Source organism: Panthera uncia, chromosome B4, assembly GCF_023721935.1.
Source record: "Panthera uncia isolate 11264 chromosome B4, Puncia_PCG_1.0, whole genome shotgun sequence".
Taxonomy (NCBI): Eukaryota; Metazoa; Chordata; class Mammalia; order Carnivora; family Felidae; genus Panthera; species Panthera uncia.
In genome coordinates, this window is record NC_064809.1 from 73,735,825 (window position 1) to 73,796,772 (window position 60,948).

At 46.6% G+C, this 60,948-nt stretch overlaps 3 protein-coding genes across 5 annotated transcripts; 1 reads left to right on the forward strand and 2 right to left on the reverse strand.

Annotated features, from left to right (window-relative positions):
• The first annotated feature begins 18,914 nt into the window (after positions 1 to 18,914).
• CCDC65 (coiled-coil domain containing 65) lies at positions 18,915 to 29,956 on the forward strand. Its single transcript, XM_049625368.1, has 8 exons — positions 18,915 to 19,250; positions 20,074 to 20,241; positions 25,876 to 26,045; positions 26,716 to 26,854; positions 27,779 to 27,976; positions 28,172 to 28,390; positions 29,291 to 29,443; positions 29,558 to 29,956. The coding sequence occupies exons 1-8, from the start codon at positions 19,119 to 19,121 to the stop codon at positions 29,873 to 29,875; spliced, it is 1,497 nt and encodes a 498-aa protein (XP_049481325.1). The 5' UTR covers positions 18,915 to 19,118; the 3' UTR covers positions 29,876 to 29,956.
• A 384-nt stretch (positions 29,957 to 30,340) lies between these two features.
• FKBP11 (FKBP prolyl isomerase 11) lies at positions 30,341 to 33,596 on the reverse strand. The gene is made up of 6 exons (XM_049625369.1): positions 33,378 to 33,596; positions 33,130 to 33,195; positions 32,624 to 32,711; positions 32,325 to 32,358; positions 31,895 to 31,965; positions 30,341 to 30,578 (listed from the first exon to the last, which is right to left on the reverse strand). The coding sequence occupies exons 1-6, from the start codon at positions 33,504 to 33,506 to the stop codon at positions 30,361 to 30,363; spliced, it is 606 nt and encodes a 201-aa protein (XP_049481326.1). The 5' UTR covers positions 33,507 to 33,596; the 3' UTR covers positions 30,341 to 30,360.
• A 7,334-nt stretch (positions 33,597 to 40,930) lies between these two features.
• Positions 40,931 to 59,636, reverse strand: ARF3 (ADP ribosylation factor 3). Of its 3 annotated transcripts, XM_049625371.1 has the most exons (6): positions 59,426 to 59,483; positions 58,182 to 58,224; positions 45,726 to 45,966; positions 44,805 to 44,915; positions 44,439 to 44,563; positions 40,931 to 43,883 (listed from the first exon to the last, which is right to left on the reverse strand). In XM_049625371.1, the coding sequence occupies exons 3-6, from the start codon at positions 45,871 to 45,873 to the stop codon at positions 43,722 to 43,724; spliced, it is 546 nt and encodes a 181-aa protein (XP_049481328.1). In that variant the 5' UTR covers positions 45,874 to 45,966; positions 58,182 to 58,224; positions 59,426 to 59,483; the 3' UTR covers positions 40,931 to 43,721. The 3 variants fall into 3 exon arrangements, with proteins under 3 accessions (XP_049481328.1, XP_049481327.1, XP_049481329.1); XM_049625370.1 differs by lacking the exon at positions 58,182 to 58,224 and having other exon boundaries at positions 59,426 to 59,636; XM_049625372.1 differs by lacking the exons at positions 58,182 to 58,224; positions 59,426 to 59,483 and adding an exon at positions 49,946 to 49,961.
• Positions 59,637 to 60,948: the final 1,312 nt, after the last annotated feature.

A 60,948-nucleotide genomic window follows, 5' to 3' on the forward strand; every position in this document is an offset into this window, starting at 1 on the left:
CGAGGCAGCATAGTTTAGCGATAAAGAGCATAGACCCTGGAGCCAGCCTGGCTGGGTTCAGATGGTGTCTCTGTCACGTCCCTGATCTTGCCCAGTTACTTAACTGCCTCAGTTTCTCCATGTGTGAAATGAGGATGATGGTCATGCCTATCTCCTAGGAATGTTATGAGTTAATATTTATTGAGTGTTTAGGACAGTGCCTGGCATGTAGTAAGTACAATATGAGTGTTTGTTAAATAAAATAAATCACTGGCAATAAATCATTGCAACACCAGCTTCCCTGTCTCATCCTATGCTCTCCCAGTTCCCCACCCCTAGGCCTCCAGCCAGGGGCCAAGCCTACTTCTCTCTCTCCTCCTCTGCTTTTCTGGCCATGGTTGCCTCTGGCCACAACTCTGTACTTTAAAAAGTAGGCAGAGCTGAGTTTATTGCAACCCAGCCCTGGTCACCCAAAGAATAAAAGGTCCTAATGGTAGGCTGCAGTCAAATCAAGGTACACTCGTGACACCTCCCCGCCTTTCCCCATCCAGCTGTTTTCAGAAGTTGAGGGTGTTCTGAGAACACTGAATATATCACTGAGAGGCGCCTGGGTGGCTCATTTGGTTAAGCATCTGACTCTTGATCTCAGCTCAGGTCTTGATCTCAGGGTGGTGAGTTTAAGCCCCACATTGGGCCGTGCTGGGAATAAAGCCTGTGTGTGTGTGTGTGTGTGTGTGTGTGTGTATCACTGAGCCCCATTTATTTCCTGGGCCCTGGGCCTGATCTCCAAGACTGAGTTTAAAGCTTCTCCCACCTGCTCCCCTATGACCCTATGCTCAATCCAGGCTCATTCCCTGCCAGCTTTCTTTATCTGTGTCCTTGAGGGCAGCAACTGTCTCCCTGTTCTCTGTTGCATCCCAGGCCCTACCTAAACTGGCACTTATCCTTCCAGCCTCATTTCTTTTTGGTCCCCTTCCTGGCATCTCTGAGCCAGCCACACAGGCCCGCTGTCAGCTTCTCAGGATTGCTGTTTTCCCACCAGGGCCTTTCCATGTGCTCTTCTCCCAGCCCCAAGTCTTCTCCCTCAGGTCTTTGCCTGGCCAGCTCCTACTACTTCTTCAGGTCTCAGTTTATCCATCACTTCCTCCAGGAAGCCCTCTGTAAGGCCCCTGGTCTAGGCCAGTGGGTCTCCCAGCACCGGGATTTCCCTGCTGTATTTTAACCATCTCTTTACTTATCTGTATTTCCCATTAGATGTCAAACTCAGGCAGGGCAGAGATCATGTTTCTCTAGTTTGCTATTGGATCTTCAGTGCCCAGCACAGGGCCCATAATAGACAGAGTTTACGCCCTGGGGCCCATGGATGAGCTTCCAGGGGTTCACAGGGCTCCCCAAATCATATGAAAATGTTTATAGATTTGAAGTGCATTCTTCCTGGGAGAGAGTCTGTATTTTTTATCATAATCTCACAGGATGTGTAACAACCCCTCCCGCCCGCGCCCCCCCCTCCCCCAAAAGGTTAAGAACTTTTTAGGCATCAGTAAACACTAGTTTTTGGTTGGATTCATCCATCCATGAATATAGTTGTTGATGCTCAATGAACAGTTATTGAATGGATGACTATGACTCTTCCTCAGGGTTAGGATGTTTTTAATATTTTCAACGGATCGAGTAAAACGTCCGAAGAAACCTTTGCCAGTTCAGCCCCTAGCTCTGCGGCCTTAAATACCCCTCCCCCAGTGGGGCCCACAGCTTGAGACCAAAGCTTCAGCGCCTCCCAGAACCCCTGCCAGAACCGATCTCCAGTCCCGAAATCCACCTACTGCCCCTTTGCAGCCTGTCAACTGAAAATAATCCTGGTAAGAGCAGGGGTGGCGGAGCAGGAGTCCCGCAGAAGCTTTGAATGTGGGAGACTCTGCCCCCTGCTGGCTGCCTTGCTTTCCTTCAGCGCGCGCTCCAAGAATGAGGTCAGAGCAAGGAAGAGAGGGCCAGGTGAGTCAGGGGGCCTGGGCAGGGGGCGCCGCCCCCCACCCCCGACCTTCTCCCCGCCACCCCCCCCCCCCAACCCCCGCGATGGGCAGTCCTTCCTGTCAAGATTAGGCTTCATTTTCAATCAAGTCAAGGGCGGTAGCTTCTGCTTTGGGGCCCCCACTGCTTCCCTTCCCAAGGGTCCTATCTTCTCCCAAATTAGAAGTTTAGGGAGGGCCGGGGGCGCAGTGGGGGTGGATGTTCCTCTGGAGCTCAAGGGAGGTCCAATCACTCAGACTTGGCTTTCTCATGGATCCATCTCTTCCCGGAGCCTGGCTACTGCCGACACCTTTGGATCCTGAGCCAATTCTCTGCATCGCCTGCCTACACTTGGCTGGTGGTGTACCAGCCTCCCCACATCACCATGGAAACAGGAGCCTCTGCGTCCATCCCCGAGCTCATTTGTGAAGCTATGGGAAGAATGTGGATGCTGGGGTTGTGCTGGGGGTGCTGCTTAGGAAGGCCAAAGAGATAGTGTTCACAGAAATTGTGGAGAGAAGGAGAGACCTTGAGACACCAGGGTGGGGGAGGGATTGCTTTGTAAGGGTTATTGGAATAACTTGTACCTTGTGAAGACAGGTGGCTTCCTTGACAGGCCATAACTGCAGTTCTCTCCTGGATCACTGGTCAGTCCAAACTGACCAACCCCTCCCTCCCCACAGATGGCCCTTTGTAGCGCGGTAAACTTGAGGGACTTACTTGACCCCCCAAGCACCACTCTTCTCATCTGTAACTGTAAAATAAAAATAACAGCAGCACTTACTTAACAGGGGTCTTGCAAGAATCCGATGAGGGGACGCATATACAACACACAAAACAGTGCTCAGCACATGGTGAGTACTCAAAAATATTGTTATTGTTGTACATGCTAGCATTGCACATGTATCGGAACTTGTCATTTGTGTCTCTCTAGCTAAACTGACAGCCCTTCAGTAATAATACCCTAATACTTTATAGTTTGCAAAGTGCTTTTACACACATTCGCTCAGTTGTCCCACCTCAGTCCTGAAAAATAGAGGTTAGCCTCCCCACTTGGCAGACAAAGATGCAGATTCAGAGTTTAAGCTTGTCTAAAGGCTCAGCTCTAACCTGATGCTAAAACTCAGGGTTCTGTAAAGCCTGAGCGCTCTGCCCTATTCATTCATCTCCCTTCTGTGTGCCTCTGTGCCCAGCACTGCGCCACGGAAAGTCAGTATCTCATTGTTCAGTGACATCGATCCTGGAGCAGGAGTCTCAGGGAAGAGCTAATCCTGAAGTGTAGGCATTGAGTTTGACCATGAAGGAAGCAGAAAAGTCTCGATTGAATCTGTAATTTAAAACATTCCCACAGAAGGGGAGTGACTGCTAATGGTTTGGGGTTCTTTTGGGGCTGGTGAAAATGTTCCAAAATTGATTGTGGTGATGATTGCACAACTCTGTGAATGTACCAAAAACCATCGAATCGCACACTTTGAAGTAGTGGAATTGTACGGCATGTGAATTACATCTCAATAAAGCCCATATTTTTAAAATTCCCACAAATCAACGGGGCACCTGGGTGGCTCAGTTGGTTAAGCGTCCAACTTCGGCTCAGGTCATGATCTCGCAGTCTGTGGGTTCGAGCCCCGTGTCAGGCTCTGTGCTGACAGCTCAGAGCCTGGAGCCTGTTTCAGATTCTATGCCTCCCTCTTCCTCTGACCCTCCCCTGTTCATGCTCTCTCTCTGTCTCAAAAATAAATAAATGTTAAAAAAAAATTTTTTAATAAAATAAAATAAAATAAAATAAAATAAAATAAAATAAAATTCCTACAAATCAAATACCAGGCCCAGAGGTGGCCCCAAGGAAGTCCACCACATATTTAAGGAAAAAATAATGCCAATTGAATACAAATTCCTCCAAATAATAGAGAGAAAGGCTACTTCCTCCAACTCATTTTATAAGGCAAGCATAACCTTGATACCAAAACTGATAAAGACATTTTAAGAAAGGGAAATTAGATTCATGATCACAGATGCAAAGTTCTAGAAGCAAAGTCTAGACTATAAACAAATACTATCTAGCCATTTACAAAAAGGATGATTTATCATGATGTTCACCTCAGCAAAAGATTAAGTTATTTTAACATCTGAAAAGCAGTGTAGTTCACTGTATGCTCCAAACATTGAGAAAAATGAAATAATTTTGTCCACATATATGGACACTCGATTTGTGACAAAGGAGACAGTGCAGAGCAATAGAGGCAGAAAAGTGTTGGGTAAAATTCAACATCCATTCATGATTTAAAACAGTCAAATCTAGGGGCACTCAGTCAGTTAAGCATCTGACTCTTGGTTTCGGCTCAGGTCAGTTCATGAGATGGAGCCCCGGGAAGGGCTTTGCACTGACAGCACGGGGCCTGCTTGGGATTCTCTCTCTCACCCTCTCTCTGCTCCTCCCCTGTGCATGTATGTGCCTACACATGCACACACAATCTCTCTCTCTCTCAAAATAAATAAACTTAAAAAAAATAAAACAGTCAAATCTAATAAACTAAGGAATTAGTGAAAACTTTCTTAATTTGATACAGAATAACTTCAAAATCCCCATGACTAAACATCACACACACTTAGCAGTGAAATGCTGAAACTTTTCCCTTTGAGATCAACAACAAAATGCTCCCTATTATTTTTCTATTCAATTTTGTTTAACATTGTCCTGGAGGTCTTAACTAATGCAGGAGGGGGGGAAAGAAAGGAACAAAGGATTCAAGGAAAAGAAGAAATAAACTTGTCATTATTCACAAATGATCTAATTGTGATACAGAAAATCGAGAGAAATCTGTAAATAAATTATAAGAATTAAGAGGGCAGTTAAGCAATATTGCAGAATACAAGATCAATTTTCAAAGTAAATGTTTCATATAAATCAATATGTCAGCAACAAGCAGAAAAAGTAAGTTATAAAATATACCATTCACATTTGAATAAAAAATATCAAATATTTAAGAATAATTCTAACAAAATTTGTTGAAGACCTCTAATAGGAAACCTATATAATAATATTAAGGGAGATTAGGGGCACTTGAGTGGCTCAGTCAGTTAAACATCTGACTCTTGATTTCAGCTCAGGTCATGATCTCAAGGTTGTGGGATCAAGCCCTGCATTGGGCTCTGTGCTGACAGTACAGAGCGTGCTTGGGATTCTCTCTCTCTCCCTCTCTTTCTGCCCGTCCCCTGTTTGCACACGAATGAACACGTGTGCACACACACTCTCTCTCTCTCAAAAATAAATGAATAAACTTCAAAAAAATTTTTTAATCTTTATTTATTTTTGAAAGAGAGAGACAGAGTGAGAGCAGGGGAGGAACAGAGAGAGAGGGAGACACAGAATCCGAAGCAGGCTCCAGGCTCCAAGCTGTCAGCACAGAGCCTGACACAGGGCTCGAACTCACGAGCCGTGAGATCATGACCTGAGCTGAAGTCGGACACTTAACCTACTGAGCCACCCAGGTGCCGCTGAATAAACTTTTTAAAAAGAGAGAAATTAAAGAAGACCTAAATAAATAGAGAGATGTACCATGAACATGGGTTGGAAGACAGTATTATAAAATGGCAATTCTCCCCCAACTTATCTAGAGATTCACTGCAATCCCCCATAAAATCCCAACAGGGTTTTTTAAGAACGGAAGCTAACAAGCTGATTTATACATTTATAGAGAGATTCAAAGGGCCAAGAATAACCGAGACACTCTTCAAGAAGAAGAAGATGTGAGTCTTTGGTCTAGCATATATAAAGACTTATAATAAAGCTATAAGGATTAAGACAATGTGATATTGGTACAAGAACAGAGAAACTGGCCAACAAAATAGAATAAATAACTGAAACACAAACCCACATGTATATGTACCTTTGGTTTATGACAAAGGGGATAGTGGATAGTGGTGAGGAAATATCCCCAAGGCTTATATAACATTACAATATACAAAAATCAACTTGGGGTGGCTGGCTGGCTCAGTCGGTGGAGCATAGGACTCTTGATTTCAGGGTTGTGAGTTTGAAGCCCATGTTGGACACAGAGATTACTCAAAAATAAAATCTTAAAATTTTTTTAATTAAAAAAATCAACTTCAGGTGAATTATAGATATAAATGTAAAAGCCAGAACAATAAAGCCTCTAGAAAATAACGCAGGAAACTATTCTCATGATGTTAGAATAGGCAAAGACATCTTAAACAGTATACAAAAGGAAACAGTAAGCCTACAGAAGAAGACTGACACATTTGCCTACACTAAATTTTTAAAATATTCCATGGGTTATACAAGCAAAACATAATTAAAAGGCGAAAAGGAAAAGGGTTAATAATATAGTATGTGAATTAAATTAAAAAAAAAATTTTTAACGTTTATTTATTTTTGAGACAGAGAGAGACAGAGCATGAACAGGGGAGGGGCAGAGAGAGAGGGAGACACAGAATCGGAAGCAGGCTCCAGGCTCTGAGCCATCAGCCCAGAGCCCGACACGGGGCTCGAACTCGCGGACCATGAGATCGTGACCTGAGCTGAAGTCGGACGCTTAACCGACTGAGCCACCCAGGTGCCCCAATATGTGAATTAAATTTTATAAAAAAGAAAAGAAAGTGCATTGAGAGATGTATAGAACTGTTGAATCACTATATTGTACACCCAAAACGATTATATAACACGGTATGTTAATTACATTTAAATGAAAAAAAAAAAAAAAGGAAAAGAAAGTGAAAAGTTAAGCCGCAAAGTAGGAGAACAAATCTGGAGCACATAGACTGACAAGCGACCTACACTCAGCCCATAAAATGAAGTATCACAAATCAATAAGACAAAGACATAAAACCTAACAGAAAAATGAGCAAGAAATTCAAATAGATACGCCACAAAATAGGAAGCCCAAATGGCAAATAAACCTTGGAGAGGGTGTTTGACTTCATTAATCATCAAGAAAATACACACCCACTGACAACACTCAAAGTAAAAAGTCTGAAAATATCAAGTGGTGGGGAGGACGTGAAGCCACAAGGGTTCTCATACACTGCGGGTAGGGGTGTGAACTAACACAGACGCTTTGGAGAACAGCTCAGTTCTATTCTGATAAAGTTTAAGATTTGCATAGTCTGGGGGCGCCTGGGCGGCTCAGTTGGTTGAGTGACCAACTTCAACTCAGGTCATGATCTCGCAGTTCGTGAGTTCGAGCCCCGTGTCGGGCTCTGTGCTGACAGCTCGGAGCCTGGAGCCTGCTTCCCATTCTGTGTCTCCTCCTCTCTCTGCCCCTCCCCTGCTCATGCTCTGTGTGTCTCTCTCTCTCAATAATAAATACACGTTAAAAAAATAAAATAAAAAAAAAACATTGCATAGTCTGTGAACTGGTACTTGTACACACCCATAGAAATACATGCACACGTGCCCCCGAGGAACAAGTACGAGAATTTTCACTGCCCCATTTTTCCTGATAGTGCTAAACTGGAAACAATGGAAATGTCCACTGACAGAATAGAAGTAATATACAAGTAATACAAGCTTATTGATTTTATTTATATACATTTCAATAAAAGGCAATACCAGGGGTGCCTGGGTGGCTCAGTCGGTTGAGTGTCCGACTTCAGCTCAGGTAATGATCTCACAGTTCGTGAGTTCAAGCCCTGTGTCGGGCTCTGTGCTGACAGCTCAGAGCCTGGAGCCTGCTTCGGATTCTGTGTCTCCCTCTCTCTCTGCCCCTCCCCCGCTCGCATTCTGTCTCTCTCTCTCAAAAATAAATAAACATTTAAAAAAATTTTTCTTAAAAAGTCAATACCAAACTGCAGTTTGTTGACCACAGATCTTGGGACTTCTCAGCCTCCATAATCATGTGAGTCAATTTCCTATAACAAATCTATCTATCTATCTATCATCTATCTATCTATCTAATCAATCTCTCTCTTATTGGTTCTGATTCTCTGGAGAACCCTGACTAATACAGATTTTGGTCAGTACTGGGAGTGGTTCTAGATAAACAAAACTTTAAAGTTTATTTATTTATATTGGGAGGGAGAGAGAGATAGAGGGAGGGGCAGAGAGAGAGAGAGAATCCCAAGGAAGTTCCACACCGTCAGCATAGAGCCTGACTTGGGCCTCGAACCCATGAACTGTGATATCATGACCTGTGCCAAAAATCAAGAATTGGATATTTAACTGACTGAGCCACCCAGGTGCCCCTAGATAAACAGAACTTTAAAACTGAGGGCTGGGGCGCCTGGGTGGCTCAGTCGGTTAAGCGGCCGACTTTGGCTCAGGTCACGATCTCATGGTCCGCGAGTTCGAGCCCCGTGTCGGGCTCTGGGCTGATGGCTCGGAGCCTGGAGCCTGCTTCCGATTCTGTGTCTCCCACTCTCTCTGACCCTCCCCCGTTCATGCTCTGTCTCTCTCTGTCTCAAAAATAAATAAACGTTAAAAAAAAAATTAAAAAAAAAAAACTGAGGGACGCCTGGGTGGCTCAGTCGGTTAAGCGTCCGACTTTGCCTCAGGTCATGATCTCACAGATGGTGAGTCCAAGCCCCACGTTGGGCTCTGTGCTGACAGCTCAGAGTCTGGAGCCTGCTTTGGATTCTGTGTCTCCATCCCTCTCTGCCCCTCCCCCACTCATGCTCTGTCTCTATCTCTCTCTCTCTCTCTTTCAAAAAAAAAAAAAAAAAAGATGAGTTTTCTGGTGGACACCTGGGTGGTTCAGTCAGTTAAGCAAGCACCCAATTCTTGATTTCCGCTCAGGTCAGCTTGGGATTCTCTCTCTCCTATTCTCTCTGCCCCTACCACTCTGTCTCTCTGTCTCCCTCTCTCTCAAAATAAATAAATAAACTTTTTTTTTTTTTTTAAAGATGAGTTTTCTGAATTGGTTCTGGGGTTTCTGGAACTGACTCTATAATCTGATTAGATATAAAGACACTAATAATTCTATTTCCAGTAGTAGAGAGAGCACTGGTTGTCCGTGGCATGATCTGGCGACAGAGGTATGCAAAATATCACCATTGGATATTCCTATTTATTTATTTATTTTTTGAGAGAGAGTCCTGTGCAAGCAGGGAAAGGGCAGAGAAAGAAGGAGAGAGAGAGTCCCAAGCAGGCTCTGTGCTGTTAGCACGGAGCCCCATTGAGGGCTTGATCTTACGACTGTGAGATCATGACCTGAGCCAAAGTCAGATGCTTAACGACAGAGCCACTCAGGCGCCCCCACCTTGGCTGTTCTTTTTTTTTCTTTAATGTTTATTTTATTTTTGAGAGACAGAGAGCGAGTGCAAATGGGAGAGGAGCAGAGAGAGGGAGACACAGAATCAGAAGCAGGCTCCAGGCTCTGAGCTATCAGCACAGAACCCGACGCGGGGCTCGAACTCAAGAACTGTGAGATCATGACCTGAGCCAAAGTTGGACGCTTAACCAACTGAGCCAGCCAGGCGCCCCTGGATATTCTTCATCAACCACTTATAAGAAGCAAGGACGTGGGTGATTGTGTATATGCTACTCTAACATTTTTGGCAAATTAACAAGAACAATGAAATTAGCTTCTTATTCCTATTGTTACTGTATGAAATGAGGAAAGAAAAGGAAGAGTTTAGAGATTCAAATTCTAAACTCAAGTGCCACATAAATGACCTCAAAGGTACTTATGTGTGTCCTCAAAGAGACCTATGTCTTCCAGCTGCCAGGTGGACATTGCTGAAATAGTAATGGCCTCCCGTGAGGTAGTGGCCATGCAAGACAAGGTCTATCCTCCTCAGGACCCACACCCACAACCCCTCTCTGTTTTAGATTTATAACTAGACTCAAGTCCCAGCAGGCCCCTAAAGGTGAGGTACAAAGTGTGACCTATGAGGAGGTATATTATACTCCGAAAGAACTACTTGGCTGTTCTAACTTACGCTGACAGAAATTTAGAGAACATGTGTGAAATGGATAGTAAGGGCGTGGGATGATGATGGAAGGAACATAAAATCTGACTTAGCTGAACTTGTTGATATGAGCTCATTAAGCACAGATTCTGCTGCTTTTTTTTTTTTTTTAAAGTAGGCTTCATGCCCCGTGCAGGGCCCAATGAACTCACCACCCTGAGATCAAGACCTGAGCTAAGATCAAGAGTAGGACACTTGGGGCGCCTGGGTGGCGCAGTCGGTTAAGCGTCCGACTTCAGCCAGGTCACGATCTCGCGGTCCGTGAGTTCGAGCCCCGCGTCAGGCTCTGGGCTGATGGCTCGGAGCCTGGAGCCTGTTTCCGATGATTCTGTGTCTCCCTCTCTCTCTGCCCCTCGCCCGTTCATGCTCTGTCTCTCTCTGTCCCAAAAAACAAACAAACAAAAAAAAAAAAAAACGTTGAAGAGTAGGACACTTAACCAACTGAGCCATTCAGGCGCCCCTCAGCTTCGGCATTTAATGTTGCACCCTAGCGAGTTAGGATTTTAACAGTGTGATCCCTTGCCTGAAACATGGACCGAAAGGTGACCCACACTGAGCAAGTTGGAAATGCCAGACCTGCCTTGGTTTAAGGTAGAGGAAGGGATTCAAAGGGTTAGGGGAACTGGGATGTCATTTAAGATCTACTCACACACACTGGGAGGTTTCGGATGAAAAACAAAAAACAAAAAAACAAAAACCAACCTGTGAGGAGAGCTTTGTGATTGTTCTTCTCTGTCTGTAAGACCAGACCTTACAGAGGGTCTGTACTGCACTGCAGTCTCTGAATTGGTAAAACTAAATGCAAAGGGAGTAATTGGATCCTGGGGTGGCAGGAACCAGGTGGTTGCACTCAACCACCCAAAAGCAAGGTGGGAGTAGTTACCATAATGAACAGCAGAGTCAAACCAGAAATTAGAACAGTCTGACTCGGGGTGCTTTGCTGGCTCAGTTGGAAAAGCATGTAAATCTTGATGTCAGGATTGTGAGTTCAAACCCCATGTTGGGTGTAGAGATTACTAAATAATTTAATAGGGCCGCCTGGCTGGCTCAGTTGGTAAAGCATGCGACTTTTGGTCTTGGGGTTGTGTACAGACTACTTGAAAATAAAATCAATCGGGACCTGGGTGGCTCAGTCAGTTAAGCACCTGACTTGAGCTCAGGTTATGATTCCACGGTTCATGAGTTTGAGCCCTGCATCGGGTGAGCTCAAGGCCTACTCTGGGTGAGCTTGAGCCCCAGTTCTCTCTCTCTGCCTCTCATGGGATACTCTCTCTCTGCCCCTTGCTCACTTGTGCTCTCTCTCAAAAAACAAAAAATAAGTAAAATCAAATCAATCAATCAACTTTAAAAAAAAAACCCACAACAGTCTGACTTACAAAAAATTATGGCATTGGCCAGCCGATCGTGGTGAGATATAACAGAGATAGATAAGAAGCCTAATAAATTCTCATATAAACAGAAAAGTTCTAGGTCAAGAGAACAAAATTCTAAAAACAGAATTTTTAGAAATAGAATTTTTTCTGAATCATAAAAATAAACTTTCCAGACTTGAGCCAGTTTACAGACCGGTACCCCCGGAATGAAGGGGAAGGTGGATCCTCCCTCAAGAAGAGTACACTGCCCAAAATACATACTGTTAATCTTTCTCCTAGCCTTCCCTCCCCAAACCAATGGCCTTTTATCAGGGTAACTGTGCACTGGGGGAAAGGAAGCCATCAGGGACTACTGGCCACTGGCTGTGAACTGAAACTAATTCCAGGAGACCCAAAATGTCACTGTGGCCCACCAGTCGGAGTAGGAGCTTATGGAGGTCAGGTAATCACGGAGAATCTCACCGTGGGCCAGTGGGCCCTTGAACCCGTCTTATGGCTAATTTCCCAGTTCTGGTTACATAACTGGAATAGATGCACCCGGCGGCTGTCGGAATCCCCACACTGGTTCCCTGACCTAGGAGTGGAGGGATAGACCAAGTGGAAGTGACTACACCTGCCTCTTCCTAGGAAAATCATAAACTAAAAGCAATCCCTGGAGGGATTGCAGAAATTAGTGCCATCAAGGACTTGAAAGATGCAGGGGTGGTGATTCCTACCACATTCCTACCACATTCAACTCATCCATTTGGTTTGTGCAGAAGACAAATGGATCTTGGAGAAGGACAGTGCATTATCACAAGCTTAACCGGGTGGTGACTCCTATTGCAGCTGCTGTGCCAGATGTGGTTTCATTGCTTGAACAAATTAACATGTCCTCTGGTACCTGGTGTGCAGCTGTTGATCTGGCAAATGCGTTTTTCTCCATCCTTATCATTAAGGACCACGAGAAGTCATTTGCTTTCAGCTGGCAAGGCCAGCAATGCGCCTTCTCTGTCTTACCTCTGGGGTATATCAACTCTCCAGCCCTGTATCATAATTTACTTCACAGAATCTTGATCACCTTTTGTTGGAAAAGACAATCTCATGCCGGCGGTCTTTCCACCCCTGTTTGGCCACATAAGAATGGATCTTGGGCCAGAATCTCTTTCTTTTTTTAAATGTTTGTTTATTTATTTTGAGAGAAAGAGAAATAGAGAGTGAGCAGGGGAGGGGCAGAGAGAGAGGGAGGCAGAGGAGCCCCACGTGGGGCTCGAACTCATGAACTGTGAGATCATAACCTGAGCTGAAATCAACAGTTGGATGTTTGGGGCACCTGGGTGGCTCAGCCGGTTGAGCATCCAACTTTGGCTCAAGTCATGATCTTATGGTTCATGAGTTCGAGCCCCGCATCAGGCTCTCTGCTGTCAGTGCAGAGCCTGCTTCAGATCCTCTGTCCCCCTCTCTCTGCCCTTCTCCCTCTTGCTCTTTCTTCCTCAAAAATAAAGAAACGTTGAAAAAAGAGAGAGAGTTGGATGCTTAACTGACTGAGCCACCCAGGCGCCCCTGGGACATTTCTTACTAAGAGATAAAGAGCCCACACAGCCTGTACTGGGCTTATCACCTTGTGTGAAAATATCTTTGCATGTTTCATGCTCAGTGTGTACTCCTTTGGTCTGCTTAAGTGTGAGCATCGATAGCTCTCAGGCATGCCCCTGGCTATTTGAGGCTCCATGGGTGAGGGGGAGATGTCCTTCTACTGTGCACCAGAGGGGTGCACGTCGGTCAATTGCCCTGCATTGGCTGCCAGGAGGCACCTGCTGGCCATGGGGGACCAATGCCCCATAAAGCTGAATGAAGCTGATCTTGTTCTATCTCTTCTCTGTGCAAATAAAGCGTTGTTTCATCCAGTGCTTGACTGCATTGTGTCTTCCTGGTTGACTCTGACACCCAGATGCAGTGGGCAGAAGTGTTTGGATTTCTGCCAGTTGACTGCACTATGACGATCTTTGCTATCCTCCGTGTAGCTGGAGCCTTCCCTTAACACTGGTAACAAGTGCATGAGGTTCTGCTTAACAACTGTCCCTTCCGCAAGATAGCACACGCTTGTCTTTTACATTGGGGACATTATGCAGATTGGTTCTAGTGAGCAAGAAATAGCAATTACTGTAGACTTAATGGTGAGACATTGGTATGTCAGAGGGTGGTAAATGCATCCGACCAAAGTTCACGGTCCTGCTAGCTCAGTGAGATTTTTGGGGGTCTAATGGTGCAGGGCATGTTGAGCTAGCCCTTTGAGGTGAAGGGTAGCTTATTGCATCTGGCCCCTTCTATAATTAAAAAGAGGCACAACATCTTCCTGGGCCTCTTTGAATTTTGGAGGCAACATATTCCCCATTTGGTTGTATTATTCTGGCCCATTTACCAAGTGACCTGAAAAGCTGCTGATTTTGAATGGGGCCCAGAACAGGAGAGGGCTGTGCCCCAGCCAGCCTGCCGTGCAAGCCGCTCTGCCACTTGTGTCACGTGATCTAGTAGATTTCAGGTGCTTGAAGTGGCAGCGTCAGGCAAGGATGCTGTTCAAAGACTTTGTCAGACCCCTCTAGGTGAACTGCGGCACAGGCCCTCAGGATTTTGGAGCAAAGCCTTGCCATCCTCCACAGATAACTACTCTTCTTTTTCAAAACAGCTCTTGGCTTGCTGCTGGGCCTCCGTAGGGACTGAGCGCTTAACAAAGGACCAAGTTACTTTGCAACCTGAGTTGTCCATCATGAACCGGGTGTTGTCTGACCTACCAAGCCATGATGTTGGGCAAGCAAAACAGCATTCCATCAGCACGTGAAATTGGAATAGACGAGACTGGGTCCAAACAGGCCCTGGTGTCATAAGTGAGTCACGTGAAGAAGTGGCCCAAATGCCATGGTTCCCCACTACCTTTTCTCTTCCCTCAGGTGCAGTTCCCTCTGATCACTTGACAGAGGCAGAAAAAACTCAGGCCTGGTTTCTAGATGATTCTGCACATATGCAGGCACCACCCAAAAGTGAACAGCTACAGTAGAACAGCCACTTTCAGGGCCATCCCTGAAGGACAATGGTGAAGGGAAGTCCCCCCAGTGGGCAGAACTTTGAGCAGTGTACCTGGTTGTTCACTTTGCCTGGAAGGAGAAATGGCCAAATGTGTGATTAGACACTGATACACAGGCTATGGCCAAGGTTTAGCTGGATCGTCAGGGACTTGGAAGACACACGACTGGAAAATTGGTGACAAGGAAATTTGAGAAGGTATGTGGATAGACTTCTCTAAATGGGCAAAAAAAACCCAAAATAAAACAAAACAAAACAAAAACCCGAAAAACACAAAAACAAAAAACCCCATGAAGATATTGTGTCTCATGTGAATGATTACCAAGGGCAACCTCAGCAGAAGATTTTAGTAATTAAGTGGATAGGATGATGCCTACTGTGGATACCAGTAAGCGTTTTTTCCCAGCCACTCCTGTCATCACCCAATAGGCTCATGAACAAAGTGGGCTCATGAACACGGTGGCAAGGATGGAAGTTATGCATAGGCTCGGCAACATGGACTTTCACGCACTAAGGCCAACCTGGCTATGGCAATCTCCTAATGCTCAATCTGCCAGCAGCAAAGACCAGCACTGGGCCTCTGACATAGTATCATTCCCTTGGCTGAATGGGTTGATTACACTGGACCACTTCCGTCATGGAGGGGGCAGTGTTCTGTTCTTACTGGAATATTTACTCTGGATACAGATTTGCCTTCTCTGCATGCAATGTTTCTTACCAAAACTATCATTCATAGGCCTACAGACTGCCTTATCCACTGTCATGGTATTCCCACCACAGCATTGCGTCTGATCAGGGAAGTTGCTTCATAGCAAATGAAGCGTGGCAATGGGTATGCTCGTGGACTTCACTGGTCTTCCCATGTCCCCTACCATCCTGAGGCAGCTGGTTTGACAGAAGACTCAGTTACAGTCCCAGCTACGTGGCAATACCTTGCAGAGCTGGGGCGACATTCTCCAGAAGGCTGTAAGTGCTCTGAATCAGCACCCAATATATGGTGCTACTTCTCCAGCAGCCAGGATTCACAGGTCCAGGAATCAAGGGGTGGAAATGGGAGTGGCACCAATCACTATTATCCACTAACAATATTTTTGCCTTTGTTGCTGCAACCTTATGTGCTGCTGGCCTAGAGGTCTTAGCTCCAAAGGAGGAATACTTCCACCAGGTGACACAATAATGATTCCATTGAACCGGAAGTTGAGACTGTCATCCAGCCACTTAGGACTCCTATCCGTCTGAATCAAAAAGCAAAGAAGGGAGTCACTGTGCTGGCTGGGACTGATCCTGACTAACAAGGGGGAAATTGAACTACCGCTCCACAGTGGAGGTAAGGAAAAGAATGTCTAGGATACAGGAGATCCCTCAGAGTGTCTCTTAGTATTACTATGCCCCACGATTGGGTCAGTGGAAAACTATAACAGCCCAATTCGGGCGGGACTACCAATGGCCCAGACCTTTCAGGAATGAGAGTTTGAAAACAATGACCAGTGGAGGGGCCTGCTGAAGGCAAACAGAATACAGAATGGATAGTGGAAGAAGATAGCTGTAAATTGACACCTACAACCACATGACCAGTTATAGAAATGCAATTTCTGTAATTACAGAACTGTTAATTGTCATAACAGTTTCTCCTTGTTTTGCTATGAATACGTGTGTGTATAAAAATAAAATCTTGGGGCGCCTGGGTGGCTCAGTCGGTTAGGCGGCCGACTTCGGCTCAGGTCATGATCTCGCGGTCCGTGAGTTCGAGCCCCGCGTCGGGCTCTGTGCTGACTGCTCAGAGCCAGGAGCCTGTTTCAGATTCTGTGTCTCCCTCTCTCTCTGACCCTCCCCCGTTCATGCTCTGTCTCTGTCTCAAAAATAAATAAACATTAAAAAAATTTTTAATAAAATAAATAAAAATAAAATCTTTGGGGGCACCTGGGTGGCTCAGTCAGTTAAGCCTCCAACTCTTAATTTTGGCTGGCTGGGGTCATGATCTCACAGTGGTGGGATCCAGCCCCTGCCTCCCCCATGCTGCCACATGCATCAGGCCAGACTGACAGTATTGAGTCTGCTTGGGATGCTCTCTCTCTCCTTCTCTCTCTCTGCCCCTCCCCAGCTTGTGTGGGTGTGCTCTCACTCTCTCAAAATAAATAAATAAGCATTAAAAAAATATTTTAAAATGGGGCGCCATGGCTCAGTCAGTTAAGCATCCTACTTCAGCTCAGGTCATGAACTCGTGGTTTGTGGGTTCGAGCCCCGCATTGGGCTCTGCGCTGACAGCTCAGAGCCTGGAGCCTGCTTCAGATTCTGTGTCTCCCTCTCTCTCTGTTCCACCCCCCCCCGCCCCCCGCTCACACGCTGTCTCTCTGTCCCTCAAAAATAAATAAAGATTAAAAAAATTTTTTTTAATATTTAAGAATACGCAGCACCTGGTGACTCAGTTGGTTGAGCATCTGATTCTTGGTTTTGGCTCAGGTCATGATCTTGCGGTTTTGTGAGTTTGAGCCTTGCATTGGGCTTGGGCTTTCACACTGACCGTGTGCAGAGCCTGCTTGGGATTCTCTCTCTCCCCTCTCTCTCTGCCCCTTCCCCACTCACACTCTCTCTGTCTCACTCAAAATAAATAAACTTAAAAAAAAAAAGAAAAAATATTTAAAAATACAAATGAATAAAATATCTTTGTTTTCTTTCCTATCGCCTTATCATGTAACATAAGATGTATTGACCTTATATCATTGTATTTAAGTATTATATCTTGTTATTATCTTTACTTGGAGATTAAATATGGTTTAAGGACATGTGAATAGAGAATAGGTAGACTTGTGATGCCTAATTTTATATGTAAACTTGACTGAGCCACAAGATATCCAGACATTTGGTCAAACATTATTCTGGGTATGTCTGTGAAGGTATGTATTTCTGGATGAGATTAACATTTGAATCAGTAGACTGTGTAAAGAAAGGAGATTGCCCTCTCTACTGGGGGTGGGTCTCATCCAAACAGTTGAAGGCCTGAATAGAAAAAAAATGGCTGAGCTAGATGGAACTCCTCCTGCTTGACTGCCGAACTAGAACACAGGTCTTTTCTGGCCTTTGGACTCAGACTGAAACATCAGATGGATGTACACACACACACACACACACACACACACCCTATTGATTCTGTTTCTCTGGAGAATTCTAATAAAAGCATTATATCTCACGTTTGAAACAACTTTATTGAGGCACATTTTGCATATTAAATAATTCACCCCATTCAAGTATACAATTCAATGATTAAAAAAATTTTTTTAATGTTTATTTATTTTTGAAAGAAACAGAGCACAAGTGGGGGAGGGGCAGAGAGAGATGGAGATACAGAATCGGAAGCAGGCTTGAGGCTCTGAGCTGTCAGCACAGAGCCCGACCTGGGGTTTCGAACTCCTAAACCATGAGATCATGACCTGAGCAGAAGTCAGACATTTAACCAACTGAGCCACCCAGGCACCCCAGCAATTCAATGATTTTTTAAACCAAATTTATCAAGTTGTCCAACATAAATCAATCTTATTTATTTTTTTAAAAATTAGGTTTTTTTTTGTTTTTTTTTTTTTTTTTAGAGAGAAGGAGAGAGAGCACAGGGGAAAGGGGCAAGGGCGGGGTGGTGAGTGGGGCAAGAGAGAGCACTCAAGCAGGCTCCACAGTCAGCACAGAGCCCATCATGGGTCTTGATCCCGCAATCCTGGGATCATGACCTGAGCTAAAACCAAGAGTTGGGCACTCAACTGACTGAGCCACCCAGCCACCCCCAACATAAGTCAATTTCGGAACATTTTCATCAACCCAATATGATCTTTCATGCAGATTTAATATTAATCTCCCCTCTCCCTCCTCCAAGCAATTTGTAGTCTACTTTCTGATGTTCTAGCTTTGCCTTTTCTGGATATTTCATATAATTGGAAACTTACGATATGTAGTCTCTTATGTCTGGCCCCTTTCACTGAGCATGTTTTTGTAGTTCATCCACATGGTAGTATGCATCCGTAATTTGTTTATTTTTATTGTTGAATAGTATTCCATTGTATGAAAAGAGCATATTTTGTCTATCATTCACATGTCAGTGGACATTTGAGTTATTTCCAATTGGGTTATTATGAGTATTGCTGCTAAGAACATTTCTGGGCAAGTCTTTGTGTGGATACATTCCCACGTCTCTTAGATTGATAGGTAAGAGTGAAATTCCTGGATCACACAGTAAATGTATGTTTAACATTTTAAGAAATTGCCAAACCGTTTTCCAACGCGGCTGCACTGTTTTACATCCCTACCAGCAATGTGCAAGGGTCTCTCCACATTCTCTCCAAAATGTGTTATTATCTGTATGCTAAAATATGGCCACTCTATGAAACCACTCCCCCCCCCCCGCCAAGTTTTTAAAAGGCTTAAAAACGTTCGGTGAGGAGGCTACGGCTTTTGATAAGTAAAACAACCATCTCTCAAAAACTGACCGCGGTCCTCCAGCCAGCAGACGGCGCTCCAAGCCAGGGTCCCTACTCCTAGCCTTTCACAACGCCATCTTAGTGACAGCCCCGTTGCTAGGAAACGGATATGCGTCTTTTAACTCCAGATCCCAGCCTCACCAAGATCCCAGGCGCTCTCTGTCTTGCGGAAAGACTGAGATCTAAGGTCCCCGCTACCATGCAGGGGTAGTTCAGAAGGCCCTGCCCTGGGGTACTTTCCTCCTACCTCCTATAAAGCTCTCCAAAGCAGACCGAGGATCGTTGCTTAGACACGGTCCCCCGCCCAGCTATGTCTAAGAAAGGGAAAAAGGCCAAGATGCCCCTGTCGGATGAGGAACAGTTGCTTCTGTTTCAGCAGAAGTTGCTGGCAGAGGAGGAAATGGCCAAGAAGAAAGAGAGGCTCCTGAGCCAGTTCTTGAAGGTGATGGCTTCATGCATTACTCTCTGCCCAACCCCACCCACTCCCTACACCAGCCCTGTTGCCTTGGTCCTCTCGTTGCGGCAGCCTCATTTTCATGCTGGCTTCCTCTCCTCCGGAAACCTTGAGACCCAAATATACTTAGATTTCTGGCAACATTGTCGGGGAAGGAACCAGTTCTTTGTGAAGTACGGAGGGGTCAAATGGTAAGGAGGTTAATGTCACAACTGAGCCCCAGACCAGGACAGTAGGTGCTATTAGCTGTCCGAGCTTGTCTGAAATTCTGATATACTCCCCGGAGATATGTCATTACAAACAACATCCTGCTTTGATGTCTTCACTTGAAGGAAATTCACCCTTGCCCTCCCTAAAGTGCCATCAGGCTGTTCCTGTCTTACTTCAGACTATCCCCAAAACGAGAATGGGAATTCCCTGAGTGTTAGTCATCAGGAAATTTGGTCCCTTAGAAAAAGACAAAAGGTAAGGTGTCGGTTGACAAACTGTGATCTTGTTTGTTTTTTCAAAGTTTATTTATTTGGGGGGGGGGAGGTTGAGTGGGGGAGGGGCAGAGAGAGCAAGAGGGAGACAGAGAATCCCAAGCAGGTTCCGAGCTCCACCATGATCCCTATTCAGGGATCCAACCCATGAACCATGAGATCATGACCTGAGCCGAAATTAAGAGTCAGATGCTTAACCGACTGAGTCACCCAGGCGCCCCTTTTTAATTAACTAATTAATTAATTAATTAAAAAGTAATCTTGTTCATTTTACTGTAACAGGGCTTTAGGCCCTGACCTCCTGGGGGTGTATTTATTCCTTCACACAGGACAAGCTGGCCAAGGAAGAGCACAACAGTGCTCTGAACCTTTACAAGATTAACACACAGTGGAGAACTGTCCTTAGGGAAGTCAAGACCAGAGAGCTGCATAAGGACATTGAGATCCTCAGCCAAACGTTTGAACGAGTGGTGGACTGCAAGGACAGTGTCATCAAGGTAGGCACTCTTCCCAACGAAACACTTGAACCTGGCTGCCCTGACCTCTTAATACAATGGGCCTACTGAATTCATTTGTCCATCTTTTATTTTAACAGTTTTTTAAATTTTTATCTATTTGGAGAGAGAGGGGGAGAGAGAATCCCAAGCCGACTCCTCACTGTCAGTGCAGAGCCCCGCCCAGAACCCCATCTCACCAACCATGATCCTTGTGAGATCGTGACTTGAGCTGATATCCAGAATCAGTTGCTTAACCGACTGAGTCACCCAGGCCCCCCCATTTATTTATCAGTCTTAAAGCCCTTACAAGATGCAGGCCGTGATGAAGCCGGCTATTGGTAATACCAGTTTTCACTGAAATGAAAAACAGAATACTGGGCTGTCATCCCTCTCCCCACCCCCTCAGCATAGCCATTTTCCTTGGTTATCTACTGCCTAAAACCAGCACTATACAATATTAGAGTTGTAAGGCACAGCAGACATCACCCAGTGACTTAAACTTAGCCCCGTGTCTTCATTTCAATGTGAGAAGACTCAATTCCAGAGAAAGGAACGGACTTGCCCAAGGTGACACAGCTAGTCAGTGAGAGAGCTGGAACCAGAGCATGAGTTTCTTGATTCCCACTCCAGTGCTTTATTTAACCAAATTCTGTTGGGCCTCTTTGATTCAAGGTCAGTGGCCTTGGATGAGATTGAGATCCCCATGGGTAAGAGTAGTTCTGGATCTCTAAGCAACTCAACCATCCTTATGCTCTTGGACGATTCTTGAGTTGAGTCCATATTATCTTTTTTCTTTTTAATTTTATTTCTTTATTTTTGAGAGAGAGAAAGACAACATCTGCATTGAGCGAGTGGGGTAGGGGCAGAGGGAGAGGGAGAGAGAGTCCCAAGCAGGCTCCATGCTGTCAGCAGAGAGCCCCACAGGGGGCTCGAACCCACAAACCATGAGATCATGACCTCAGCCAAAATCAAGAGTCAGACATTTAACCGACTGAGCCACCCAGGCGCCCCACATACCATCCTTTTTTCTAAGGGATTTTGCTATATCCCTTCTTTTATCCTATTTTTAACCTCTGTTTACTGACTCTTACTTAGACTTTTCTATCTGAAAACAACAACAGAAATCCCACATAAGAGCAAAATATACATTGTCAGCCTGGCATGCCCCCTCTTGCAAACACACATCTCTCCTTCACAGCCTAACTCTTGGGGGAAAAAAAATTGGTAGGCCTGGGCAAGCTTCAAGCGATACACATTAGGAGTCTCGAGATTTATAAAAACCATTATACATTAGAATTCCTCACCCCACCAGTTATACCTTATGGCCTTCTTTTAAATGTTTATTTATTTTTGAGGGTGGGGAGGGGAAGAGAGAGGGGGACAGAAGATCTGAAGCAGGCTCTGTGCTGACAGCAGAGAGCCCATGCAGGGCTCAAACCCGTGAACCGCGAGATCATGACCTGAACCAAAGTCGGACACTTAACTGACTGAGCCACCCAGGCGCCCCCACCTTATGGCTTTTTACGTGACTTCTTCCGACACTTACTGGGAGTTATCAAATACCTGCTGAGAGGAGAACCAGCAGGGTTCATTTAGGGATGCTGAGCAGTGGCCAGGCTCCCCCTTCCATCAATTAGCTTCCAGCTTTGTAGCAAACGATTACAGTCCTTGACTTAGGTAAATCACATATTGCTAATATTACGCGCCTTCAGGGTCATTCCTGAATAACCGAACCTACACATGTTAAATGTGCAAATGTTAGTGATCCTCACCTGCTATCTCCACTTCACTTCTCATTTATCCGGCATCCCACATCTGATTTCCATCCTTCCCTAGGAAGCTGCTCTTGTAAAGACTACCAGGCCCAAATCATGGCCACTGTTCATCATTTCGTCATCACCTAACCTGACTTCTCTGTGGCGCTGATACTCTTGGTCATGCCTTCCTTCTTGAAACTCCCCTTTGGTTTCCATGACACCATTCTCTCATGGTTTCTCTCCTGCTTCTGGGATATATACATCCAGTCCCCTTGGTGACTTTATCTTCCTCTCTCCATCTCCTGAACTTGAGCATCTCCCAGGTTTCTGAGTCTGGCCATCTCACCCTTTAACCGGGTATCTAGGGTCTAGACAGTCGTACACAATACCCTGGTTTTAAATACCGCTTTTATGTCAGTGACTTCCTGGTCTGTAACACCAGTCTGGATTCCTTTCATGAATTCCACATCCTTCTATTCAAGATTCCTAGCTATCCGTTCCTGGCTGTTGCATTGTCCTCACAACTGAACTAAGGAGTTCCCCCTTCCCTGGGCAGGCCCAGAGCAATTTTTCCACAGTCTGGTCTTCCTTACTCTCTATTCAGGTGGTCCCTGCCATTCACTAAACCACTCAACAGAGAAATCCGGGAATCGTCCTAGGGTTTGCCTCCATCCCTGACTTCTTTCACTAAGTTTTGTATAAATCTTCTGCTGAAGTACTTTTCAAAGCCATATCCTGCTCTCCTTCTCCCCTGTCCTGCTGCAGTTTAGACCTGGGCACTTTCTCTCATATGGACTGTGGCACTAGGCCCCTATCTTCCAGCCTTTCATGCCCAGCCACCTCCAGGTGACTGTCTACACAACTACCAGGATTATCTTTTTATTTATTTATTTTTTAATGTTCATTTATTTTTGAGAAAGAGAGCACAAGCGAGGGACGGGCAGATAGGGGGACAGAGGATCTGAAGCGGGCTCTGCGCTGACAGCAGTGAACCTGATGTGGGGATCGAACTCACGAACTGCAAGATCATAACCTGAGCCAAAGTCTGACGCTCAACCAACTGAGCTGCCCAGGTGCCCCGGGATTATCTTTTTGAAACAAAAATCCGATCCTGGTACTCCACTGCTTAAATTTTAGTGGCTTCTTTCTTCCACAGAAAAAAATCCAAACTCCAGGGAAAAAAACATCAAAGCCCTACATGTTCTGGCCTCTGCCTGTACCTTTCCTTGTTTCTTACCTGTGATTTTGCACATGCTGTTCCCTCTATTTGGAATTCTCTTTTCCCCATCTCTTCAGTCTTCCTGGCAAACTCTCACTCCTCCTTCAGGAGTGATACAAATGACATGTGTCCTGTGAAGCCTCCCCCTGTGCTCTTAGACACAGGCACTCAGCCTTTTATATCCCACTGTCACAGGTGCATCATCGACCTCATAGCAATTTCCATGTTACACTGTAATTTTCTGTGTATATAACACCTTTCCTACTACACGACTGCGAGCTCCTTTGGGGGCAATATGCATGTCTTTTCATCCCTGAATCCTTGGCCTCCAGCACGGTGCCGGTACATGACAGGTTCAGTAATTATCTGTTGAGTTAGTGAAGAGGCCTCCATTATCAGCACCTATTCCATAAGACCCTTTCTCATCCCAAACATACAAGGTAAGAGCCAGCTTTGCATAGAGGCTGTGGCAGCTTACAGTGCATGACTCAAGGTGCCTGAATCATGTGGGCACTTACTAAATCCTTTTCGTGTTTCATTCACTTTAATTGTAATTTGTTTTACTTTTTCGAATCGGCATTTCACTCATTATTGAAAATTCAAAAAATAAAGTGAAAGAAAAGTCCTCTACCACCAGTGACTTCCAGCCACCTAGTGCCTTAATCATTTTAATTTCATGAGTAAACTTTTTTTTTTATGTTTATTTTTGACAGAGAGAGAGGGAGGGAGGGGCAGAGAGAGAGGGAGACACAGAATCTGAAGCAGGCTCCAGGCTCTGAGCTGTCAGCACGGAGCCCAGTGTGGGGCTCAAACTCACGAACCACGAGATCGTGACCCGAGCTGAAGTCAGATGCTTACCGAATGAGCCACCCCAGGCGCCCCACGAGTAAACATTTTTTTTGTACAAATGATAGTCCTACATCCTGTTTTGCCCCTTTTTCACTGAGCAATATATCCCAGGGACTATTCCACATTAGTCCATAAAGAGCTTCTCTCTCTCTCTTTTCTTTGTAAACAACTGCATAGTATTCTGTATTATAGTGTAACATGTTATTTTGTTTTCTGTATTTCCTGTATCTTGTAATTAGATCTAATTTAGATGTGTTGTATTCTTCCATCCAGGAAGCACATGCATCTGGTAATCTCTTCTTGTGATTTTTTAAAAATGGTTATTTGAGAGAGAGAGAGCGCGCGTGCGCATGTGAGCGGAGGGGCAGAGAGAGAGAATCCCAAACAGACTTGCACTGTCAGCGCAGAGCCCAACGCAGGGCTCGATCTCACAAACCGTGACCTGAGCCAAAATCAAGAGTCGGGTCCTCGATAGACTGAGCCACCCAGGTGCCCCTCTTTTTGTGAAGTTAGCATTTGTTGTTTCTCTCTTAATTCACTGGGGGTTACAAAATGCTGATTTTCTAATAATGTCATTCCTTTTTCATTTATTAGCTTGAATATTTCTATAAAGAGATACCTCTGTCATTTACCATTCAGTGACCAAGAGGTACAGCTTATATAATAAAGGTAGCATAAATGCTTAATTCTTTCTCTGCCCTTTAAACGCCATTAAAACAATTAAAAAAGGAATGGGTTGTCTGGTATCCTCCAAAGTAACCATTTTTTTAAGTATGCTTATGAATTCATAATCAAAGATAATTGATACCTTTTCAGTTCATCATAGTTTTTATCCTTATTGATGCTCACACCGTCCCCTTTCTCGCCAGTGGAAGTGTTCCAGCTATCTATTACTACATAACAAACCACTCCTAAATCAGTGACTTAGAACAATTTCTTTTATTATTTCTCACGATCCGTTGACTTTGTTCACCCAGGTGGTTCCTGCTCGGTATCTCCCCTACAGTTTTCAGTCAGATGTCGGTTGGGGCTACAATCTTCTGAAGGCTGGACTGGGCTGGATGTCTAAGGTGGCTGGCAGTTGATTCAGAGAGTCAGCTGGGAGCTCAGCTGAACTGCTGACCAGAATGCCTTAACGTGGCCCCTTCCAGGGCACTGCCCTTCTCACAACGTGATGGCGGGTCCCTGGAGGGAGTGTCCCAAGAACAAGCATTCCAAGGGGCAGGAAGCAGAAGCTGCCAGGCCATGTAAGGGCTATGCCTGGAACTGGCGCAGTGTCATTTCCACCATGTTCTCATGGTCCAAGTAGTGATGGTGTCTGCCCAAATTCAAGGAGATGGAAGAAGATAATACCTCCTGCTGGAGGAGTGGCAAGGTCACATTGCAGATTGTAGGATAGGAGATATTGCTGTGCGCATCTTTAGAAGACGTCCTCTGCCACGGGGAGCCACTTCTGTCGGGCTCCTGAATCCCTTTGACGTGACCCTATTGGTCTTCCGTAGCTGCTTTGCTATGTTGTATGACAAGATACCCTTGGTTCTACTTGTTTCTCTTCTGCCTCACATCTTGGAGCCTCACTGTAAATGTCTGTTGTCCCTAGGAGACACTGGCAGGCTACCTGGGGTTCCCGGATGTCACTCTTACTTTCTATTCATGAGTGGGAGAACAGCACCCTTGGCACCAAAGAGCTGGCATCAGGAGCTAGGGGAAAATGCCGTTCGTGCCATCCAGCTGACCAGCTGAATACATTTTTATTTTCTCACACGGATGCCATTCAGCCAAAATGGTAACTCCCTGTTTCCTACCCAGTCTTTAGCCACGGACCTGTCAGAAGCCGAGGAGCAGTACGCCCATGCCCTGCGCAGCCACCTGCACAGCATCGATCAGCTTTTAGCCCTGCAGAGAAGCCGGCTCAACCTCCTAGAGGAAAGTTACAACATGGAGCTGGAGGCCCTAACCAAAGAGTTTGAGACAGAAAGGTATGGGGGCCTAAGAGGACTGAGGGATTGAGTCCAGGAGAGTATGCAGAGCCTGTGTCAAGGAGCTATCTATAAGCCAGCACCATGGAGCATCCCACCTTGCTTATGATATGACCCCAGCAGAGATCCTGAGTCCCTTCTTTTTCTTTTCTTTTTTAAGTAGGTTTCACCCCCAGTGCGGAGCCCAGCGTGGGGCTTGAACTCACAACTCTGAGATCAAGACCTGAGCTGAGATCAAGAGTCAGACAGTTAGCCGACTGAGCCACCTAGGTGCCCCTCTCCTAAGTTCCTTCTAAACTAACACGTGTTTAAGCTTGTGGATTTAGCTTCCCTACAGCCATGCCAGGTCCCTATCTGTAACACCCTCACCACCTACTTTCAGCTGTCAAAATCCAACCCATCTGGTAGGGATCAGGGATGGGATGGAGACTTCTCACTGAAATCTTTTGTACTTTTTCACTTGTTGTATCATATAAATGGACTGCCTGCTCAAAAATCAAAACAATCTTATTCATTCTTTCTGATCCTAAAAAGAATAGGGCCCACCCTCTCTCTGTTTACCTAGGAATTTATACTATTTGTACAGTTTTATCACATACTGCTTTGAGTTGTCATTATTGGTCCATATGCTTTATCCCTCAGTGCAGGGACAGTGTCTTATCTCCCACAGGAAGACAATTATTGACCAGCATGAAAAAGAGATTCACTACCTACAAGATGTCTTCATGGCCATGGAGCAGAACTATATAGATTCTGAGTATGAAAGTAAGCTGGAGTTTCAGAGCATGTGGGATGATCTCAAAAACAAGGTATGGAGGGAGAGCAGCTGGGCAAGAGCTGGGAGAGAAGGGAGAAAAAATGCTCAAGGCCACTGGAGCTCGTAGAGACCCCTAATCAACACAGTCAAGAGACAAATCACAGGGGTGATCTGTGAAAGAAACTGAGGCCCAAAGAAGTAAAATGACCCACCAAAGTTATGCTGCTGCTTTGTGGTACAGCCAGGAGGAGAATCCAGTTCTGCCCTTGGCCCCAAAGTGCTTTCCACCATCCTGGAGGCTACAAAGTTAGCTATCCTGAAGACCTGGGTTTGGGCATGGGGTTCTTTGTTTTTATTTTGCCCCACAATGTTTTGTAAATTAAAAAAAAAGTTTTTTAATGTTTGAGAGAGAGAGAGAGAGAGAGAGAGAGAGAGAGAGAGTCAGGGAGGGGCAGAGAGAGAGGGAGACACAAAATCCAAAGCAGGCCCCAGGCTCTGTGCTATCAGCACAGAGCCCGATGCGGGGCTTGGACCCACAAGCCACGAGATCATGACATGAGCTGAAGTCGGACACTCAACTGACTGAGCCACCCAGGTGCCCTTGTAAATTTCAAAATAAGCTTCCTACATTTAAAAATTGAAAGGTTTCACATAAAAATCCTAAATTTAGCTTGCCTTGAGAAAAGATCTGGTAACACTGGGCCACGTTTCCAAATGGGGACATTCATGTGAAGCCGAGCAGATAGGCCACTACTCCCAACCCCCCGTGGAGCATTTCCTCTCTGGTTCACCGCAGGCCTCATCTAGCATACAGCACATATTTATAACATCTGCCTGGTCTTTGTAGGCATTTTCATTGGCGACCTCTGCACCCTACTATGTTACAAACAGTTGAAGAGGATGAGGTTGCTGGAGGCAGTAAAAGGGCACTAATAGGGTAATTCCAAGCACTGGCTATTTTGGCACCACTTCCTAGAATTTAGAAGAGAAGCATTTTCTAAGACTGCACCTGGAGAATACAGTAGAAGATCTGTGGAGAAGGTTCCAGGATGCACTCAAGAATTATACTGATGCCACAGAGGATCAAAAGATTGCCTTTGAGACTCTGAAGGTGAAAGATGAAAGAAGCTCCAAAGAGATTGAAGCACAGATGAAAAAAATACAGAAATTACAGGTTAGTGCAGCCAACTGGAAATACTCACTGCTTTCACTGCTCCGTTATCCCCTATTCATCCCCCAATTTCTACTGGACCCCTGGCTGGGGAAAGATGATATCCCTGGATTTCAGTCCCCAGATGGTCCTTTTGCCCGTCTCATTGAAGACCTTCAGCCAGGCAAGAGTTTACTCTAATCTATTCTGTTCCTCCAGGACTCCATAATTATTTTAAGAGGCAAGATCATGGTGCACAGCCATGAGAATGAAGACCGGAACCAGTACATTCGTAAGGACAAGGAGCTGGTCCTTGCACAACTGCGAAAACTTAAGGCCCAAAGGAGTCACGCCCGGGAAATATCACAGGAAAACTTGGTCAAACTTACTTTGGAAAGTAATGCCACCCTCAAGGCCCTGAGAAAGATTGTTGATAAGGTAACGAAGGGGAAAGGTCAGTCAAAACAAAACCAAGAAACTTGGCTCCTATGAAGTGAAACAGGTTTGAGAAAGGTAGAGGGCTTTCTCCTGCTTCCTGCCTGAGTACCTTTTTTATTCCATGTTTCCTCCCCTCTCACATTTTATTTTACCTTATTTTATTTTTAAAGCTTATTTATTTATTTTGACAGAGACAGAGAGAGAGCACAAGCAGGGGAGGGGCAGAGGAGGGTGGAGAACAGGGGGTCCAAAGCAGGTTCTGTGCTGACAGTCCAATGTGGGGCTCAAACCCATGAACCACGAGGTCATGACCGGACCCGAAGTCAGAAACTTAACCAACTGAGCCACCCAGGTGCCCCCCCTCACATTTTAAGTTAAATGAATTAAGGGGTGCCTGGGTGGCTCAGTTAGTTAAGCGTCCAACTCTTAATTTCGGCTCACATCATGATCTCACGGTCAGGAGATGGAGCCCCACATTGGGCTCATGCTGGGCATGGAACCTGATTAAGATTCTTTCTTTCCCTCTCCCTCTGGCCCTGCACTGCTTGCTCGCTCTCTCTCTCTCTCTCTCAAAAAAAAATACATATATATGTGTATATATATATACATATATATATGTATATATATACACACACACACACACATATATATACACATTTATGTATACACACACACACACACACACACATATATATATATGTGTATATGTGTATATATATTCCAAGTATATAAATACTTGGAATAGTGCTTGGCACCTAGTGAAGAGCCTGTTAGATGTATTTATTACTCTCATGTCACATTTGGATGAATACTTCCCTGGGTTCAAGCAGGGGAACCAACTCCACTATTTCCCCTCCCCACCCCCTTTCCTAATAAAAGGTCTCTTCCTGCTTCCGATAGGGTGAAAAGATCCTGAAACTTGCTGAAATATGTAGGAAATTTGAAACAGAGGAAGAAAAAGTGCTACCTTTCTATTCGTCAGTATTGACTCCCAAGGAGCAGGCGGAGATAGAAGAAATTTACCGAGAGGAGCTTACTGAGGAGCTCTCAAAGGTAAAGTTCCTAGGGCCCCAGAGGCCATCACCCAAGGTTGGAGATGATGGGCCACTGGGCTACATTTGCTAATGGGCCCCACCACATACCTTGTCCCTTTAACTCAACTCCCAGGTGATCGTGAACTATACAGGGATGGAGAATTTCTGGAAAAGGTACAACAAAGTAAAACTGGAACAACTGAGCCTCCAGCAGAGACGCGCCCAGTTGTTAGAAATCAACGGCAAGTTGCGAGAGATGCTGAAGCAGTACTTGGATGGCATCTCGGTGAGTGACGAAGTGCTGAGCCAGCTCAACCCACTCTTTATCGTCAACCATCGAAGCAACTTACCCCAGCCGTTGTCCACACCGACCACCCAGCCAGGTGACAAGCAACCTCCAACCACTTACAACATCATTGAGGCAGCCCACGTGATCTCCCATATCCTGTGATACAAGGAGTAAATCTCTTTTCAAATCCCAAATGATTGTTTGAGAGACCCAAGGACTTTGCTATTAAAATTTTCCATGGGGTTTGTGAGCTCTTTATATTTTCCCCATATTGAACAGAGCAGTCTAACTGGAAGACACTAGGAATACAGTGGCCCCACAGAGTGGAGCTAATAGCTAGGCAAATATCAGAGGCTCATTGCTCCAGGAAGCATTGCTTCTTGGAAGTCTGGGCACTGTGGGGGCCAACACCCATACCTTCGGGAGGTACAGATCCTATGGGAAGACTCAAGAGCAGGTCCTTGGCAGGAAGTTAGGACGGGAGGAAGAGGCAGAGGCAGAGGTGATCCAAAGCCTCCAAACACCCCGTCAGGCAAGATCCAACTCAGAATGCCTTTTTCCCCATCCCTTTTCCTCATTCCCACTTACAGAAGTAGCCCCAGAAAGTATCAGGTGAAGAATACAAAGAAATTTTTAAAAGTTATTTATTATTTCTTTTTGCTCTTGTTTCGTTTCTCTTCCTTGAGCTTCTTTTTGGAGACTTTAGGTCTGGTGGCCTTTTTGTATAGGTGATACCCAATGAGGCCCAGGAGGGCTGGCACCATGGCCATGCCTACCAGAGGCAAAATGCCCTTCACCAGCTTTTGCCAGTAGTTGGCTCGGATCAGTGCAATCAGCTCCACATCAAACTGCAGCACTGCATCCGCTGGAGGCAGAGAGGAGGTGAGGGTTAGAATCTCTGCATTTTATCCAGGGCTCAGAATCTAAATGAAAGCAGGGGAAGGGCAGGCCACACCAGAGCAACAACTATGAAGCTGGCAAGATTTAAATGTGTTGAGTTCCTCTAGACAAAAGTAGAGAAAAGTTATAAACAGAGTCTATTGGTAGTTATGTTCGCCCCAAATCTACAAGTGTGGCTTGCATTCAGGGACAGGTTTTTGATAGCACGGGGAAACTTCCCACAGGGTGTTCTCCATTTATAAGCGAGAGAACCTCTATACTAATGACTCCATTTCCAAACAGCCACATCGACAGAATCTTTGCAGGCCTGAAATTAATTGAATTTAACCTAGATGTTTTAAAATTGCACCAACTAATGAGCACACTGATGTGACTGTTACTAAGAAAACATAGATGTTTCAACATAAGAGCTGGAGAGGAAGGAGGTGGCTTAAGAAGTAAGGAGCCAGGGAATGAACAGGGGTGAGTCAGGGGAGAAATACAAACACTGGAAATGGGGAGATTAAAGAGCTTCGGGTAAAAGAGTTTCTCTTTAGTCCATGACCCTCTTTCCGGTTTTCCCTCTCAGTTGTAACTAGGATAAGAACTTTTATACTAATACTCTGAAGGACAAAACCTTTTAGCCAATAGAGCATTTGTTATAACCCAAAGCAAGAGATCTGCATCTTAGGAAATCTGTCCAGCCTCAGATCTTCAGGTATAGATATCAGCAGTGACCTGTGATGGCTTTTGAAGTTATAGGGTAGGCTTGCCTTTTACAAGTTGTTTTTTGTTTTGCTTTGTGTTGAATTACTTGACTGTGATAATTTTTACTGTCTCTTTCCTGATGGAGGCTGAAAGGAGGGGTTACTTGACTGTGATTATTTTTACTGTCTCTTTCCTGATGGAGGCTGAAAGGAAGGGTAGAGGTGTGGTGAGAAGCCATGCCAGTTGCACAAACGACACAGGTTGGAGTTGTGGAGAAGCGGCAGGAGAAAGGTCTAGAGTTCTGAAAGGGGTAGCACAGGCAACAGACCCAAGTGGTTCAAGCAGGTGTCTCCTCCCTATAAAGTTGCTGTCTGCTAGAGGGCAAGCCAGGTGGCCTAACAGGTTATATGTCTCTAGTCCCTGTTGGTGACCTGAAGAGGAAAACAGTGGCCCTGCAGGAGTCCCTGGCCGCCCCTGTCCTTTTCAGCAACCTGGGTTTAGACCTTCTCAAGCTCCAGACAAAGTGTACAGCTCCTTGTAGCTCTGAGGGACTGGGTATTTGGATTACCTGAGAGAGAGGCCTAGTCAGATTACCTGGGATGGACGGTGGAAATCCCCTTTTTCCATAGGCCAAGTGAGAAGGAATGATTGCCCTTCGCTTCTCTCTGATGGAAGGAATGTGAATCACAGCTAGAGGTGGGACCAGGTGGGCCAGTGGCCTCAATCCATCTGAAGCCCCACCAGCAAAACTCTCTGGATATTCACCCCAAAACATGAACTTTCCCACTGAGCACTCAGTAGGTTGACCAGGAAAGGTCCTCCACATGCCTCAACTCCTCCAACAAAACCCACAGCCAGATAGGCAAAGTGGCTTTGGATGCCCTTAGGGGTCCCAATGACCTGGACCTGCCCAGTGCAAAGCCTTTATCCACATTCTTCTGCCCCCTCTAGGAGCAAGGATAGCAAAGTAAACCTCCACCCATGCTAAGGGGGTACCCAAGCCCGCCCCTGCCCAGATACTCACCCCACACACATGTCTAGAAGGCTCTGCTCCAGACCTTGAGGAAGAAGACACAACTGAACAGGAAGCTACCTACATTCCCCAAATCCCAAGGCTCCCTTTGACCCTCAACTGAGCTCCCCATTTCTCAACTGCCGGGTTGCCAGTGGGGTGTGAGGCAAAAAGCAGTGTTAGAAGTGGGGTTTGAACCTGAGGACGTGACTGGGAGAGTCGTGGGGGCACTTCCAAGGTAACTTAGAGATTGAAGAGGCTAAGGAAAGCTTAAGTTAGGAGACGTAAAATGGGAGGCGCAGGTCACATACCTGGGATCACCTGCTTTTGGCCAAGTTCTATAACCAGAGGATCTCTGGTCAGGGAAGTGTCAATAATGCGTCCATCTACCAAGCTGCCCTGGGGGGAGACAGCAGCAAGAGCGCACACCTAGTACCTCTCTCTCAGCAGGCGCACACCACACACACCTGCGCCCCTGGGCAGCAGCGGCCGGGCGGCAACCCCCTGGCAGCTGCAGCCCAGCATTCCCCTCAGGGCAGAAAGCAACAGGAAGCCCCGAAGGGCTGGCACTTCTCGGAGATCTCCCCACCCTACTCTTCCCCACACCGGGGCGGAACTGGCGGAAGAGCTGGGAGGGGAAATGGGCCGGGAAGAAGAGCGCCCCCCCCCCCCCCCCCCCCCCCCGCCACGTGCTCGACGACCCCAGAGCCCCCAACTTACTCCCGAACCGCTTGCCACGTGTCCCAGCCAACGCTGACGTGTTCCAGCAGGGCGCCGCCCCCTCCCAGGCCCCGCCCCGGCCCCCCAGATCCCTCACCGTGTAGTGTATGTGCAGCGTGTCTCCAAAGGCAGCGGGCTCCGCGCAAGGCTCAGGGGGCTCCACCTATGATCGGACTACAGGAGTCACGCAGGATCCTCCAAAGGTCCGTTCCTGTCCCTAGACCCGGTACCCACCCCCCAACTCAGTTCCCACACTTGCTCGCCTACCCGCTCCCAGGTTTGTTTAGACCCCTTCATTCCCTCCCCAGGCCCAGCTCCCGCAGCCCCAGGACACTTTCTCCTCACCAGGGTCTCCACTTGGAGGGTCCGGACGGGACTTTCGGTTTCGAACCCAGCCTCAGCCCAGCACACCGCCCCACTGAGCAGCAGCAGCAGCTGCAGACGGAGCGGGAGTAGGGAGGGGCGCAGGGTCATGACTGGACACGGGGCAGGGCACGGGGCACCAGGACAGGCTGTTCGGGTGGCGGCGGCTAGGACAGCGGGTTCCCTCGGCGCCCAGGCTGGACTGGACGGGATGGGGCGGGTAGCAACGCGCCAGCTCCTCCTCCAGTAGCCCTTCCTCCACCTTGTCCCCACCTCCTGGAGGGAGGAGGCCGCTGGGAGCCCTCCCTACCCTCTAAGATCGTGAGGTTGCGGATTTTGACCCCGCCGTTTGCCGTTCTGTCCCTTAGTGAGGGGCTGGATCACTGAATAGCACCCACTTACGATGACCTATTGTGTGCCAGCCACTTGTCTGTAATTCTCAAAACCACCCTGAAAAGGTAGGCATAATTGTTTCCATTTTACAGACGAGGAGCTGGGTGCTCAGGTTAAGTAACTTGCCCAAGGTCTTCTAGCTAGGTGGCGACAGAGACAAGATTCAAACCCATTATTGCCTGAGTCCAGCGTGTTTGTTCTCTGCTCTTTACTCTTAAGATAGGTCTCTTCACACCTGTCCTGGCAGTGTCTGGCTGCCCCCCATCCCCGGCATCCCTCTCCCACCTCCAACCCTTCAGCTTTAATTTCTGGAGGTCATATATCCAAAAGGAGACAGGTAGCTAGCTGTCCCATCTCCCTGTCCTTTGGCAAGTTAATTTCAGAGTCAGGAGATATTTTCCTGTAGGGATAGGGTGAATCCCTGATCTTCTCCTGACACCAACATCTCCTTCCTCCCTTCATCAACAGGTTTGTCAAAAGGGCAGCTCCCTTTTGTTTATGCAAAGACTTCAGTTTTTATTTTTATTTATCTTGCCCAATGTGGGGGTTGAACTCAGCCCCAATATCAGCCAGTCAGGCACCCCAAGGGACTTCAGTTTTTAAGAGGGGTTTTAAATTATTTCGGGCAATGCAATCAGTCCCCTTCTGCATGATTCAAACCCTCACTGCCCACTCAGGCCTTGGCATCTGAATTCTGCTCCCTCAAAAAGTTATCAGTGAGCTCAAAGTCACCAAATTCTTGGGTCATTTCTTGGTGCCTTGTCTTCTTCAATGTTTGAGAGAGAGAGAGCAAGAGTACGGGATGGGGAGAGAGGGAAAGAGGGAGAGAGAAAATCCCAAGCAGGCTCTGGGCTGTTAGCACAGAGCCCGACGTGGGGCTCAATCTCACGTGAGATCATGACCTGAGCCAAAATCAAAAGTGTGGATGATTAACCAACTGAGCCATCCAGGCGTCTTTCCATTGTCCTCTTTAGTATCTCTCTGGTATTTGATGCAGTTGAGCTCTGAATGCCCTCACAAACTCTAGATACAACTGCCTACTTGGTATCTCCACCTACATGTTTGACCAGCACCTCAGATCAACACACCCAATACTGTACTCATTCCTTTTTCTCCTTCCATCCCATCGGTAACAACCCAGGCTTCTCTCCCAATCTTGTTTCTGTTAGTGGCTCTGCTATTAGCATTCTTCTAGATTCTCATCTCCCACACCTAATGATTCTCCTTTGGACTCTCCTTCTACTGCCTCTCCATGCCTTCTTTCCATTCCCAAGGCTACTACCCTATTTAAGCTCTCATTAGCTCTCTCTCTTTGGGGTTGTTTAAAAAGAAAAAGCCCCCTCAGGGGTGCCTGGGTGTCTCAGTCCATTAAGCACCCAACTCTTGATTTTGGCTCAGGTCATGATCTCACAGTTCATGAGTTCGAGCCCCGCGTCAGGCTTTGCACTGGCAGCACAGAACCCGCTTGGGATTCTTTCTCTTTACCTCTCTCTCACTCTACCCCTCCCCTGCTCATGCTCGCTCTTTTAAAACAAATAAACATCAAAAACATTTTTTTTTTTTTAAGAAAAGACCCCCCTCAGGAAGGAATTTCTAGGGATGATGGAAAGCTCTATATCTTGATAGGGATGTGGGTTATATGGTGTGTACATTTGTCAGAACTTCTCAAACTATAGAAGATTTGTGCCTTGCACTGCATGCAGATTATACCTCAAATGAAAAAAAAAAATCCACAAAACTACATTTCCAAGTCTTCCTTAAAGCTGGATAAGGCCATGTGACTAAGTTCTGGCCAGTAAGTCCTAACAGAAGTGTTGGAAATATTATCCTGGACTTCCAGCAAGGCCCTTAGTGGGAATTAGCTAAGAAGTGTGTCATTGTGTGCTCCTCTTCCTCCCCCGCCCCCCCCAAAACGCCCCGGCTCCTTCCCCCTTCCTTTTTTCTGCGGTCTGGAATGTAGCTGAGATGAATTACACTCTAGCAGCCACATTAGAGCATGAGGTGACCATGAGGAGGAAGCTATGTGTTAGGCTGGTGAAGCAAAAAGAAGTCTCAGCCCTGATAACTGTAAAGCCACCACACCTGGACTGCCTACCACCAGATACCTTTCAATTGAGGTAGAAGTGAATTTTGTCTTGTTTTTAAAAAAAAGAAAGGAAGAACATTCTAAGCCCCTCATCCCCAGCCCATCCCCAGCCCTACTTTAGCCCATTCTGTGCACTGCTGCGGTCTGCTCAGCTTGTCACGGAGCCTACAGCCTCACATTGCCCCATGAATCAAATTCAGACTCCATGACATGCCAGTTGAAAGCTTTCACTATCTGGTCCTAATCTGCCTTTCCAAACTTGGCTTTTATTCCACTAAACTAAAAGCCTTTTAAAGACTGCAACCTCATCTTTCTCATTTCTGTGTTCTATTGCCTCGCCTCATATGGTGTTTGACACATAGATGCTCATTAAACACCTATGAATTGAACCAAATCCCCTTCCAGCTCATGGACTGTGGTCTGGCATCAGATCAACCTTCATCATGTGTTTCCATCTCTGTGCCCTGGCTCATGCTCTTCCTTCACCTGTCAAGCTTCCTCCAAACCAAGTTCAAATATCACTTCCTCTGTAAAGTTCTGATTCCCTTAGCTAGAAGTTACTTATTTCTGAACTTCCAGCATACACTCAGGGATGTTATTTTCTGTTGTGTTGCAATTATTTATGTGTGCCTCACTTCTCCCTTTCTCTCAAGAGCCGTCTCACTGATGGCAAGGACAAGGTTGTGATCATGTCTGGAGTCCCCCAGGTACTAGCTGTACAGTACCCCCCATATAGCAGATTCTAGACAAATGTGTTTTATTTTGAATAAATATTATGCTATGCAATACTTTTAATACAATTAAAAATATCTATGCTAATTTGGAAAAACTTCAAGACAAATGTATATACCCTTATGTTAAAAAAAGCAAGAGGGTGGCTCAGTCGGTTAAGTGTCTGACTTCAGCTCAGGTCAGGATCTCACAGTCCGTGAGTTCGAGCCTCGCGTTGGGCTTTGTGCTGACAGCTCAGAGCCTGGAGCCTGCTTGGGATTCTGTGTCTCCCTCTCTCTCTGCCCCTCCCCTGCTCATGCTCTCTCTCTCTCAAAAATGAATAAAACATTAAAAATAATAAAATAAGCAAAAATAATAAATGTGATATGAGTCCATTTATGTTTTAGCCCTTCCCCGAATGTGTGGAGCTACATATATTTAGAAAAGAAACTACCAGAAGGAGGCACACCAAATAGCTGAGGGTGGTTACATTGAGAAAAACAGAGGCAAACAGGTTTCACATGTTGCTCTGTACATTTATGTATTGTTTGGATGTTTTGCAATGAAGATTACTTTGGTTACAAAAATAAATTTCCAAATTAAGTATTAAATGAATGAACAGGATATATAACAATATAAGGGAAGGTGTGAGAGATGTTGAATGAATTATGCTAATAGAACTAAAGGAGCCAGCAAGGGTGGAAAAAGGAATCCTTGGGATTACGTCATGGGCAGCTTTGTAGATCTTAAAGAAAAGTGGTATTTTTAAACAAGTGAGAAAGGGGATAAAGGCATAGGCCGGATATTTGGGAAAAATGAGTATACCAGTTTGGCTAAAGTAATGGATTCAAGCAGAAGAGTAGAAAGAGGTAGCTGGGGAGGAAAGCAAGAGCTGGTTGTGGAGAGATTCAATGTCAGACTAAGGCAGTGGGAATCCACTGAAGGTTTTGGAGCAAAGCGGTGAGAGCCCATATTGCACTGCCGCATGGGCTGACTGGAATGGTTTCATGAAAATGGAGGGCTGCTGCCCGGTCCAGGTCCAGGACTCTGAATGGAAAGGGGAAGTGAGGATGGAGTGGGGGTGGGGGGCAGGAGTGAGACTAGGGCAAAACTAAGGCAACAAGATCACCCACAGAGGGCAGCACAAGCCCACCTGGACCCAGAAGGGAACAGAGAGGAAGAAGCTCTCTCCTTGGGTGAAGTTAGGAGAACCGAGAAAGGTGAGATGGTTCTGGGAAAGGTAGAGGAGCTGGCACAACCCTGACTGGAGGCACAACTTCGAAATCAGAGGGCCAGTCCCGGAAAGGCCTCCACCCTTCAAAGGGTCTCTGTCAGTGAGTACTAGAAACTCTACCACAGCCCCCTGAACTCATGCGGGGCCCACCAGGCGGCCCAGTTTGGTTATGGACAGTTATGTTTATTCACTCATCAAAGCTGAATGCCTGTTATGTGCCAGATAGTAAGCAGGGCACTGCTTTTTAAATATTTTTAATATGTTTGTTTTTAAGACTGTTAATAAATAAAAAGCCTGTGAGTCAGCATATGTAAATCTGGATTCAAAAGCTAATGCCGTATTTTCAAGAGTATGCATACCCTGGATGATAAAATGTTTTCTTTTTAGGTATGGTTATGCACTCGCTCATCCAAAACTGAAGCAGTACTGCTCCCCACTCCCCCCATGGCTTTTCATCCCATCAGTATGTTTTCCCTAAGGCATAGGCAAAAACTGAGATTCTCCATCTCTTATCACCTAAAGCCAAGAAAGCACCTCTCTTTCTACATTAAGAATGCAGAAAGAAGCTAACATCTAAATCCCTGTGGTTCAGAGCCCCACGCTAAGTCCTCCAACCCTGAAAAGGTCTTGTACTCAATTCTGTTCTAGGAGGACTCTCAACAATGTGTGTGACGAAGGGGTGGATGTTGGGGGGGCATGGTGGGGGCAGGGTGCCAGGTGGACAAGTTCATTCTCAAACCTCCTGCCAGGCCCAGACTGACTGTCCAGACCTCTTCAGAGACAGCTTTCAACGTGCCTGGTTAGGAGTAAGGGTGGTGGGAGGAAGCGTGCATAGGTAGCACTGGTTGGCTCTGGGCCTAGAGAGCCAAAGTTCTGGCTTGAGTGTCATCCTCTCGACTCCACGATGTTCAGTTCGGAAACCAGATTTGTTCCTAAACTAGAGCCCAGATCCTCTCTTCTGTAGCTGATGGCCAAAGTGACACACATAAGCAGACACTCACCTTCAAGCCATGATGGTCATCAGTCCTGACACAAGTTCGTCACTTCCAGACCTCCAGCCACTGCCTTCAGTGGCCTTGCTCCCTTTCATAAGGTTTGGATTTCCTCAGACTTAACCTCCTCTTCCCTTTGCTCAGGAATTCAGGGTCATTTCTTACCCAACCCCAGCAATCAGGGCCAGGAAACCCAATTAGAATGAAAAACCTGTAGAGGAAGGAAGGCCACTGGATCCTATCTTTCCTCAGCGACCAGCAGGAAACTCTATCCCTCCAGGTACCAGGTTAGAAAGTAGAGAGATGGACTTTGACCCTCCTAATTCCACACCCTTCAGAACTGGAAGCATTCTTAGTACTATGACTGCCTGCCCAAAGACACCACTCTGTGCACCAAGCAGTAGCAAAGGGGTATCCCCCAGTTATTCCCCAACTCTCACTACCCCAATGTACTGCACTATGGATATCCCAAAGGATTTCAAAGCATCCCAAAAATGGATTCCCAGGTCTATCCAGTGGTTTGACTTCCTTCTTAGCACAGGTCTGGAACCCTCACAAGTACTAAGTAAATACCTGTCAATGTTCTGCTCTGACCAATCTAGGCACTTGAACTGGAAGTGATAGCAGCGAATCCCCAGAGCCTTCAGACCTTATACCTCTAGTCTGAGAAACTCACACATACCCACACTCATTTTCCCTGCCGCTGACCCCAAACTCTGTAACGAGGAGGACAGTTCTGTCCACGCCAGCCTGACCAATCCAAAGCCTTCCACTTTCTCCAAGCTCATGTTGGAAGCTCCGTTACCCAGATCATTCTGAGGTAGACCCTGGGCCCAAGTCTGCCAAGCCATGACTGAAGAGCTACTCAAGTTCTGGGCAGATAAGGTTGCTATCTGTCCTAAGAGCTGGATGCCAAACACTTACTTTCCAGGTTAAGTCTCTCCCTCTTCCCCCCAACCCCTCTTGAAAGAAGCTGGAAGGTTTAAGCAACTGACACAAGAGGGTTCCCCCGCACCTCCCTTCTGGAATCTTAAATAGAGTACTGAGGGACAAAACAGATCAGGTTGTCCTCTTCAGGGGTCAAAAGACACCCACTGGCCTGCCATCCAGCTAAAGTCCTCTCTATTATCACGATCTTATGAGGGGTTGTTCTAGAAGGAACATACTTATAAATGTGCTCTTATCAGTAACACTGGTCACCAGGCAGAGCTTTTGAGGACCAGGGAGGTAACTGAATACAAATGATTTACTTCACACCGGCACTCGGGGCTCTCAAACTTACTATATGCCTAAAACCTGTCCCTTTCCCACAACACTTAAGAAAGTGGCAAGAGTGGGGATGGCCTGCCTAGCTCACCCAGATCTCACCCCCTAAAGAAAGGGGAGCACTATCTCTTTCTTTGCCTGGAGCCAGACAGTATTAGCAGGAGAGGAAGAGTAGTGACAGGAGTGGATTGGGAGGGCGGAGGCTTGTCCTTTCCCTCAAGACATTTGTGGAATCTCTGGATGAGGTTTGGCATCCTGACAATGGGGAACCACATGCCTGAGGCAGTGGTGATACAGGGCCACAGTTGTAAAGAGCATCAAGTTCATTACACTATCCAGGCCTTTACCCTTCATGCTTACTCACTGCCAAAATCCAAAATTAGACGAGTGAGGGGACTCCAGTCTATGGATGAGGGGACCCTGTTCCAACTGTAAGCACCTGATGCACAGGGCTCAGGAGATCTGAGAGTGGAGGCAGTCTGGGTCACTCTGAGTTCAGGGTCCTCTAGCCACTCAAGTCTCTAGTGTCTACCAGCAGTGATAAATAAAGCAAGGTACAGGATAAAACCCGTTACAACTAAGGAGCAAAGTCACAAAGGCCTCACACTCTGGTGCCCAATTCATTTACGCTCCTCTCTGGAGTATGATGGGAAGTAGTAAGCAGTGTAGAGATAAGCCTAAGTTCCTCAATAATCTCACTCTCCCCCAGCCCCATCCCTGTCAAGTGTGCCCTTTACCCCTTTGCTGAGAGAAGGAGCAGTCTACAGAGAGGGACCAAAGACAGAAGTACCCTCACCATTAAACTACTGTCCCATGGCTGCTGCACATCAAGGATGAAGGTCTGCTCCAAAGCTGCATAAAACAAGTTTAATTTCCAACCAGGGTCACAGTCATCGCGTATCCCACATTTTGAGCAAGGAGAGAGAAGGTGAGTTATTAAACATATACAGTCTACATTCCAGAGGAGGAAAAAAGAAGAGAAAAACCAGTTCAGAACTGCAGTTACCACCATAACACCACAAAACAAACTTTGGGGGGGTGGGGGATTCTCCAGGGGGGAAGAGGCTGTAACAAAGGAAAGCATAAAATTAAATCTCCCAGAGAAGAGTGTGGAAGGGAGCAAGCAAAAATGGAATGAAAAACCCAATCCAAAAAGAGCTTTTAGGTGAATGGGAATGTTGAAGAGACCACCCGTGCCAAGGGCCTGGCAGCCAGGGACACTACCAAGATCACTTACTGCCCCCTGCTGGATACATCCTTGAGCAGCACCAAGGCAACCTCCAAGGCTGCTTCCTAACGCTCAGGCCCGCTGGTCTCTGGAGCTCCCCAAAGCAAGGTAGGAGTGGGCCTAAAATGAGAAAAACCTATTTGGGACTGACATCTAACTAGGGAGAGTCAGACTGGGAGGCAGGAGAAGAGGCAAAATTCTCACCTACCGCAAAGATCAAGAGTGGGGAATCCTAAGTAGGAATGAAACAAGGAAAGGGGAGACGACAGCAGGCAACAGCAGTGAATGAGTTGAGAAGGCCAAGGAAAGAGTTCAGGAAGGGAGAGGAAACAGGAGCAGGAGCAAAAACATGAGGAAACTGAGGCAGAAGCAAAGAAAAGGGGTGGAGGGAAGCATCCATGGAGTTCATGGGAGTGAATATACATTAAAATGAAATAGAAGCTCCAGCACCCCTCTCCCCTCACCCCGCCACCAAACACACACACACACACACACACACACACACACACACACACACAGGCCTAGAGATCAAGAGACCTGCACACACCACACCCACTGCATCTTGGGTAAATAGTACATCACTAAGGAACTGGCACTGAGGGAGACACCCCTGGAACCTCTCTTTCACAGTTCAACCTGGGTCAGGGTGGGGATACTGATCTGCCTGTTGTAGACAAAGGTAGCAGGAAGCCTGGCCCCATGGGGTGGGGCTTGGGACACTCCTTCTGGGAAGGGGTCCCTCAGCCATGCTTGTCAGGGGGCCTGGGCCCTGACCTTAGCAGAAAGATTATGGGTGGCTGTTCAGGAGCTCAGGGCGCAGCCAGCACACACAGGAGCCCACAGAAAAGCCACGGCTTCACAGAAACCGCAAAGTCAGGACCCAGGCCAGGACGTCAGGGACAAGCGCCCCCTGTACACAGAGAGACGCAGTAGCAGCAGCAGCTTCTGAACAACTACCTAATTATGGTGGGAGGACTCTGAAGACCACTGCATCCCACCAGCACCAACAACTACTTCAGAGTTCTGTTTCCTCCACTCCAACCCTCAAATTGATTTATGGGAAGTGGGTGAAACGGGCAGGGAAAAACTGTTGGGATGGGAGTCAGGAGGGACAGCAGGATAGCCTGAGGGTCTAGAAACAGAATAGAAAATTTTCAGCCTTCAGCACATCCTGGACTAAAAAAAGAGTGAAGTAGAGAGAAGGGGAATTGAAACTGAGGTCTGCTATGTCACCCCCACTCCCTTGCTTCCCATTAAACCACCCAGCCAGCCCTGGTCAGGCCAGCAGGACTCCTAAAGTGAGGAAACTTCTGACAAAGGATAGATGAACCACCCAATCCCCAAGATCAGAAGATAAGGAAGGGGGGGGCACATGGGAAGGCAGGAACAGGACTGATCCATGCCTCACCTCGTAACAACACAAAAGTATGAAGATGAAAAACCTGAGGCCCACCCCCCCCAGCGCCCTTGGTCCCAAACACACCCCCATGGTCTTGCTCTCCCTATCTTCCCCACAAGCTCCTGAGGAACAGATCTAAGGATGAGGAGGAGGACCAGTTGAACACTGGGCTGGTAAGAGTGAGTGGGCTCCTCTCTTCTCCCCACTAACAAGGCAGGGCAGAATGGTATCTCCTTGGGAACAGTCATCTAGAGATAAACACCACCCCCCTGCCCTAAGCAGGAGAGAGAGGTACACGGGAAGATGGTGGTGGAAAATCCACCATCCATCCTATCATCCAGAAAAACCCACCTGCAGAGAAGAGAGGAACCAGTGCAAGTGGGACAGCCTTCCCTCTACCTTCTTCCCTTTATCTCATCAACATGGGAGAGGCAGATGATAGGCTAGAGCGGGCAGTGTCCTGGCTCCCAGCCTCGAGCTGCACTCCACCCCTCCACCCTTCCCCCGGCCCCTGCATATATATCTCTCTATACATGTATATACACGCGCACACATGCACGCACACACAGAGAGGCCCGTGCAATTTCCATGTAGAACGGGGAGACGGTGGCAAAGGAAAGGAAGACGGGGAATAGGAGAAGGACCTGTGGGGAAAGGGAAGGGACTCAGATGCCAAGAGCACAGCAACCAGAGCCAAACGAAGCGAACGAAGAGAATACCCCACCCCACCTCCCAAACCCAAGGATGAGGAGGGCCACCCCATGAAACCATAACAACCTTGTTTTTGTTTTAAATCCGATAAATTGGAATGATTCATCATCAGGACAACAACTGGGGACTGGTCATGGACAGGGAAGAGGAGGGGAGGCAGGGGAGGCAAGGCTCTTGTTGGGCATGCGGACATGATACCCAGGGCCCTGGCCACACTGGCAACGGGAAGGAAGGGGCAGGACTGGGGTAGGGAGACAGTAGGTGTGTCAGGGGTGGGTGGGGTGGTCGAATAGGGCTGCCTGGCTCTCACTTCTTGTTTTTGAGCTGATTGGCCAGCCAGTCCAGGCCTTCGTACAGCCCGTCCCCGCTGGTGGCACAGGTGGCCTGAATGTACCAGTTGCGGTGACGCAGGGAATGCAGGCCCAACTTGTCTGTGATCTCGGCAGCGTTCATAGCATTAGGCAAATCCTGGAGCGCGAGGAAGACACACAAAAAGGAGCCTCAGGATCTTTCAAAGGCTTCTAGAGCACCCATCTACCAAAGAGATGTGTACCAGCACCCTCTCCTCCTCCTCCATTGTAGGAGCCAGAACAAGGTCCTAAGGAGCAGCTTTGGATTTAGTCATCCTAGAGCCATAGATTCAAGGCACTAAAGGTCATTCCACTGGGGAGCTGCAAACCAAATATGGGGTTGGTAGGGAAGTGGAGAGGTGATTCAGACTGGGCAAAGAATCATGTCTGTCTGACTGCAGGAGTGAGGGCAGTTCCACTAAAGTAGACATCAGGGAAGATGAAGGAGGGATTTGAGGTGATGTATCTACCACACCAAATCTCTGAGGACAGAAATGTTGCTAATTAAAGCTGGGTGGGGGACAAGAAGAGGAACGTAAAGAAGCCAGCTAATCGTATTTCCCACACTTCCAAAATTGAGAACACAGGGCTTCCCATACAATAAGCCCCAAGGCTCATGATTTCTACAGCCAGGTTGTCATCTCTCAAATCCAGGGGTGGGGAGAAGTCTCACCTGTTTATTTGCAAAGACAAGGAGCACTGCATCCCGGAGTTCATCCTCTGCCAGCATCCTCATCAGTTCCTCCCGGGCCTCATTTACTCGCTCCCGATCATTGCTGTCGACCACAAATATCAACCCTAGGGAGGCAGAGCATGGGCTGCACAAGACAGCAGATGAACTCCCCCTCCCCGCACACACACCACCAAAAGACGACACCCTCCACATGCCCTCCAAATATTTGCTCCCTTTCCTCTTTTGTTCCCACCCCTAGGAGTTGCAGCCGGGCAAGAACTGGCTGCCCATAACCAAAAATGAAGGTCATTCCTTCTGGTCATACCCAACCAACCCGTGCCAACCTGGGCAATTCATATTCCATACCTTGGGTGTTCTGGAAGTAGTGTCTCCAGAGAGGCCGAATCTTGTCCTGGCCACCCACATCCCAAACTGTGAAGCTGATATTCTTGTACTCCACTGTCTCCACGTTGAACCCTTTGGAAAAAACAATGGCCACTTGGCCTCAAACACCAGGCCTGCGAACAATACCCAGGTGGGTTCATTTCTGTTTCCCCCAGCCTGGCTATGATCCTAGCAAAGGAAACTAAGGCTTCCTCAGGCCTGGTATTCCCTGACCTAGTAGCCTAAAGGCCAAAAAGAGAAAAAGAGGAAGAGAATGAGAAGGGCCAGTCAGGAGGTTCACAATCGCCTGGGTAACATGAGCTAACCTTCTCCACTCATTCTCTCAGTCTTTGCCTCTCCCTCCTGCAAAGAAATGACTCAGCCCCATTCCTGTACCTCAGCCACCAGAGTCTGCCACAGCTAAGAAGTAGGGCCTGGGAAACACGGTGAAGAAAAAGTGAGCTATAGTCCTGGAGCCCCAAATGCAGAACCAATGGACAATGATGATCTGGAGCCCCGTCAATAAGGCAAATTCTCTCCCTCCCACAGGCAGGTCTTAACCAGGATCAGGGCCACTGAGGATCTAAACCGAACCAACTCCTGGCCCCTGGCAGGAACATCAAAGCCTTTCACCCACTTTCCAAACAACACAAAGAATAAACCAGCTCAGTGCCTCAGGGCGACTGTTCAGTGCCAGGCTTCGGAAGTTCCCGCATCAGAGAGGACCAGGGTAGGTGGGCAAACGGCAGCCCCAGCACCTGCTAGTAAGCTAAATAACCATCCTTCCCTGAATCCCCCCAAGTTGCATGGACTTGCCTGGTGGCCAGGTGGGGGATCTAGGAATAGGCCCCCTGCCTGGCTCAGCTGTTGGCATGAAAGCCTACATCTAAGCTGCACCCTTACCGATGGTGGGGATGGTAGTGACGATCTCCCCCAGTTTCAGCTTATACAGGATGGTGGTCTTTCCTGCAGCATCCAGGCCCACCATCAGGATACGCATCTCCTTCTTCCCAATCAGGCTCTTGAGAAGGTTTCCAAAGATATTACCCATGATCACAGCAACCACTTTCTGAGGACAGGCGGGCTCAAGTGGGGGCAGTGGCAGTCTGGTTTTGGCCTGGCCCCTGGTATGGAGAACTTGATCCTAGGCAAAGAAACATAAACTCATCACCACCATCTGCTAGTCAGGATTTCGTGCAAACGGGATTTGCCAAAGTCACGGCTGGAGTTCATGCCAAACCGAGAGCCTGAGAGGACTAGGAAGATCAAGTCCTACTCAGACACATCCTGAGTCTCTGGGAGCAGAGACAAAGCAGTGAACACTCAGGACCCCTGCTCTGCTAGTAATATACCCATGTGACTTTGGACGAGTTATTTCACCCATCCATATCTGCCCCTCTAAATGGAGGGGGTTGAACTAGATGACTTCTAGAGTCCCTTGAGTTCTGACACTCTATACCATATAAGGTCTTATGAGACCATGAATGCCCCTCCCTCCCTCAGCCTTACCCTGAGACTCCCGGAAAGGCTGGGAGAGGAGGGAGTGGAATGAGGAGTGGCTCTTTGTGACTCCTGACAAGGTTTAGGCTTGCCAGGTTCCCAAGGTCCAGGCTCTCTGCTCAAATCAAGGGACTCCACTTCTTCCCTTTCTCTACTTCTATAATTCCACCTTCCTTCCGCACACCAAAATCAATGAGGAAGAAATAAGAAAATAACACTCCCTAAAAGAGGCTGATCCTTTCCACTTTGTGAAGTGCCAGCTGCTCAAGTTGTTCCCGTTCATACAACCGTACGCCAAGCTGGGAGATGGGGTGGGGAGAGGCTCCCCCTCATTCCTAGGCTCACTGTGGCCCATCCAAGGACAGCTTTTCTACATTCTCACCTGCAATGAGGCAGTCACCTCATTCCCTGCCTCTTCCCCCCACCCCCTTCAGTCTATTCTCCACATAGCCAGACTGCTTTTAAAACCAAAATCAGGTCATGCTGCTTCTCGGTTCAACCCTCTCTTGGCTTCGTATCTCCTTTTCAGTAAAACCCAAAGCCATACCGTGGCTTACAAGGTCCTGCATGATCTGCATTCCCCTGCTTCTGTTGTTAGATCCTCTACTGCTTTCCCTTTGGCTCACTCCACTTCAATTCCCCAACACCTTCTTGTCTCAAAGCTTTTGTACTTGCTCTTCATTCTGCCCTGAGTGCCGCTCTCCCAGATAACCTTCCCAGAGTACTCCCTCACTTCCTTCGGGCATCCATTTGAGTATCACCTTATCAAAGAGGCCTTCTACAACCACCAAAACATACACACATCACTCTCTACCCCATTTATCCCACTTCACTGTTCTTCATAGCATTTCTCAGCATCAGACACATCACACATTTGTTTCTTGCTGTTGTGTTTTTCTCCTTCTACAATGTCGGCTCTTTATTTTGTTCACTGCTGTGTTCCCGGTACCTTGACTAGTGCCTGGCACATAGCAGTGGAACAAATGAACTAAAATAGTAAGGTCTATAACTGGCCTTACTAGCAGCTCACTCAGATTGGAAGCTTATGCTTGGTACATACTAGGAACTTAACAAATACCTGCTAAAAAAGTGAAGACGACAGCAGTAAGAACCACTATGAAGGTACAAAATGCCCATCCTTCCACCCTACTACCTATTGCCCCCAAAGACAAAATCAGAGTCACTCATTTTCTCTTCTTCCCTCCCTTCTCTATGCAACAGGACAGCCACAGAAATGCATCTTTGAAACAACAATGAAACAGGGGTTCAGAATCGCCCATGCCAGCCAGTTCTCTGTGCCTGCAGGAGACATGCGTCAGCAGGCAGCTTATTCAGCAATCACCATATGCCAGCTGCTGGCATTCTCTATAGAGTCTGGGAACCAGAGGCACACACACACACACCCCAAACCCAGCAGGCGAAGGAACAGGTCAAGACAGAGTGCACCCAAACCCAAGAATGTGAAAGGTGGATGGGTAGGAATCCTATTTACAAGCTAAAGCATGGGGGGTTTAGTGGGAGTTTAGCTGTTTTCTCAAAAACTATTTAAGTTCTGTTTGTTTCCTACTCTCCTCAGTTTGCAGCAAATTCCAGACTAGCACAAAGGAGCCAGATCAACAGCCCCTGGAGACCAAAGTACTAGTTTGTCCAAAAAACAGAAACAATGAGTGCTTACGGAGTGTTTCATCTTCAAAGGCCTTCTCAGACATCCACTAATGAGCCAGGCGTGGTGCTCCTGGTAGGTTCCTCAGATGAGCCCTGCCCCTGACCCAAAGGGCTCACACCCCAGAGAGAGGACCTGGCTCAACCTTAGGGCTCAACTTCAGCCAAGTCGCCCACTAGCCATCGTCCCTGCCCATCCTGCCTCAACCCACCCAGGCAGACAGATCCCAGAGGATCCCTGAGGCAGGAGGGGACATCTGCCCAACTAATAAGATTAGATTCCATCAACCCCAGCAATCTGTAGTAGTCAGATTTCCCGTCCTGCCACCATCACCTACAGAAATTTAAATCTTCCCCAAGTCTTCCTAGTTTTATATCTTGTCTCCTGCTCAGGTGTCCTTTTCTCCAGCTCCAGATGATACTTTCCTTTAAGACTTTGGTAATAGGCTTCGGCCCAGATTCTGTATTAAATTTATGCCACACATTTATCTTGCTGTCCTTCGTGAATGAAATTATTGCTGAGTAAATGATTATCAACTGTGAGTACAGCAGTGACTGAAAAATACCCCTTGCCCCCAAACATGCAAACCTTGTACTTTGGTTTGCTTCTTTGCTAAGCTAGCATGCTAATGTCTTGGTTCAAAAGCTAATCCCAGTGTTACACTTATTTCTATTTCCTGGTATGTCCCTGAATCATCTGAACCACTCAAGTGGCACTTACTAACTTGTGGAGTTTTTTCCTCTTTATAAGTCTGTATATTTACCGTCTCTCCAGCTTAACTGTATTCTCCATGGGCAGGGACTATGCCTTTTATTTTGGATCCGTCCCACTCCCAGTGCCAATTCCACTATATGAGTTCAATCAAGCACATGGGCCAATTTAAGCCTCATCTGAGGTTGTTCTTATATCATTTCCTCTGCCCTAGCAGCACTTGGTATCTTTGTGTAATGCACCGATGGTTTCTTAGATATCCTGTCAATTCTTGGCCATTCTCCACAATACCTGACCCAAAGACTGGTTTGGAAACACCCCAAAAAGACTAGAAGACTAAAATTGGTGGAATTTTCTCTTGCCGCTTAATACACAATGTGGCAGATGGATAACTGATGAAATGCCCAAGGAGTTACCACATGTCCTCTGGGGGGAAGCCCAGGGCCTTGACATTAGTGGAAATTATGGCTCCTCTTTAATATAATCAAGAGCTTGACTCAGATGAGCATTCCAAAGTGGGTATTGGTTTTCTTGATCTGTCCCTATTACCAGACAGCTTGATGCCCCTACCATGAGGATGGTGGCAACTTTCAGCTTTGTGCCACGAACACAAATCTTGGTCTATACAGCTGATTCTCACTTTCACCATAATGCATTCCTAGAAAAAGCTCTGGGAGGCAGAATGGCAAAAAAGAAAAAAACAAAAAACAAAAAACAAACCATAAACCCTGGATTGTTTCCTTAGGTACTCTGCAGCCTATAGTTACTCTCTTTTACCACAGATGGCACTCCTGTGTTCACAGGGCAAAATGCCAGGGTTCCATGGGCTGTTAGAAACCAGGAATCAGCAGTTAAAACTAAAGGTGAGTGGCTTAGGATAAAAAATGGAATACAGTAATATCTCTAGTATTAAAAATTATCTCAACATTCTATTTTACAATCACAAACTTTGTTATCAGTGGTACAAACGACAAGAAGAGCTCTAAAAAAACGTGTTCCAGGACAATCTGTCTGGGACACTGCAGGAGTTCAATCAAGCATACTGCCTGATTTAAGCCTCATTTGAGGATGTCCTCACTGAGGGCTACTTACGGCCCCCAAGCCCATCCTTCCACCCCCCCAGGAGAGGCAGGCTGTTGCTGAAACTGCTCAGCCATCTTGGCTTGTGTGTGTTGCAGGAACATTCTTGCCTCACTCTCCAAGTGATACTGAGAGTCACAGCTCGGTCTGCCGCACACACTCCCCTCACCTGACTCCTGTGGCTGACTCAGGCTTGCGTCGTAAGACACCTCCGAGGGGACTTCTGATCTGGCACCACCTCCTCCTCTTCAGGCTACATGATGGGTCCGAGGAAAGGAAAACCAAAGTCTGCTGCCAAGCAGGGTGCACTAAAAGCAGCTTTGCTCCCAGACGGTTTTCACATTGAGATATCACTAATAGAGATGCTATTTTTAGCAAAGCCAATGGAGCAGACCAATAAAATTTAAGGAAACAAAAGCAGGGTCCGCCTGTATTTAGCTTCCTTAGCACAGCTGGCTTGTGACCTCTATAAGCTTTCCAAGTTTTTGTCTCAAGAGCACTATAATCACAAGCACACAAGAACTCCTAGATTAGTATCTCAATGACTTCTACTGGACTCAGAGATTTCCCAAAGCCAAGAAATAGCTTCAGATGTCAGCTTCCATCCATTCATTAAGCATTTATTGAGTATATGGAACTAGGGATACAGAGAGGAAGACAGCTTCTGCCTTCATGAAACTGTCATGGGAAAGGAAAACTAGCAAACCCAGGATTACAAAACAGCATGAGGGTAAGAATGAGATAAGCACATAGTATTATGGGGACAGAAAGCTGGAGCAGCTAATCAAAACAGGGGTAGGGGCGCCTGGGTGGCGCAGTCGGTTAAGCGTCCGACTTCAGCCAGGTCACGATCTTGCGGTCCGTGAGTTCGAGCCCCGCGTCAGGCTCTGGGCTGATGGCTCGGAGCCTGGAGCCTGTTTCCGATTCTGTGTCTCCCTCTCTCTCTGCCCCTCCCCCATTCATGCTCTGTCTCTCTCTGTCCCAAAAATAAATAAAAAAAAAAAAAAAAAAAAAAAGTTGAAAAAAAAAAAACAGGGGTAAAGGGCGATTCTCTGATTCTCAGGTCACACCTGAGCTGACTCCTAAAGGAAGAATAGGAAGTAATTAAACAATAAAGAGGGAGAGGGAACAGCACGTCAAAGACGTAAAGACTTGAGTTAGAGACAGCACTTTTTACTAGACAAAGCCAGGTGCATCTGAGAGGCAGATTATTTGGATATCACATAGTGGGTAGAAGAAAGTGATGACTCTGGAGGTAAGCAGGGGCTAGATCATGAAGGGCCTTAAAGGCCATATTGAATAACATGATCAAGTATATGCTTTAGAAAGACCATTCTGGGTGTGCCTGGCTCAGTCAGCAGAGGATGCAACTCTTGATCTCAGGGTCAGGAGTTCGAGCCCCATGTTAGACGTAAAGCTTACTTTCCAAAAAAAAAAAAAAAAAAGACCATTCTGGCAATAGTTTAGGGTATAAATTAAAAAGAGAAAAGACTTGGGGCGTCTGGGTGGCTCAGTCAGTTAAGCATCCAACTTCGACTCAGCTCATGATCTCGCAGTTTGTGAGTTCGAGCCTCGCGTTGGGCTCTGTGCTGACAGCTCAGAGCCTGGAGCCTGCTTTGGATTCTGTGTCTCCTCCTCTCTCTGCCCCTCCCATGCTCATGCTCTGTCTTTCAATAATAAATTTAAAAAACGTTAAAAAATAAAGAGAAAAGACTTGAGACAGAAAGACCATGTGGGAGGTACGGTAATACCGCTGACAAATCAAAACTTCTGAACCAGAGGTGGCAATAAAAAGGAGAGGACAGATTTGAAACATCAAAATCGTAGAATCCACAGGATTTAATGACTGTTAAATGACTGGGTGATCTGGTGAGACTTCTTCAGACAAGAAATACAAGAGAAACAGATCTGAGATTGAAGGTGTTTTTAGAATAAAGTTTGATTTTGAGGTGCTAAGTTGATTTTCAGGAGAAAAGTTAGGCTGGGTATTTGAGAATCATCTGCAGAAATGGTAACTGAAGCTGTAAGAGAAACTAAGATCCAGGATGACAGGAGTTACTGGCTATCTACCCAAACAGTTATTCTTCCTCTTCTTTCTTCTAACAGAAGACCTAATTTGTTCAGATGTTGGGGTTGGGGGTATAAAGATACCTTTCCCCAACTCTAGGGTAGGAAAAGTGATCAGCCTAAGGGATATAGGCATTTCATTTCCCCTGCCAGTGACTGAGTCACGAATGGTTATATGCTAATTCTAGCCAATAAGACATGGGGAATGTCTGCTGGGAGCATCCAGGAAAGTTTTCCTCAATCTTAAAAAAAAAAGACATATGCTTGGGGCACCTATGTGGCTCAGTCAGTTAAGCGTCCAATTCTCGATTTCAGCTCAAATCATGATCTCACAGTTTGTGAATTCAAGCCCCACATCAGGCTCTGCGCTGGTGGTTGGAGCCTGCCTGGGATTCTCTATCTCCCTCCCTGGCTTGTGTTTGTCTCTGTCTCCCTCTCTCTCTCTCTCTCTCTCTCTCCCCCCCCCTTCCTCCCTCCCTCAAAATAAATAAATAGACTTTATTTAAAAAAAAAAACAAAAAACATATGGCAACATTCTCTTCTCCAGCCTTTAGGCTCCAGGCTCTGAGCTGTCAGCACAGAGCCCAACGCAGGGCTCGAACTCACCAACTGTGAGATCATGACCTCAGCCGAAGTTGGATGCTTAACTGACTGAGCCACCCGGGCGCCCCAATCTAGCCTATAGATGTTGACATAGAAGGATGAGATGCTGAGAACACGAAGGCACAGACATAAGAACTCTAGGCTGTCAGAGCAGAAAAATGAAGAAAATCTGCATTCTTAATGACCCTGCCAAGCTGGTAGATTAAAAAGAAAAGTGTTGTAACCCTACATTTCTTCGTGTGTGTATAGAGAGCAATACACATAACACAATTTACCATTTTGACCATTAAGTGCACAGTTCAATGGCATTAAATACATTCACACTGTTGTGCACCACCATCTATCTTCAGAACATTTTCATATTCCCAAATTTAAGCTCTGTAACTTAAATAATAACTGCCACTTCCCCTACCTCCAGCTCCTGGCAACCACCATTCTACGTCTGTCTATGGATTTGACTGTTCTAGATGCTTCATACACATAGAATCATACACTTTTATTCCTTTGTGTCTGGTTTATTTCACCTAGACTTCAAGATATACGCTTTAATAAATTCACTTACTGTTTAAGCCACACGTGTGTGTTCTGTCTTTTGCAACTGATGCTACTCTAACTGTATATCTAGGGAGAGTGTGTACAGTGGGACAGGAAAAAAAGGCCAAAGGCAAAAACCTGGGGCATGTCAACATTTAAAGCACTGGGCAAAAACAGAAGCCAGGAAAGAGAGTAAGAAGGTACCAGAGGGGCCCAAAGGAAGTCAAGACAGTAAAAAACATTTTAAAAAAAGGAAGGAGGGTCAAAGGCTTTAGAAGTGTCAAATTAAGATAAGGCCTGAAAGATACCTATTGAACTTAGCTATTAGACAATTGATGATATTGTTACAAATTAAAACATACCTAACTAAAATTAGGTTCCACTTAACAGTTGTTTAGGCTCAGGCGGAATCATTATGCCAGTTTCCCTTCTAGTCTGAGAAGATGACTCCAATATAGAACCTCAAAGAAGGCCACATTATCAAGTAAAGATCCTAAATTGCCCCTGTCTGATTAGAAAGACCCAAACACCTGGGAAGGGCCTGGCTCTTCCCATGCACAAACCTCAGCAAGTCAGAACAGAGAAACAGGTCTGTTTCAGAATACATGACTTAGCCACATAAAACAGTGACCAGATAAAAACCAGACTCATTTGTTTCTTTGGAACATTCTGTGGCACTGCCCTCTAACCAAAGCTATCAGCTTGCCCTATTCTTCGAATCTGACCAGCTTACAACTGTTCCATCGCCTGATACTCCATGGCTGTTCCAATGCCTACATCTATACAATGTCTCAGCTATTCAGAACACTATGCTTTCTTAATTATAGCATCACTGAAATTCCATGAGTAGTCAGCCTAAAGCCCTAATAAACCTTTGCCCCAATTTGGTCCCACTTCACAAGTCAAAACGGAGCTGTTGTGAACAGATGAAACAGGAAGCCATGGTTTGACAAGGCCCATCATTACAGAGCAGTCTAAGGATTCAGAAAACAGGGAACAACTAGCTTGGGGAGTAAGAGCCATCTGATCCTTTAGCACCACAAATACATGTCTACTCTAGGACTTACCACAGTATGTTTTATTTACATTTGCCTATTTTGCTTTCCAGAGCTGGAAATAATGTGCCTTTAATGCATAACAGGTCTGCCATACATCCCATCAGACTGGATGGCGAGGCAGAGATTAAGATGGCTAGAATTCAAGGGCCAGTCACCTCAGCTTGTAAGCACCATGTCTCACTATTACCATTTTCTATGTAAGCCATGATGAGAAAAGATTGGGGAAATATTTTACCAAACCATGAGCCCCTTGCTAACAGGGACCATGCCTTATTCATGTTTCATGTCCCCAACACCATGATTAATCTGTGGCTAGTGACTAACATGCTTGCTTTTGAGGAGTCTGGTTCTAACGATGGTGGTGAAACATTTCTGAGGTTGAGGAAGACTATTCTATAGGTGATCCCTGATCCTCTTCCTGTATCTGACAAACTCGAGAAGTAGTTGCTACATTTTCAGAACCCTAAGGTTCCTTGGGTGGGATTCACAGGCTTCTGGGTGGGGGTGGGGGGAACCACATGAGAGACTCTAATTATGCTCCATGACTCTACACCACCACCAGAGCAGCTCCATTTAAAAAAAAAAATTCTTAATGTTTCTTATTTTTGAGAGAGAGAGAGAGAGAGAGAGAGAGAGAAAGAGAGAGAGTAAGCAGGGGAGGGGCAGAGAGAAAGGGAGACACAGAATCCGAAGCAGGCTCCAGGCTCTGAGCTGTCAGCACAGAGCCTGATGTGGGGCTCGAATTGAAGGACCACGAGATCATGACCTGAGCCGAAGTCGGCAGCCCAACCGACTGAGCCACCCAGGTGCCCCTAGAGCAGCTTCATTTTTATCCATTAAATGTATTAGACTTCAAGTAAGATTTTATACAAGGTAACGTTCTATTGCTTTTAACAAAAAAAGAGGAAAGGGTCAAAAACCATCGCAATGAAGGGGCACCTGAGTGGCTCAGTTGGTTAAGGGTCCAACTTCAGCTCAGGTCATGATCTCACAGTTAATGAGTTCAGGCCCAATGTCGGGGCTCTGTTCAGACAGTTTGGAGCCTGGAGCCTGGAGCCTGGTTCGGATTCTGTCTCCCTCTCTCTCTGCCCCTCCCCTGTTTGTGCTCTGTCTCTCTCTCTCTCAAAAATAAATAAACATGAAAAAAAAATTGAAAAAAAAAAAAAAAAACCATCGCAACGGAGAGCAAACGTTCTCCTGCAGCCTAAATTATGTTTCATTTCACATTTAAATTATTTAAGTTTAAACATCCATGCTTGGGGCACCTGGGTGGCCCAGTTGGTTAAGCATCTAACTTTGGCTCAGGTCATGATCTCATAATTCATGAGCTCGAGCCCCGCATCGGACTCTGTGCTGACAGCTTGGAGTCTGGAGCCTGCTTTGGACTCTGTGTCTCCCTCTTTCTCTGCCCCTCCCCCACTCATACTCTGTCTCTCTTGCTCTCTAAAAAATAAACATTAAAAACTTTTTTAAACATCCATGCTTGACACTCACAAAGGAAGCGTCATACGAGGCTCTCATCAGTAACGGAAGAGCTAAAAGGTATGATGAGATATGCTACACCCCATCATCTCACCTTTCTTCAGGAATATGGTGATAATGGTAGATCCCTGAAATCCTGAGCCATGTCCCTTCTGGTCCTTTGAGAAGTCCAATGCAAAGCTCTTACATGTTCACGGAATCCCTACCTCAGTCAGTTCCTACCTAGGCTATAATACAAACCTTCAAACATTTGTGGAACTCCTTCTAAATGTTCCCCATGTTTTTTCACTATCAAAAAGCTTTACTAGCCCTCTACCTATAACTGCAACAGATGTTGAAAATGTATAGCAAATAGAATTACATAGATATCACAACTCTGGACCTCAGTACAGTACATTCTGAAACGTACTCAGAAGTAGACATTTAAAGGAGACCCTGAAACGAATGGCCCAGGGGCGCTTGGGTGGCTCAGTAGGTTGAGTGTCTGACTTCCACTCAGGTCATGATCTCCTGGTTCGCAGGTTCAAGCCCCATGTTGGGCTCTGTGCTGACAGCTTGGAGCCTGGAGTCTGCTTCGAATTCTGTGTCTCCCTCTCTCTCTCTCTGCCCCTCTCCCGCTCACACTCTCAAAAATAAATAAACATTAAAAAATTTTTTTAAAGAAAAAAGTGGCCCAGGAAATGGAGGATGCTGAAATACTGAACCCTAAAATAAAGGGACCCTGAAATCTAAATCACTGACCTAGGTCAACGAGAGTGCTCTTTTATCAGAGTCGACCATTACTTCAATCATGCTTTTTTTTTTTTTAATGTTTATTTATTTTGAGAGAGAAGAGAACACTCAAGCGGGGGAGGACAGAAAGAGAGGGAGAGAGAGAATCCCAAGCAGGCTCCGTAATAACAGTGCAAAGCCTGATGTGGGGCTCGATCTCACGAACTTTGAGATCATGACCTGAGTCAGACTCTTAACTGACTGAGCCATCCAGGCACCCCATGCTGACTTTTCTAACATGAACACTATTCTTGAGCCTCCACATCCTCACCCTGCATCCAAGTTGATGGTTCAGGCCCCTGCCTTGCTCCAGCTTCACCTCCCACTCGGGCAGCAGGAGCTGCCTGTGTAAGGCTGATGCTGAAAAAAGATTTTATTGCTCATAAGCCTACAACCAGCAAAGAAAGTCATGGTAACAATCATCCCTCTACACAGGCGGCAAGTCGTTCTTGTGTCAACCTTCTCTAAGGCAGCCTTGAGTGCTCATATTATTATTACTATTATGATGATGATAATTCGTAGCAACTAATATTTATTTGAAACTTACCATGCTTTGCATGAAACTGAGTGCTTTACACTCAGTTATCTCATTTAATTCTCATGCCTATATTATGAAGGTACTATCACTGTCATGCTCTTCACTGATGAGGAAAATGAGGAATAAGAAAGGACAAGTAATTTCACCGAAATTATATACAACTAGTAATTAGCAGAGGCAGGATTTGAACCCAATTTTGTCTAATTCCAAGGACCACACTCTCAATTACCACACCATTTTGCCTCTAAATTGACCTGCAACAAAAATGGTGAGGAGAAAAAAAAAAAAAATGGTGAGGAGAACCAAACACAGTGAGATGCTTTGAGTCTCCGGCTGCTTGGCAGCCATTTCTAAAGGTGTACAGAGAAGCAGATTCCACAATTTCCCTATTATTTACTCGGCTTTAACAAAACTGGTTTTAAAGAAGTTCCTCCTTTTAAGCAACAAATCCCACCCACTATCCTGAGTCCATTTCCTCTTGACTCAGTGGAAAAGAGAGTAGCAGAGATGAACACGCACAATATGACCCTCTGTGCACTTAAGACTTCACTCCCACTCTTTCCAGCCTGCTGTCCTCCCTCCTTTATACTTGCATTCAGTTTAATAATAGCAGCTACCATTCACTGGCACCACTTCTGTGCCAGGCACCACACCACAGATACTGGCTCCCTCCTCCATAATCTCCAGAATTCCAATTTTGACTTAACATTTAACGGAGACCCCTTTAGCCCACATAGAGAAGCAGGGGATCTGAGATTTCAGGTAAATAATGACTTAGTGTTCTAGTAATATTTTTCTTTTTGGGTCTTAGTTTCCAGTATCCAGGCCTGTTTTGTGCCTCTTAGGAAGGTGGAGAGACTCAGACTTAATTACAATGGCTAAGGGCTTTTGTACCCTCACTCAGCTTTCCCCAGGCACTCTCCCTGAGAGTCAAGTCATCTCTTTCTCTTTCCTTAAACTGTAATCAGAAAGCTTGTTGAGTTCTATCCATTCACATCCCATATACATCATGAGTGTCTACTGTTTGCATGGGCATCGTGGGTGACACAACATGAGATCCAATCCCTGCAACTGAAATGTTTCTTCTCTTTGGAAAAACAAGACACACAAAAATGTTGACGGTGCAAGGTAATAATTCTATGCTGGGAAGCAGGAGGCACGTAAATATGTGATACATGGGGGCCCTTCCCAGCTAAATCCAAGGTCATTGATTCATTCTGTGAAAAAGTGACCTCTGTGGATCAGCTTCTTTCTTAAAATGAGCTTTTAGAGACACGTTATTCAAACTCAGGTCTAATGGGCAATAACCAATTCACTGCTCCCTTCCAGTCATGCCAAGTGGAGACACTTACCCCAAGAAGCTCAAGACAAAATGGCAGCAAAGCTGGTCACCACCTGATTAAGGAACAAAGGGAGAAAAGTAGGCAGAGACTAGATTCTGTCCTGTTGCACTGACCCACGCAATCAGACTCCTGCAGCAGATCTCCTACCAATAAAACTTTCATGCCATAGACCAGGGGTGACCCAATCCAACAGCAGCAGAGACAGGTTTTGAGTTACGCTTCTCCCTCAACCGGATGACCTCACTATTTCTTCTCACTCCTGACCACATACCACACTCCTCCGGGCCTGGCCAGAATGAGACCGGCAGTAATACAACCCAAAAAGAAGGGAACTCCCCCAAGAGAGGAGCTACCACTTTGCTATTCAAGTGGCTAGGTTTAACAGGGAACTCCACCTCCCCCTCCTTCCCTCAAACATTGGTGTAAGCAATGGCTCCATTTTCTGTTCCGGGAATCCTGGTACTTCCTAAAGAAAGAAAGCGGATTGGAAGACACAAACTCAGAGCCAGCGACAAGCTGCTCCCTCCTCCTGTGAGACCGCCCCCGCTTTGCCTGGGGGAGGAAGGCACCACCTCTCCTCTCCAAGCAAGATCAGATGCCCCCTCCCCCTTCTCCTGCCTTTTCTCCTCCCGCTCCCCACCTGCTGCCCTCTTCCCAACGTGTGGTTCCCAAGACCCAAAAGCGCAACCTTTAGCAGAATAGTGCCCCCGGGGTGCCCCAGTAGCTTGCCTTGTCACCTAATCCCTAAACCCCCTACGCACCCCTGCCCCATGATGGGAGTAGAGGGTGTCACCGCAGCACGGCTCTGGTCTCCTAGTGCTAAGGTGGAGCGGGAGAGAAGATAGGAAAAAGAGGCATTCCCTAGCCCTTTTAACAGAAAAAGGATACAAAACAGTCATCACCGCCCCCGCACCACCTCTTTACGGACTGTTTTCCTCCACCTCAACCCCGACCCCTCGTAAGCCCACCTCCTGCAGGCGAGGAGAACCTAACTGCAGCCCGGGTCGCCCCCGCGTGCGAGGCAGAGGCACAAATTCGTGTGCGCCCCCCACCCCCACCCCAGCTCCGCGTCCTTCAAATGCGGGGGCAGGCGAGAGACTGGCCCGGCGCCCCCTCTCCGAGCTCTCCGGTGGGAAAGACCACACCGCTCCTTGCCCGGCAATGCCTGGGGCGGGGGGAGGGGGTCTATCTCCTCAGCCCCCACCCCGAGCCTCTCCTCTACGGAGACCCGCCTTCCTTCCCCAGCCCCTCACCTGTTCCTGCTCCCAGCTCCGCCGCCGCCTCCGCCCCCGCAGGTTCCGCTCGGCACTGGTTCCGCTCCCTCCGACTACCCCAAGCCGATTTCGGCACCACTGCTCCCCTGGCCCCGCTCCCTGGCTCCCTCCTTCCTTTCCTCCACCTAGCACCGGAAGCCGCGACGGCGACGGGAGCTGTGCGGCGCACCCCCACCCCCAGACCGGGATACTTCCCACCTCCCCGATCGCGCGAGAACTGCGCGGTAGCGTGCGGCAGTTCTCGCGAGATCCATCACCATGGCAGCGGCTGCAGCAGAGGCAACCGGGTGCTGGAGCTGAACCTGGGCGGGGGCCGATGTGGGGGCTGCAGGCTGAGGGTGGCGGAGGCGGGAGCCGGGAAGTGGGGATGAAGCAGTGGGGACTGAGGTGAGAATCCCAAGCTCCAGTGCCATTCCTGGAATTTAATGACTGGAGCGGCGTGCTGGCCACACTGGAGAGGGTTTGGGCAGAGAGGCAAAGCCAGGAGCAGGGTATGATTGAACAGTCCTTGCTATGGCTCACCTTACTCTTCTAGACAACATCTTTTCCACACCTTTTTTTTTTTTTTTTCAATTCCGCTGCTCCAGAGTTCCCCCAGACCACATCTTTTATTTCTTAACCCTGGTTAGCTGCAACTCCCTGAGAGCCCTCGCTGCATCAGTGTTGCTACTCACTACACCTAAGACTAGGTTACTCAGGGGTCTGAATCAGGAGATCCTTTCCCATGGCGAAGAGGAGAGAGAGTGATGAATTTAAGAGATCGAAGGAAACAATTGGACTCTGGACCAGTTAGGAGGTTGGAAAGTGAAAGACAACCCGTGGAAGCCTAATATTCAGAGGCGTGGTTTGACGATGTGTGACTAGATGACTATGAATTTTAGTATCCCAAGGAAAGTGAGGGACTTTGCACCCATGTTTCTCCACTCGTGCCCACCTCCACTTCCTTTACACTCATTTCTGCACCTGATCTAGACACGCAAAGCTGCCTTGGAACAGTCTCTGCTGTGCGAGAAGAAGAGCACTAGTAATGCTAAGAACAAAAGAAGGTTCTTTAAGTGTCCTCTCCCCTCATTTATAGCAGTATAAGGGAACACATAGCTGTTCCCTAAGGCTTGAGCCAAAATTGTTGCTTTTCTGGATTTTTTTCTTTCTTTATTTTCTTTCTTTCTTTTCTTTTTTTTTTTTTTTTGCCTTGTTTCCTGTCGCTTTCCAAGAAGAGCTAGGTTGGTAGATAGCCACACTTGTCCCCATCTATTCCTGGTGTGTACATTCCCTACTCTTCCTCTTACCCCAGTCTGTTTTCTCTCTTATTTTAACGTGGAGAATAGCATGACCCTAGAACGTGAAGCCGAGATGGCCCTAATTTAAGATGGTGAGGGATGAGCTGGATAACAAGGAGCACGTTCATAACAAAGAGAGTTGTATCTGTCCTGGGCTGTTGCTATTAAGGGCCTTTGCCCTGCTAAGCTCTGTGTTGTAAATGGCAGAAGACTCCTTCAGTT

Bases quoted from the DNA above. Each gene is read 5' to 3' on its own strand.
- FKBP11 (XM_049625369.1), bottom strand. From the start codon at position 33,506: ATGACCCTGCGCCCCTCCCTACTCCCGCTCCGTCTGCAGCTGCTGCTG. The intron at 32,359-32,623 runs GTATGTGACCTG...TTCTTCCTCAAG, and splicing joins CCAAAAGCAGGTGATCCCAG to GTCTGGAGCAGAGCCTTCTA. The intron at 31,966-32,324 runs GTGAGTATCTGG...TCCTTCCATCAG, and splicing joins CTTCTAGACATGTGTGTGGG to AGAGAAGCGAAGGGCAATCA.
- CCDC65 (XM_049625368.1), top strand. From the start codon at position 19,119: ATGTCTAAGAAAGGGAAAAAGGCCAAGATGCCCCTGTCGGATGAGGAA. The intron at 27,977-28,171 runs GTTAGTGCAGCC...CTGTTCCTCCAG, and splicing joins AAAAAATACAGAAATTACAG to GACTCCATAATTATTTTAAG. The intron at 28,391-29,290 runs GTAACGAAGGGG...TGCTTCCGATAG, and splicing joins TGAGAAAGATTGTTGATAAG to GGTGAAAAGATCCTGAAACT.
- ARF3 (XM_049625370.1), bottom strand. From the start codon at position 45,873: ATGGGTAATATCTTTGGAAACCTTCTCAAGAGCCTGATTGGGAAGAAG. The intron at 44,564-44,804 runs GTATGGAATATG...CTGCCTCCCTAG, and splicing joins CTACTTCCAGAACACCCAAG to GGTTGATATTTGTGGTCGAC. The intron at 43,884-44,438 runs GTGAGACTTCTC...CTCGCGCTCCAG, and splicing joins TTGTCTTTGCAAATAAACAG to GATTTGCCTAATGCTATGAA.